General features: G+C 39.2%; 2 protein-coding genes across 3 annotated transcripts in view; both read right to left on the reverse strand.

Moving 5' to 3' along the window:
* The window catches only part of PTS (6-pyruvoyltetrahydropterin synthase), a 14,264-nt gene extending 12,551 nt beyond the window's left edge, over positions 1 to 1,713 (reverse strand). Inside the window, exon 1 of one of the 2 annotated variants that reach the window (XM_001381265.5) lies at positions 1,370 to 1,713. In XM_001381265.5, coding sequence (XP_001381302.2) covers positions 1,370 to 1,449 — 80 coding nt within the window. In that variant the 5' untranslated portion in view covers positions 1,450 to 1,713. The remainder of the gene's footprint in view (positions 1 to 1,369) is intronic. The other variant, XM_007494820.3, reaches the window with a different exon arrangement.
* A 7,372-nt stretch (positions 1,714 to 9,085) lies between these two features.
* Positions 9,086 to 49,014, reverse strand: BCO2 (beta-carotene oxygenase 2). Its single transcript, XM_007494821.3, has 12 exons — positions 48,426 to 49,014; positions 38,324 to 38,528; positions 35,050 to 35,261; positions 34,382 to 34,497; positions 32,616 to 32,718; positions 29,823 to 29,951; positions 28,255 to 28,415; positions 24,063 to 24,230; positions 14,498 to 14,635; positions 11,068 to 11,250; positions 10,442 to 10,552; positions 9,086 to 9,635 (listed from the first exon to the last, which is right to left on the reverse strand). The coding sequence occupies exons 1-12, from the start codon at positions 48,508 to 48,510 to the stop codon at positions 9,519 to 9,521; spliced, it is 1,728 nt and encodes a 575-aa protein (XP_007494883.2). The 5' UTR covers positions 48,511 to 49,014; the 3' UTR covers positions 9,086 to 9,518.
* Positions 49,015 to 72,089: the final 23,075 nt, after the last annotated feature.

Here is a 72,089-nt window from a genome sequence, read left to right on the forward strand (position 1 = left end):
ATATCCCAGTTTTTTCTAAATATAACCATTTCCTCCCTCAAGCAGTTAGTAAACCAACAAACATTATTAGGCATGTACTATGTGCCTGCCATAGTGCTAAGACCAAAGAAGGGTGAAATAATCTGCTCTCAAGGAAATTAATGGGGGAAACAACAAATATGTTAAAACATGATAAAGAAAGGATACACTGGAAATAATCAACAGAGGGAAAAACAGTAGTATTAAGTGGGATTGGGGGAGGCTTCATTCAGGTAGAAAATGGGATTTTATCTAGGCTTTTAAAGGCAGCCACGACAGGAGCATGAAGATGGAGAAAAATTCTCGTTATGAAAGGTTAGTCAATGAAAATGCTGGGATGGGAATATTGACTGTCTTCTGTGAGAAACAGCAAGAAGCTCAGTATCACTGGATCACTGGATTGTAAAGGTCTTAGAAGACTGCAGAAGTAGGAAGGCAACAGGTTATAGAGGGCTTTAAAGACCAAACAGCAGATTTTATATTTGATTCTGAAGGCAGTCACTCAGAGGCTTTCAAATTAGTTACAAACTTAAAAAGGGTTAAGATGCTGGAACATTCCATGAGACCACTTAATTTAGCACAGTGTCCGGCACAGAGAAGGTATTCCATAAATGTGAATTAATTGCTTATTGGTTGTCCTTTTAAACTTCCCACTTCCCCAAATAGAAGGGATTCGATATATATCTCCAGTACATTAGCTAACAGTGGCATCATCTCTCTTCCTCTTATCTTTGTCCCTATTTCTCCCCCAATTTAACCTGCAATAGCTCAGAAATATTGGTTATCTACACACCCACACCCTCATCTTATACATCCACCTTTGCCTTTAAAAAAATCTTCTCTCTTAGAATAGAGGCAAAAGAGCAGTAAGGGCTATAAAATTGTGGTTAAATGGCTTGCCCAGGGTCATACAGTTAGGAAATGTCTAAGGTAAGCTTTGAACCCAGAACTCCCATCTCCAAACATGATGCCCTCTCTACTGAGCCACCGAGCTGTCCCAATAGGTGCTTAATTAATGTTTATTATATTGTATTACCAACAATAATACTAATAACGGGGTTCCAAGCCAGAAGTCGATGACCTTTTAAAAATATTTTGATAACTGTATTTTACTTTAATTAGTTTTTCCTTTATATTCGCGGGTGCAGACATTTCTGCTCCTCAATGCTTTCCCAGTCCTAGCTGGTCCAAGGCTGACCCCACCTCCTCCAGATGGCTCCGCCCGCCAAACCCGCCCGCCAAGCGACCAATGGCTCCTGTCTCCCTGCAGCTAGGGTCACCTGGTCCCGCCCCTTTCCTTCTGACCCCGCCAACTCCATCCCACCTTCCTCTCCCCACCGGCACCCCGCACCTGTGGAGCCTATGGCTCGCGCTGAAGGAGACGCACCGCGAGACCCGCGCATAGCGTCGTTCCGGGCGCGCGCTCAACATTTTGTGAGCCCGAGTGGCAGAAGCTTCTCCCGGGTACCTCCGGTTGAAGGTGGGACGAGGAGAGGCGCGAGGCCGGCGTCCCTTCCTGCAGCGCTCGGCCAGCTACAGCCCGGGGCGCTCGCTTTCCGGAAGGCCCCTCCTACGAACCGAGGCTGCGAGAGAGGTCGCCCTCTGCCGGTGCGGGGGAGGAGCCTTAGACTTGCGTCGAAGGCCGAGGCCCGCAGGCCCGTGATCCCAGGCTTCCTTCCACTTGAATAAGAATCCCACCCAAAGCGTTATATTTGATGGTGGATCGCGAGGGAAGAGAGCGGCAGACCCTAGGACGCAGCCTGCTTTTCTCTTAGTTAATTCTAATGTAGCCCTTTTTCTTGTATACATATTAACTTTTATTTTATTATTTTTTTCATTTAAATTTCTTGCATCGTCATCCATATTTGCAACTTCCACCCTGTGATTCAAGGGAGAGTGAATAGATCTGCTGAATGGGATGAAATTTTCCTCACGATTCCTGTTCAGCTGCTATGGGTAGGGTGCCTAGGTAGCAGTGAATTACCCTGAAGAGCCAAAACCCACTTGAGTGGAATAGATGGAAACTTGTATAGTAGAGGGAAACAGGGAAGGGAGGGACTGGGGAAGTGTTGGGCCACACAGGTGTGTTTGGTTAGTTTGGAGACAAGCCCCAAGAGTATGACAACAAAGGATGGAATGTAATCCATCTTTCCACTGTCCATATATCCATTGGGGCTCAGGTCCCAGCCTCTACTTTGGAAAACACAACTAGATAAGCCAGAGGCAGCAATAGTAGATACAGACTGGGGTAGTCGTGGGGCCTTCAGTGGTTTCTGAACTTGGGCTTTCCCTTCCAGTGCTGCCCCAGGAAATCTTCCTTGTGAGATATATGGAAATATAGTACTCTCTTTGAAGTCATCATTTAACAAAGGATAAGGAAGAGGCTCCTATTGGCCCAATCCTCCATTACACTTATGTATTTGCAAATTAATCTAGCACAGGGCAATCCCAGTTTAAGGAGTAGTAAGACTCTCACAGTAGGATCGGAAATTGATCTCAACTCCATTATTATCTCTTTCAATATCGCTCTTCCAAATCTAATAAGATCATACCTCCAGTGTCAGAAAATGATTACACTAAATACAACTGAAAGATGAAATGAAAGATGTATCACTGATTAATGAATGAATAGGGAAAAATTTCCTTTGCATTTGGAAATGAAATGGAAATCAGAAGCTAATTCATTCCTTCTCTGCCAACGCATTTGTCAGGCTGCCCTTTAGTGGCTTCATTTCCCCTTCACATCAGTCCTTGAGGTTCACTTAAATCTAATTTCCTCAATATAAAAATTTATCAAAAAAAGGGAGAGCCAACAACATAGGAAAGGCCCTGTCCTATATAACCTTGTTGGTTGTTATAGTGCTAAGGAAGAGAAACATTGTTTGGGAAGGGAAAAGGGCTCAAAATAGGTCAGGTAGGAAAAGATGGCTGTCATTCTGAATCTCAGCAAATTGTAACAAGGGAAATAGAGCAAATAATAATAATACCATCATATAGCTAACATTTATGTAGTACCTACTATGTCAAGCTCTGTGCTAAATGCTTTGCAATTATCTCATTCAGTCTTCACAATACTCCTGGTAGATAGGTATTATTATCTCCATTTTATAGATGAAGGAATTGAGTTAAACAGAGATTAAGTGACTTGTCCAAGGTCATATAACTAGTTTCTGAGGAAGAATGTTAATTTTGGCTTCCTAATTCCAGCCCACCATTCTATCTACTGTGCTGTCACATTATTGAATTAATATTCATAATATTAATAAATGTATCAACATTATTAAGTTACCTAAGTGCACAGTGGATAGAGTGACAGGCCTGGAGTAAGGAAGATTCATTTCCTGAGTTCAAATCTGAGAGGAGAGGAGGAGTAATAAATGTTTGCCTCAGTTTCCCCACATATAAAATGAGCTGGAGAAGGAAATGGCAACACACTCTAGTTTCTTAACCACAAAAATCCCAAATGGGGTCAAGAAGACCTGGACAGAACTGAAAAATGACTAAACAACAATTAAAATTATTTCCTTCCCAGTGTCTCATAGTTGCCACCCTGCTTTTATTCCCACCCAGGGGCCAACAGAAATGGTGATATACTGGAGCCAAAAAAAGGAGCCTAGCTCCTTTGAATCCTGACTCTGACTCTAAATTACCTGTGTGACCTTGAACAAATCAGTTAACCTTCTTGTATTTCATTTTCCTCATTTGTAATACAAGAGGGTTAAAATGGTTGATCTCTAGGACCAGATGATTCCCAAATTCCCTTCCAGTTCTAAATTCTATGATACAAGGGTTTTTTATTTATGCACAGGTTCAACAAAACAGCTAAGTGAAATGTTTTTATGCATTCCAATTACATATGAAATATTTTGCAAATAAGCAGGTGAGGGGTTCCTAAATGCAACTGGCAACATCAGCCCCATGTTTTGATTGCTCTTGAGCCAGAGAGAGTAGCCAAGTTAATAATGTAAATAGAAATTCAGGGATTATGTGGCCTGTGGTGCCATCTGGTGTCCAAATTCTGTCAAGACATAACTATAATTGAATAATGTGGAAAGCTAGTTTTTATGGAGATTTAAAAGCAAATCTCAAAAGTGTATTAATTTTAAAGGTGTTTACTGCTTACCTACCTTCCACTGTACTGCATTACGCTATACCAAAATTGAGTTGGGGAGAATGCTGGACATGTGTTTGATGGGAGAAGGTAGACTTGACAAGATTCATGGTTCATATGTTTTGGATTTGTTTGGCTTGTTCTGACATCCCTTATGGATGAAGGTATCTTTTGGAATCCCCTCTAGTGTTTTATCTTTGTCTCCTTTTGGGCCCTATGAAACACAGAATCTTTGGGAACAATAATAATGTTATTTTGAATGAGCTTACAGAAGACACGTCATGCAAAATATGTACTAAGGCAGTTGTTAAAAAGGAGAGGAAAGGAGTCGCAATCATGATATCTGACAAAGCCAAAGTAAAAATAAATCTAGTTAAAAGAGATAGGGAAGGTAATTACATCCTGATAAAAGGCAGTTTAGACAATGAGGAAATATCTGTACTCAACATGTATGCACCAAATGGCATAGAATCCAAATTTCTAAAGGAGAAACTAGTGAATCTCAAGGATGAAATAGATAGAAAAACTATACTAGTGGGAGACCTGAACCTTCTGCTATCCGAACTAAATAAATCAAACCAAAAAATAAATAAGAGGTAAGAGAAGTAAATGAAATCTTATGAAAATTAGAGTTAGTAGATATGTGGAGAGAAATAAACAGGGATACACCTTCTTATCAACAGCACATGGTACATTCACAAAAATTGACCCTGTATTTAGGGCCTAAAAACATTGCAGAACAAGTGCAAAAGAGCAGAAATAATAAATGGAACCTTCTCAGATCACAATGCAATGAAAATAATAATTAGTAAAGGCACATGGAGAAGTAAATCAAAAATTAATTGGAAATTAAAGAATACAATTCTCCAAAACCAGTTAGTTAAAGAACAAATCAAAGAAAGAGTAACTTCATTGAAGAAAATGACAATGATGAGACATCCTTTCAAAACCTATGGGATGCAGCCAGAGTAGTACTCAGGGGGAAATTTATATCCTTGAGTTCATATGTTAACAAATTAGGGAGGGCAGAGGTCAATAAATTGGGCATGCAAATTAAAAAAACTAGAAAGTGAACAAATTAAAAATCCCCAGATGAAGACTAAATTAGAGATCCTAAAAATCAAAGGAGAAATTAATAAAATTGAAAGTCAAAGAACTATAGATTTAATGAATAAGACTAGAAGCTGGTACTTTGAAAAAAAAAACAAATAAAATAGACAAAGTACTGGTAAGTCTAATTTAAAAAAGAAAAGAAGAAAACCAAATTGATAGTATCCAAGATGAAAAGGGAGACCTCACCTCTAATGAAGAGGAAATTAAGGCAATCATTAAAAACTATTATGCCTAATTATATGGCAACAAATATGGCAATATAGGTGATCTGGATGATTGGCTGGCAACCAAGCAAGACATAGAAAGAGTCACAAAGGGTAAAATCAATAATTTTGATACATCAAATTAAAAAGTTTTTGTACAAATAAAACTAATGCATCCAAAATTAGAAGGGAAGCAACAAATTGGGAAACAATCATTACAAAAAACCTCTGACAAACGTCTAATTACTCAAATTTATAAAGAGCTAAACCAATTGTACAAAAAATCAAGCCATTCCCCAATTGATAAATGGGCAAGGGACATGAATAGGCAATTTTCAGTTAAAGAAATCAAAACTATTAAAAAGTACATGAAAAAGTGTTCTAAATCTCTGATAATCAGAAAAATGCAAATCAAAACAACTCTGAGGTATCACCTCACACCTAGCAGATTGGCTAACATGACAGCAAAGGAAAGTAACAAATGCTGGAGGGGGTGTGGCAAAGTTGGGATATTAATACAGGTGGAGTTGTGAATTGATCCAACCATTCTGGAGGGCAATTTGGAACTATGCCCAAAGGGTGCTAAAAGACTGTCGACCCTTTGATCCAGCCATAGCACTGCTGAGTTTGTACCCCAAAGAGATAATAAGGAAAAAGACATGTACAAGAATATTCATAGCTGCGTTCTTTGTGGTGGCAAAAAATGTGAAAATGAGGGGATGCCCTTCAATTGGGAAATGGCTGAACAAATTGTGGTATATGTTGTTGATGTAATACTATTGTGCTCAAAGGAATAATAAAGTGGAGGAATTCCATGGGGAGTGGAACAACCTCCAGGAATTGATGCAGAGTGAAAGGAGCAGAACCAGGAAAACATTGTACACAGAAACTGATACACTGTGGTACAACCGAATGTAATGGACTTCTCCATTAGTGCCAATGCAGTGACCCTGAACAACTCAGAGGAATCTACAAGAAAAACCAATATCCACATCCAGAGGAAACACTGTGGGAGTAAAAATACCAAAGAAAAACAACTGCTGGAATACATGGATCAGAGGGACATGATTAGGGATGTAGACTCTAAATGAACATTCTTGTGCAAACAACAACATGGAAATAGGTTCTGATCAAGGACACAAGTAATACCCAATGAAACTGCACATGGGCTATGGAAAGGATGGGTGGAGGGGAGGGAGGGAAATAATGTAATTATTGTAATGAAGGAATAATGTTCTAAATTGACTAAATAAACTAATTCAAATGGGAAAAAAAAGGAGAGGGAAGGCAAAAATAACAAGTAGAATTAATATACAGATGCATAATAGTAAATGCAAAGTATTGATAATCTAGGTAGCACAGTGGAAAGAACACCAGACCTAAAGCTGGGAGAACCTGAGTTCAAAAGTAGCCTCAGATATTTCCTAGCTGCTACCCTAGGCGAGTCACTTAACCCCAATTGCCCAGCCCTTGCTCTTCTTCTGTCTTAGAATTGATACTAAGCCAAAAAATAAGGGTTTGGTTTGGTTTTTTAATAGTAATCATTTTCATTTCTTCTTCCCTTCCTTCCCCACCTCACCCCAGAGTCATCATTTTTTTATCCACAGTGATAGCAATATGGTTTAGTTTCTATTGAATTATTTTTATTGCCTAAGGGTGATATATATGGCCAGTGAAAAACTGATGAGAATAGTAAAGCATTTGGAATTAGAGGTAGGCTTCTGGTCTTATTCAGAAGACCTATATTTTGAATACTTGCCAACTAGTAACTTGTAGCTCTCACATGGAAATGCGATCTCATCCGTTTGAGTTCCTGTCCGACCTCCCAACAATGCAGTTTAGAATCTGTCCATGCATGCCTCTCTGCAGAACTCTTTTATAGGTGAGCCATCATGGTGTAATAGAGCACTGGACTTCAGATTAGGAGACCTAAATTCAAATCTTCTAACATGAAATATTTAATTTATTATATTATTACACATTATATTTATACATATGTTATATAACAAAATAAATATATAACATATATTAACAATAAAATAAAAACTAAATGCTTAAATACCAACTTACTTACCAGCTCTGTAATCCTGAGCATCTCACTCTCTCCATGCCTTCTTTTCGTTATCTCTAAAATGAGGAGGTTGAACTCCTAAAATCCCTTCCAGCTCTAAAGTTATGCTCTTTTAATCCTATGCCCTTCCATAAATTCACTAAATGTCTTTGGAAAATATGTTAAATGTCTTTGGAAAAGTTATGAATTGCCAATTTGGTGAAATGGAGCAAGTGCTGAACTTACACAGTATGAGGACCCAGGTTTAGATTGAAGTTTCATTACTATCTGAGAGCCTAATCAAATCAGTTTCCTTATCTAGAAATAATTTCCAAGGTCCCTTCTGGTTCGAAATCTATGAGTTGTAAAATAAGGATAGCAAATTGAGCCTACCTACCTCAAAGGCTGTTGGGAGGATGTAATGAGAAAATTTATATAGACACAGAAGATACAATGAGGCAGTATGCTGTGGTGAATAGAGTACTAAATGTAGAGTCAAGAATACCTGGGTTCACATCCAGACTAGGACACAAATTTTTTTAACCTTTACCTCCTGTCTTAGAATTAATACTAAGTATCTGTTCTAAGGCAGAAGAATAGTAAGGGCTAGGTAATTGGGATTAAGTAACTTGACCAGGGTAACCCAGTTAGAAAATGTCTGAGGCCAGATTAGAATCCAATACTTCCTTAGTCCAGGCTTGGTTTTCTATCCACTAGCTGCCCCTATGGAACTTACTTTTGTGATTGATGACTGACAGAGCATTTAATACTTGAGAATTCATTTCCTCTTTTGTAAAATGGATTTAATATTATATATACTTATATTCCTTATCTGACAGGGCCTTTGTGAGAAAAACACTTCATAAACTTTAAAGCTCAATATAAATTTGAATTGATATTTTTATGGCATGTTAAAATATTATATAAATGGCAAAATACTTTATATTTTCAGATATGGTAGAAATTTGTTTTTCTTAACTATACATTTGTTACAAGGGCTTCATTTCTATTTTTCCCCCCAATATAGGAGGAAGAGAGAGAAAGATGAGAAAGGAAAGGAAAAAAGGAAAAGAAAATAAGATCACTTTGGAGTTCTTTTTATAAAAATGGAAATAACTGAAGGCCTGGAGGAAGAACGAATAAATAGAACAGCTTTGAAAACTGTAGGTCTTATTATGTAGTTAAAAAGAAAAATAAGCTGTATATAGGAGAGATCCATGTGTTTTCCTATATTGTGTCTATATATATATATATCTATATATATTGTATAATACATAAATATGTATTATTTATGAAACCTATAGTTTTATATTCAATCTTTTTCAAAATGCAGAAATATCCATTCTATTTTATGTTTGCTACATTCAGGAAGAAAAGAAAACTTTTAAAAATTAGAATGCTAGCTGGCAGCTGAGTGGCTCAGTGGATTGAGTCAGATCTAGAGCTGGGGATCCTAGATTCAACTATGGTCTCAGATGCTTCCTAGCTATGTGGCCCTGGGCAAGTCACTTAACTCCCACTGTCTAGCCCTTACTGCTCTTCTGAATTAGAAACACTACATAGTACTAATTCTAAGACGAAAAGTAAGGGTTTGGTTGTTGTTGTTTTTTATTAGAATGCTATACAAATTTGAGATATTGCAATCCAACTTAACATTTTATTTCTTTTTTTTTTTCAGTATAATAGTAAAAGCACTCTGAGAATACAAAATTATACACTCTCGTGAATGGTATTTTTCATGAAAAATTCAAAGTTACTCTCCAATGTCCAAGATTTAGATGGTCAAGACAACAGTCTCTTTTCTTAGCTGCAGGTGCTTGGAATGGATTATAACCTTTTATGGGCAAGAGCTGTCTTTTGCCTTTTTAAAAATCCTCAGTGTTTATTTAGCCTGTGCCTGGCACATCGTAGATGATTAATAAATGTTTATTGATTCATTTGGTTTAATAAGGAAGAAATCTCTGGTGCTGGTGTACTAGGCTGTTTCATTCCCTACTTGGTCTTCATAGCCTTGACAGCATCCTTAGTGCCTGGGAATAAAGGTGCCATGGAAGCCATAGGACATTGGCACAGGCACTTCTGCTCGACCCAGCTCTTCAAAGGTCTTGGCATCTAGCACCAACAGAAAGGCACTTTCATTCTGGAAAAGAAAACAACACTCTTTCTCTCCTTAAAAGGAAGGGGGATGAACTTAGAGTCAGTTCATATCAAGAGATAAGAAACCCTCAATTGTTTGGACTACACAGTAGATACAATGCATAGTACTAGCAGAAGCTGTAATGTTGAGATAAGGCAGTTTCTGTCCTCAAAAAATGTATAATCTAATAGGTCAAGAGTACCCAAAATTGCATAAGTGCATTACAGAGATTCAAAACAGTGATACCTGGCGCCTAAGGTGGAAGATTGTTACCAACAGTGGGGTTCAGGGTTTGGGCTTTAACACAGACCGTGGGAAAGTACAGAGGAAATAGTCATTAATAATAAGCATTTTAGAGCTGCCATGCCGTGTGCCGTGTTTTATGTGTTAAATTCTTTGCTGTTTTGATGAAACAACACCTACCAAAGTGTCTCCTCCATGATAGATGCTTAATTAATGCATATTGAGTGATTGATAGAAATGGGCAGAACTGAACATAGCATAGTTATGTCAGTTTCACCAAAATACAGAAAGACAAGAAAAGGGCAGTGAGTTCTACAGTGTAATGACTGGATTGGAGGAAAAAAGAGGAAAGGAAAGGCATACAAGCCTGACTGAGCTATATCCACTGAGCATTAATTCAACTTAATTCAGCAATAATTATCAAGCACCTATATACACATAGGAGATATAAAGATAAAAATGAAATTAATCCCTGCTCTCTGTTGAAGGTGAGCTAAATAACTAATTCTAAGCATTGAACTATTTAAATTACATTTTTATCTTGACCAAGAAGGAAACAAAGTTACCTGGTTGGGAGTGATCACTACAGAAAGAATAACCCCACCATCTTCTTCATTGGCTCCTGGTATTGGAACAAAAACAGGCTCTGAGGGATAAAATCCATCCTTCCTCCATACCTAAGATATATGATAAAGAGGTTAGTAGCTAGTGAGAACTATGTGTGGCTATTATCACTCCCAACCAAACTGGTTACTCACAATGGCATTTGATTACACACACAAAAATAATTTTACTAAGTTAAATTCTGACTGGTGAGGAAGTGGGGAGAAAAGAGAAAAAAAAGAATTGAGGAGAACAGAAGATAAACTTTCCTAGAGCCAGATACCATTAGCCAACATAATTTTTTTCCTGCCAATGTGAAATGGGATTGTCCTAATAGTTTAATCCTTTTGTTGTCTCCAAACATCATGCATGAAATTATTTTTTGGTACTCCTGGTCTTCTATTTACATTCCCTGAAGAAAATTAATTCATAATCTATATTCCAAAAGGGATTTCATACCTCTCAAATATAGTAGGTGATAAGGTTGCTTGAAAATTAAGCATTTTAGCAGCTATCATTTCTTTTAATGCCAAATAACAAAATAGGTCTTGAGGGCTTTAATTAAATGGAGATTTTCTTATGTTTTTACCTTTAGTTTTTTAGTCACAACATCAACTTTGATTAGGGAATCTCCCACCAGGTGCCGAAAGCCACAGCCATAAAAGAATCTGTACTTCCTGCTGTTGTATTGGGTATAGTTGATCTGGGGAAATTCTAGGCCTCCCTCCTCCTCCAGATCCTTATGATGGAGATTTTCATGAGAGCACCAGATCTAGAAGAGACCCCAAAGGAAACATAAAGTGTTCTCTTACAATACTACCAACGTTTATTTACAGATTTAATGCCGATGCAAACTACCAAAGGGATACTTTACAGAACTAAGTAAAAGAATAACAAAATCCACTTAGAGAAACAAAAATCTAAAAAATTAAGGGAAGTACTTAAAAGAGAATGAAGAGGGAATAGCACTTCCAGGCCTCAAATTATATCAAGCAATAATAACCAAAACTACTTGTTACTGGTTAAAAATTAAGAAGTAGATCAATGGGACAGTCTAAATAAGGAAAAATCCAAAATTACAGAACTGATTATCTCAGTGCTTGCTAAATCCAAATATATAAATTACCTAAGAAAGGATTCTTTATTTGATCAGAACTAAGAAAACTGAAGAGCTCATACTGGAAGAAATTAGCCTTAGACCAACATCTTTTACCATATTACATAATGAATTCAAAATTGATAAAACAGGAAAAGAAAATTGGATAGAATGACCTGAATATTAAATATACCATGAAAAATCATAAAAGCAGCAGATCATACACCTTTCATTGTTATTTATAAGTGATGAATTATTAACAAGACAAGAGATAGAGGCCATTATAAAAGATAAAATAATGTTGATTATACGAAATTAAAAAGCTTTGGCACAAACAAAATTAACATATCTAGGAAAAGATGAGAACCAACTAATTTGGGGGGAGGGAATCATTGTATCAAAAAATCTTTGGTAACAATTTGATAGCTAAAAGATAAAGATAACTTATGGAAATAAATAAGATAAAAAACTATTCCTTAATAGAAATGTAGTCAAAGAATATCAATAAGTATTTATAACGCATCTATTATGTGCCAGGCATTGGAAACACAACAAAAGACATAATCCTTATTTAATGAGGGAGATGGCGGGTCGGTGGGTGAGTAAGTGGGGGTGTACAGTATAAATACAGAGTGAACAAATACAAATATATGGAAAATAGTTAAATACAAGATTCTCTAGGAGCAAGAACACTAGCAGTTGGTAAAAATCAGGAAAGCTTTCATGCAGAAGATGGTCCTTGTCTTGTATCTTAAAGGAAGATAGAGACTCTGCGAGGTGTAGGTAAAGAGGGAGTACCTTCCCCTGAAGTTTTACTTAATTCCCAGTAAATTGGCAAAGGTGAAAATGTCAGTGTTGAAGGGACTGTAGAAAGGCTGTCACACTAATGCATTGTTGGTAGGGCTATGAATTAGCACAACCATCCTAGAAAACAATTTGGAATTATGTAATAAAATAACTAAAATGCCCATAGCCTTTCACCCAAGAATCTACTGCTAACTATCAATTGAAAGGGGGTTGTTAACAATAAAAAGGTTCCACACACATCAGCACTTTTTGTGGGGGCAAAGAACTGAAACAAAGTAGATGCCCACAGATTGAGGAATGGCTAAACAAATAATAGTACAAGAATCCAACGGACTATTCCTATGCTGTAAGAAACAACAAACATGACGGATACAGACAAACATGGAATTATTTACAGAAACTGATGGAAAAGAGAAGTAGAATCAAGAAAGCAATGCACAAAATTACTATATGGATGTAAGTGAAAAGAGTAACTACAAAATAATTGAAACTTAATGTTGCAGAATCACAAAGAACAAGCTTGGGCCCGAAAAAGAAATATGAGAATATTTCTTTTTCTCCTCCACTCCTCTGCAGAGGTGGAGATTGTGAGGTTCATAAGTTTGGAATACTGCATTTAACTGCTGGTATTTTCATGTGTTGATCAGTTTTGATTAATTATTTTTCTCTTCTTTTTTCATAAATTCTTCCTTTTAAGAGATGACTAGAAGTAGGTAGAGGAAATACATGATGTTAAGAAGAGATCAATAAAATCTATTTTTTAAAATTAATTGCTTCCTGACATAGAGATTTAGAGAGTTGTTTAAAATATTTGTGAGGCTTAGATTGGTACCTCCAGAGTTTGGAAAATGAATTGGAAACTGAATTTTCTGGTCATATTTTATCAGAAGGTCATAGTTTTTGGTCTGGAGGAACCTTAGTGGTCATCTCAGTCAGAGATGTCAAATTCATGGCTGAAGCCACAAAGTGTGGTGAAACAGTTTAAATTGCATTTGGGGACACTAGGCCTGGAGATGGGAGGTACTGGGTTCAAATCTAATCTTAGCCTTTGCTGCTCTTCTGACCACTTCCTGGCTTTATGGCTTCCTGGCTGTGTGACCCTAGCTGATGAATAGGTCAGTGGATGGAGGTTGGGTCCCATGGACTTAACCCCCATTGCCTACCCCTTACTGGTCTTCTGCCTTGGAACTTATACTTAGTAGTTATTCTAAGCAAGAATATAGGAGGTTTGGGGTTTTTTTTAATGTATTTGGGAAACATTTAACAAAATACATACACTGACACATAGATACAACATAGATAATATTAATGTAGTTTCCTAAGTCAATCTATAGTTGACAAGCATCTCTTTCTATTTCAGTTAGACCCCACTGATCTAGGTGGGGTATTTTACATTTTACAGTTGGGGAAACTGAGGGCCACAATGATTAAGTGGTTTTCCCAAAGTAACAAAGGTAGGAATTGAACCCTGGTTCATTAGGTTGTAAGTTCCTTGAGGGCAGGGACTTATCTTTTGCCCCCTTTTTTGTATCTCCTATGCTAAGCACAGCGCAGGCACATAGTAAGAGCTTAATAAATATTTATTAATTGCTTAATTGATTGGTCCTCTGACTCCAAATTGAGCACCCTTTCCCCTATACCACATTGACATCTTCTCAACTATTCTTACTCCTGGAATTTCTATGAAAAACATGAGAGATTTTAGATGACTTAAAAATATGTACTTTTAAAAGTCCAATCTATTGACTGGTTGGAGTGGTGGGAAGAAAGGCTCTGTTTATATAGATTCAAAGAAATTAGAGCCATTCCACCAGAGTGTCAACCTCAGACACTTGAGACTGTTTTATGTGTAATCCATACTCCTGAGTACAGAGTATAGTAGTGTATACTCCTATCCACTCCCTGAGATCAATAATATGGGGTGAGCTGAGGATGAGCAATACTGCACGGCACTATAACATTTCATGGATCAACAGTACCTTATGTTCACCCCAGCCCAGTCACAAGAGAAAATGGGAGTGGAATTTTGTCTAGAAAATGACCCAAGCCATAAGGCAATTAGCTCCTGTGTACATAATGCTCCCAAAGTCTTAATCAATGGGCTTCTACGGAATACCGTTCCATCCGCCTGTTTCACAGCACTAGCTGATGAATAGGTCAATGGACTGAGGTTCTGTCCCACGGAGGCTTTCGTGCTGATATCCAATGGCAAAACAAATCTTCGGGGGAAAGCTCTTGCCACTGAATTGTAGACCTGTTAAAGAAACAGGTGGTTATGATTGAAGAAACAGAGCAGTACACTGCCACCTCACGGAAAAATGTCATGGCCGGCCCAATGCCTGTCCATTCATCAATTACTAAAGGCATGCCTACTATGAACAGAGCATAGCGCTAGATGTCTCATCCTCTCTTTGGACTTCCTGGATACTAACCTGGGAAAAGGCGGCCTGCAGTCTGATGAAAATTCTTCTCCCTCCCCTGCAACTACTTTTTTTACACACTAGAAAGTTCCCATTATATCCAAGTTTCCAATAATTTAGTATTGAATTACCATGTTTTAAACAACTAGTGTGGATTATATTACATATTTTTTAAACTGTCAAGTAAAAAAAATTCTTTGTGTGAATTACCTAGTATAGAAACACTTCTTTTTGTTACTTGTCCTGCATCTGAATAGGGATGACTAATGGAACAGCTGAACTTTGCCTTAACTGATAATTATCTCGCTCTTTTCTGGCATTTAGTGTTTAAAAAAAAGGAGAGGCACAACAAGGTTTTGCTAGGGTTGTACATAGAAAATGTTCAGTGTTTGATCCCTGGAGACTTTAAAAGTTTCTTTTTGTAAAGTAAATTTATGTCCTCAATTATTTTGGTCTCAGGATTCTTTTATGCTCTTAAAAATCATTAAGGACACCACCCAAAATGTTTATGTGGATTGTAGCTATCAATATTTACCATATCAAAAATTTTTAAATATGTAAGTATTATTATGAAAATAATTTTGAGTTCATGGACCCTCTGAAAGGTCTTAAGTAATCCCAGGATTCCAGGGCCACACTTTGACAACCACTATCTTGGGACACTGATTTTAGCCACTTTAGATAAAAGGTCTTGCTGGGTCATTAATGGTCCTAATTAATCTTTTCAGAATTTCCACTTTATCTTTGCTAGCTTTTCATTACATCTGATTTTATTTCATTTAGTTACTTTCATTTTAAAATAAAAGCAACTTGAACAAAAGGATTTAGAAAGTTCACTTTTATTGTGCTGATGAGTAAACTGTTGCCTGGAAAGGTTGTTAAAAATCCAGCAGATGGTAAGTAGTAGAGTTGGGGTTCAGATCCAGGTTCTCAGATTTCTGTTGTAGTGATTTTGTTCATGAATGGTTCATTTAGTAGCCCGGTATAAATCTCCTTCTCCAGTCCTTAGTCCTAAATGTTGCCCTGCCATACTTCTAGGCTGCCCTATGAAGGAGGTATTCCCTCCAACACCTAACATCACAAAGCTCTTGGAACTCTGCAAAATTGCAAACAAAACTCTTTCCAGTCCACCCCTCTCCCTAAGAAAGTAGTAAGTCCAGCTTCATGAATATCTCAGGAGAGCTACTAGAACAGAGTTGTTTATTTCTTCCCAAACATTCAGTCTCTGCAGAGAAACACACAAACTAAAACCGTGATCTCCAACCTACCTTTCTGCCTTAACCAGGACTCCCAGTCAGCCCTTAGCATGTGCTAAAAAAGATTTGGGTGAGAAATCATATCCAGGCAGAACCCCATCCCCAAGGCAATCTCTCTATAAGTTGAATTGTAGAAAATAATCAGGTGGTTCTGAATCTTTCTATTAGGCTTTTTGGAGGGAGGCAGAATAGAGGATCCTGAACTAAAGTATTAGAATTCCTTTTATACCTATTAGAATAAATATAAGGAGATTGATCTACTCATGATCTCATGACAAATTTCTAGAACTTCTCCACTTCCTTCTCTCAACCTGGAGTTCACAAAGATTGACTAGAGTGAGAACACTTCTTAATAAGCACTTTAGGATCGAGGTTGGTTGGTTAGTTGTTTTCCTTTGTATTGAAAGAGGACCAAAATGACATCATTGGTGATGTCTTTTGACTCTTGCATAAGTTGAATTTAAGTGAAGTCATTGGCCTCACTCCCTCTTCCAGAGTCATCAAAGTCCTGTGGCAAGACAAGATGAAAGTAATAAGGCCACTCTTGGAAACCCCCACTTTTGTCCAAAAACTCTCAAACTATCAAGTCCCCAATAGCAGAATTAGAAGAAATGAGTAGAAGTTGCAAAGAAGTCCATTTTAGGCTCCACTTAAGAAAAAAAAAAACATCTTTAGAACTCTTCAAAATATAATGAGCTGCCTCTTTTTAACACTTACCTCCCGTCTTAGAATCAATACTGTTTCTTGGTTCCAAGACAGAAGAGCAGTGAGGGCTAGGCAATGGGGGTTAAGTGACTTGCCCAGGGTCACACAGCTAGGAAGTATCTGAAGCCAGATTTGAATCTAGGATCTCCTGTCTCTAGACCTGGCTCTCAATCCATGAACCACCCAGCTGCCCCTGAACATACTTGTTCAAGACAGATCTTCAAACAATTGCTTGTCAGGCAGGTTATCAAGGGGATTCCTGTTCAAGAATGGAATGGACTTGATGGTCTCTAAGGTCCTTTCCAGCCTGGAGGTTCCGTGACTCTCATCCTGAATTCAAATTTGGCCTCACTGTGTAACCCTAGTCAAGTCACATAATTCCTATTGCCTAGCCCATACTACTCTTCAGCTTTGGAACAGATGCTTAGTATCAATTCTAAGACAGAATGTAAGGGTTTAAAATAAAAATTAGAAAGTAGCGAGGAGGCTCAGGAGACCAGACCAAGAGAGGGGAGGTCCTGGGTTCAAATCTGACCTTGGACACTTCCTAGCTGTGTGATCCTGAGTAATCCTGGGCAAGTCACAGAACCCCCATTGTCTAGCCCTTACTGCTCAACTTCCCTGGAACCAACACACAGTACTGATTCTAAGATTTCCAAGGTAAGGGTTTACAAAAGATCAGTGAGTTTGTTTCTAAAATCCCTTGTGAAATAGCAAGAATGAAGTGCTTCCAACCCTGATCCAACTTCCTGACAAGACCAATCTGGAAGGTCTGAGCATCTACAGCCCTCCTCATCAGCGGCACATGGAGGCTTCAGGTGTCTGGAATACAGCAAAGAGCATTTTCCCTAAACATAACTAAAAATTATTTTAGTAAAGTTGCACACTGGCATAGGAATTAGTTCTGCCAAAGCTTTATCCACAGAAAATCAGGATTGGGAAGATGGTTTCCCTATGGGACATTTCTCATGGATAACTGCCTGAACCAAAGAGGAGAAAATGCCTCGTCGAATCCAGTTTTCCTCACAATCTCATAATGTTGTGTGCTAGTCCATGGAGTAATTCTAGGGGAAATTTCACTTACAGCTCTAACCAAGGAGACAGGATTATTGATGATTTAATTGCTTGAGATGGATATGTCTGTCAGGTTCCCTAAGTATTGGCACAGATTCCCCCTCAGGGCAGGGTAATGGTTCACCGTGTATGTTCTCAGGGACATAATGGAGATCATTTCATTACTTTTCCTCCCTCCCTCTCTCTCCCCCCACCCTTCTCTCTCTCTCTCTCTCTCTCTCTCTCTCTCTCTCTCTCTCTCTCTCTCTCTCTCTCTCTCTCTCTCTCTCTCTGTGTCTCTCTCTCTCTCTGTCTCTCTGTCCTTCTCTCTGCCTCTCTCCCTGTCTGTCTGTCTGTCTCTCTCTGTCTCTCTTTCTCTGTCTCTCTGTCCTTCTCTCTGCCTCTCTCCCTGTCTGTCTGTCTGTCTGTCTCTCTCTCTCTGTCTCTCTCTGTCTCTCTCTTTCTCTTTGTCTCTGTCTCTCTCTCTGTCTCTGTCTCTCTTTGTCTCTGTCTCTCTCTGTCTCTCTGTCTCTGTGTCTGTGTCTGTCTCTGTCTCTGTCTCTGTGTCTGTCTCTCTCTCTCTCTCTCTCTCTCTCTCTGTCTCTCTCTGTATCTGTCTGTCTGTCTCTGTCTCTCTTCTGTCTCTCTCTGTCTCTCTCTGTCTCTCTCTCGTGTCTCTCTCTCGTGTCTCTCTCTCTCTCTCTCTCTCTCTCTCTCTCTCTCTCTCTCTCTCTCTCTCTCTCTGTCTCTCTCTCTCTCTCTCTCTCTCTCTGTCTCTCTCTCTCAATATATAAGCTTCTGGGCAGGATCCATATACATGACACTCCAGGGTCACATGGCAGCCAGGTGGCACGGTGGATAGAGTACCAGACCCAGAGCCAGAAAGACTCATCTACCTGCGTTTACATATGGCCTCAAATACTTACTAGCTTGGGGACCGTAGACCAGTCACTTAACCCTGTTTGCCTCTGTTTCCTCATCTTTAAAATGCTCTGGAAAGAGAAGCGGCAACGTACTCCAGTGTCTCTGCCAAGAAACCCCAAATGAGGGCATGAAGAGTCAGACAGACTGAAACAACTGAACAGCAATAGGGATATGAGCACAGCTAACTTGCCTGCAATTCCCAAAGGGAGGGCAATTAATAAAATGCACGGACACACACATAAGCCACATAGCCAGTTTGGTGAAGCCTACGGATACCCTTTTGTAATAATGTTTGTTGCTTACTTGCCCTGTCCACAAGATTTACCAGACACACGCGAGCCCGGGACACTCTGATTCCTTCCCTCAAGTGCCCTGGCCACAGCAGCTCTGGGCAGATGTGAACGGGCACTCAACCAGGCTCAGCCCAGAGGTGCTGATTCGTCAGTAGCAGCATGGAAGTCTCTTGGGGGAAATCTCTAGTCTGAGGACTGTATGATTCTTCCTGTTTCCTCTCCTTCATCTCTGCACCTCATTTCATTTCTTTTGTTCCTCCACTAGGCCGGCAGCCTCAAGGGTCCCATCCAACTGAAATTCTATAATTCTCTAATCTTGGTTTAAAGGGATTATTTCCCCCAAAACTTGTTCTGACCCTGAATTCCACTGTCTCTGAGCCTGACAAATAGAGATTATTAAAGGATTTAGAACTGGAAGGGAACATATATTCAGAGCAAGAAGGCTTCTTAGAAATAATCTGATCCCTTCGTTTTTACAGATGAGAAAACTGAGGACAAGAGAAGCTAAGTGACTTGTCCAAGGTCACATAGGTACTAATTAGCAGAGCCCGGGCTTGGACCTGTCCTTTGACCCCAAATTCAATGTCTTTACAACTACACCATGCTAACTTCAATGGGTTCTGCAAGGTCCAGAACATTTCTCCCACCTAAATTAGTGCCTTCCCAGTGTCAGTGATGTTCAACTATAGCTCCACACACGACATACTGCAACACTGTCTAGAGAGCAAATTATTTCATTCTGGTATAAATAAATAAGTAAACAAATAAACAAACAAACAAACAAACGAATGAATGAATGAATGAATAAATAAATAAATAAATAAATAAATGAAATGAGGCATCTAGGTGTTACAGAGGACAGAGCACTTGTTCTGAAATTAGGAAAACCTGAGTTCAAGTTTGCATTTGTTAGGTGTAGGACCCTGGGCAAGTCATTTAACCTTTCTCTGATACAATTTCCTCAACAGTAAAGCAAGAATAACAATAGCAGGGTTGCTACCTTCCAGTGTTGTTGGGAGGATAAAATGAGAGAATATTAGTAAAACACTTTGTAAACTTCAAAGAGTTGTATAATTCCCAGCTATTGTTATTACTCCCAGTCTGTTCATTTTCCTTTAAAATGTACATCGTAATAACTACTGCTAACATTAGTTTAGGGCAGAACAATTTAAAGATGAATGAAGTGCTAATCACAAATGCCATAGACCAGGGTTCTGACCCAGCCCACACCTTGTTACAATCTTTATTTAAATAACGAGGACAGTCATTTGATAAACTGGATGAGTGTCCTTTAGCCACAGCAAATGGGAAAACAAGCACCTGCCTTGATGCTGATTACATGGCATTATTATCGCTAATTAGGAGCAGACTTAAGAAACAGCTGAGCCTGTGGGCTAATTGTTAGAAAGAGTAGCTTAGCATCAAGTTTTACAAAATGAAAATCACTATATTTGACATGCATTCTCTAGCAGTTCGAAGGATGATACTCAATAATCCCACCTGACAAGTCAGCTCATTCAGCTGCTTGAGAAGGCAGTTGACACCAGTCAGGATAGAGTTCTACTCAGAAGGCCCACTGAGGCCAGTTCAAGGTCTTTTTATAGTTCACACAACTTATACCTGCCCTTCAGAAGGTACTTCATATTATATAGTTCAGAACTCTAGCAGTTCATCCAAGTACTGGAACGGATTCTCCCTTTCAAGGAAAATATAGGTCATTCCCACCTGGAGAAGGTGTGACAGCCATATAGGGCATTACCATCCCCATTTTTAAATTCCATGGAGAAGGGGACTGGCATACCACCTGGTTAAATACAAGGCTCCTCACTCTTTGCCCTGAAACGTCACCTCTAGGTTCCCGAGGCTGGGTGGTTGGTTGGTTTTAAACCCTTATTTTCTCTTAGAATAGATACTAAGAACTGGCAAGGGCTATGCAATTGAGGTTAAATGATTTGGCCAAAAAGTCGCAAAGGAAGGGTCCCAACTCCAGGTCTGGCACTTTGTGGTACCCAGGTGGATTCTTAACTTGGCAGCTATAGACTCTCAAGAGGTCCACGGTTAGATTTCAGAGGGTCCAGGAAAATAAATGGCGGGAAATAATCACATCTTTATTTTCATTAAGCTCTAACTGAAATTTGGCATTTCATTCAACTGCAAATATAGGCAACAAACATTATTCCAAAAAGGTATCCATAGGCTACACCAGACTGCCAAGGGGTTCATACCCCCTAATTTTTTTAATCCTTGTTTTAAAGGATATGGATCATTCTTTAATCAACAGTACACAATATTAATATGTCAAAACTTACCAGAAAAATCAGCATTGGATTTATTGGGTAATTAGACTTCTAACTAAGCCTGGAGAAGTTTTGAGGAAAGATACTAGCATAGCAAGCAGTAAGAGGTATAGTTCTGGGTTGTCTGGGAGAATTTGGAGCATATCCCTCTGCGTCTGCCTTAAGGAATTTATTTCAGTTGGTTCCAAACCTTTCAAAAACATACACAGTCAGAAGATCTCCTGGGAGGTCATCAAGAGAGACAGAACTCTGATAGATTGGAATCCCACCTTCTCCTACCGACCACCCCTGCCCTCAAGCTGCAGACATGGACAGGAGCTGGCCCTGTCCTATTCCTTAACACCTGGGATTTGCAGTTCTAGAGACTACTGAAAGAGAACTTTCCCTGAGTGAGATAATTTTCTCTCTCCTGGTTTGAGCTGAGATTTTATAATACTCCCATCTCAAGGACTCATTTACTCTTGAATATTCTCTGGAGATTCAAATGTATAGAACTCAGATTTCAATTCATTATTTTGCTTGAATAAATGGGTTTGATTGCTATTCACCATTTGTGATTTTTTTGTGTGTGTATAAATAGCATTTGGTGTGGAGTAAGCTAAGGGCTATCCTGCCTCATAAGAGCATTCCCAGGGAAGCAACTCTCCTTCTGAACCTACCATACCCCTAGAACAGAGATATTTGAGAAATGATAGATAGATATGTTTCTAACCTAAAATCCCTCTTAGAGACCAGAGGAGATATTGCCCAGGGGAGGCAGGTATGGCCTTTCTCCTATTCTGCAAAGGTGAGCCAGACCTCAGATCATAACTCCAAGCCACCAATGAGCTACATCTATAAATTTAGACAACCCATAAATGTATACCTTATAAGTATAAATCAACAATTCAGGAAGAAGAGTACAAGGGTGAATCAAAGTGCTATAATGAAGAATCCTTGTGCTACTGGACACTGGACTTGGAGCCAAGAAACCTGGATTCTAGACCCAGTTCTTCCATGAGTTTCCTATGTGACCTTGGATGAGTCATTTCCCTTTGAGTCTCAGTTTCTTCCTCTTTACTTGGAGATCCACAGCAACACCAAGATTCTCCAGTTCTATAACTTTTTTTTTTTAAAATAAAACCCTTACCTTCCGTCTTGGAGTCAATACTGTGTATTGGCTCCAAGGCAGAAGAGTGGTAAGGGCTAGGCAATGGGGGTCAAGTGACTTGCCCAGGGTCACACAACTGGGAAGTGTCTGAGGCCAGATTTGAACCTAGGACCTCCCATCTCTAGGCCTGGCTCTCAATCCACTGAGCTACCCAGCTGCCCCCTCTATAACTTTTGAAAGCTTCTTTGAGACTGCTAAAGTAAGGAGTACAAATTCTTTTTTAATTTACTACCAGGAAAAAGACCAGCTCTCATGCCTATGACATCAAAGTGATCCTGGCTTATCAAAGGTAATGAATACCACCAGGATATAGAGTCTACATGTCCCACCAAGCTGGAAAGAATTTAAGAATGAGGATGGTAATGCCCTATATGCCTGTCACACAGGACCTAGTCTTAACTTTAAGTTTAGAGAGGCTGGTCCCCCGAGGGCTAGTGACTAGATCATGAATTTTAGGCATCATAATAAAATCTCAAAACCAAAAATAATTCCTATTTACAAAAATCACAAGTATTATGATCTGAATCAGTGGATGGAATTACAAATAAGCCTCTGAAGTACCAAAGCATAAACATGTATGTTTTAATTTATTGCAAAATGAGAAGTATATAAACTAACCTATTTCTTTTTTTTTCCCCTTTGGCTGCCAGGAAACACATGGCGATATTCAGTGCTCAGTTGCAGTAATAAATTTATCTCATCTGTTTAGTAATATTTGTTCCTCCGACTCTTTTAATCAGTTTTGTTCAACTTTTATTTTTAGTTATCCTATTTTATATTGTTTGATTTTTATCAATGGACATGAGAATTATAATTTCAAACCAGCAGGAAAACTGTCCTCACTGCTGATCTACCTGCAAATTATCAGCCAAGCCCTACGGACTAGCATGAAACTTGGACAAGTTAAGTGACCTGCCCAGAATCACAAGTAAATATCAGAAGTGGAATTTGAATCCAGGATGGTATTCTACCCACTATTTCATGTCATTTCTTGATTTTAGGAGATCCCACAAATTTGTTTGGGGGAGTGGTTGGATATAAATCTTAGATAAATAAAAGTAGTGGCTTTGACCTCAGTGCTAGAATTTGGCTAGAATTGATTCTTGCTGTGGGTCTGTAATTCTCAAGGAAGGTACAAGTAGTTTTACAGCTTAAGCCTGGTACTCGCAGGTTCCACTTCCCCAAAGTCCATTGGAATGGGCCACTCTCCTTATTGGGGGAGATGAATGCCCGACCCCTCACAAAAGGTATGGCATTCATCTCCAAAAAATGACAAAGTGATCAAAAGTTAGCTTGAACCTGATCTTATCCCCAAGATGAACACTCTTTAAGGGAGCAGACAGATAAACTTCTAGCCTGGTACCCTCCCTCTCTGAGGAGAACAGAGTAGTGGCCTTTGGTCACAGCCTCCTGCTTTTTCTCCTAGCAGGAATGAAGGTCTTCCTTAAAGAACTGTGAAAGTAGAAAAGTCTAGACTGCCTCCCTTTGAACTATATACCCTAGGACATTGTCCCACCACACTTGATCTCCTTCCTTACAGGTAGGGGTATCTTTCCCCTTACATATATAACAGCAAAAGTTACCTGGTCCAGCCCTTCCCCTGCTTTCCGTAGATTCTGTAACTGGTAAGCATCCAGAACTCTACCATCATCCTGGCAGCACAGATCCAGTATAATGCAGCCCTCGTCCTCAAAGGCATTGATTTGATGAAAATAAAGAAAAGGTTTGCTGTAAAATACCTCTGGAAGGAGCTACAGAGAAAGAAAACAAAAATTGAGTTTTTTCTTCTTCTTTATAGGACACTAGGATTCATATAGCTTAATTATGGGAAAATCAAAAGTCATGTTTCTCTTGGCATGATTGTATGATAGACCTGGCAAATACAGGAATAGCATATTGTGATATTGGCTCTGAATCCTTGGACTGTACTATCGCTCTGTTGTATATCATCACATATTCACCAAAGACATAAAGGAAATAGGATTAGAAAGCCACCACAAAGAGTCTGAAGTTTCTATTAAAAAAAAACCAACATTGTTGGGTCAGTGTAGCCCACAGAAACACACCCAGACCATGCAAGAGACAGCTCAAGACTGAATGTTTAATATTTTCATCAGTGATTCAGATGATCACAGAGAATATCTTCAGGGTATATGTAGAAAATAGCAAATTAGGACAGGTTATAAACCCACAAGAGACAGGGCCAAGCTGCAGAAATGTCAGCAGTGGTGTCAGGAAGAGATGAAGTAAAAGGATTCTACAGATTTGGTTCTTCGCCACTCCACCAGCCCTCCAAATTGATACAATTGGAGAACACCAGGGGCAAATAACAGCTAATGAGGTATTTGTAGGCGCAAAGATGTAACACCCATTTATCCCCTTTGGAAGTGGTAAGTTCTGCCTGATAAAATTAGAAGGGGACCTGCCCATTGGACAGGTAAAAGACTACATTAAAAGGCAGTAGAACAGATCCAGATGGTGCCAGGCTTAAGTGGGACACATACAACAGGGAATGAGAAATACACAAGATACACACTCACTATGGAGACATGGACACAGAGAAGAGGAACATTTCAGAAAGGAAGCATCTTCAAAAGAATAAGACCTCTGGCAGCAGAGAAGAGAGCTGACAATGGATTCAATGAAGAAGTAGACCTAGCAGTGGAGAATTGAACTTTGAAGGACAAATTCAGAGAGCACAAATTATTAGTTCACCCAATGAAGATTCTGTACCCATGAAGAAATAGTATACGGACACCACAATCAGAATAAGGACGTCAGAGCTCTGGAGTACAAGGGATGTGTGTTCCTTTGGTCACTTATGTACCAGACATGTACCAGTGAAAATAGGTCTCTGTTTACCCTTCCTGTTCACATTTTGTGTATTGGTGGAAAAGTTCCAGGTTTAAGGGGGGGATATTTTATAACTATTGTTTATACTATGCCATCTTAATATATGCCTTTGCTTTAAACTAATTGTGTCAACTGGCAAATAACAGTTAATGAGATATTTATAAGTGCAAAGATGTGTTAACACCCATTTATTCCTCTTTGAAGTGTTATGTTCTGCCTGGTAAAATTACAAGGGGACCTGTCCAGTGGACAGTTAAAGATTATACATTATTATTATTAAGACAGTAGAACACATAAAGGTAATCTCACTAGTAGGAACATGAACTATAATTTTAAGAATATAGAACCATAGACCTGGAGGTAGTAGTCAATCCCCTGGGAACCCAGCCTTCAAAACCATTAGTATTAAGCTGGGAAGGTACCCTAGAATGGGTACTACTATATTAAATCAAATTCAAGGTATTCTATGGAGAAAGAAAACATACACAAGGAGGGGAGGGGCATTTATCTAGGACTTAAAAATCTACAAAACACTTCATATGCATTATCTCATTTGATCCTCACAATAACTCAAACTATCCCCATTATACAGATGAGAAAATTGATGCTGATCAGTTAAACTGGTTTCCACACATTTCCACAGCCAGTAAGTGGCAGACCAGAGATTCCAATCCAAGCTTTCTGATTCTGCATCCAGTTTTCTTTCCTCTGTTCCATGATTAAAACTGTTCTCAACTTCCAAAAAGTAATAGCAATTCCTCAATAAATAATTGCCCAAGGTTGCATGAATCATTGATTAATAGAATTAGTCTTACTTGATTCTAAATGAGAATATCCAACTATTTCTATATTGTTACACAGGGATAGGGACTGGACCTGTGATTTAATCGATATAAAGAGATCCTCTAGATGAAAAAACCAATGTAGGTCAACACCTCTGCTCCTAATACTCTTAGACTGTTGTTTAGGCCAGTGGTGTCCTTCTCAAATAGAAATGGGACCACTATTTCATACATAAGTTTCCTCTCAGGCAACATACTGACTTAGTTGTTTAAAAAAATACTTGATATTAGTTCCAAGGCATAAAAGCAGTGACAAGCTAGGCAATGGGGGTTAAGTGACTTGCCCAGGGTCACACAGCTAGGAAGTGTCTGAGGTCACATTTGAACCGAGGTCCTCTTGTCTCCAGGCTTGGCTCTATCCACTGAGTCATCCAGCTGCCCTCCTGACTTCGTTTTAAATTTTATTTATTATATTTTTATTTATTCTGTTAAATATTTCCCAATTACATTTAATTCTGATTCATGACCTTGGCTATGTATTTGCTACTTCTGGGCCAGAGCCCTAAGATTTCAAGTGTATTGTCCAAGGTCACACAGCCAATATGTTTGAGAAACAGGATTTGTCCTGTCTCTACTGCCAGTTTCCTGTCTACATGTTAAAAGAAAATATAACCTCTTAGAATCAGTTTTTAGTTTGGGGAATCAAGTTGCAATTTTGATGCTAGGATAAGTGCAGGTGGAACCACCCCACAGAAGCTCTATCAACTACTATCACTTCCCAATGTGTCAGTCTCTTCGAGGGACCTGAACCCAGATTACCTCTATCCTCATGACCCTACAGGTTGTCTACTCTAAAAATCTCTGAGTTTATATACAACGCAGCTTTATGCTTACAGGAAAGAACACCTAATTCCTATTCCTCAAGGGGTTCCAAGAAACAAACCATCCTTAATGGCCCTCTGGGACAGAACCTACGATATGCACCCGATCATCTACCAGGATTGTACAAGAGGATGAAACTCCAGATTTTGTTAGCATAGTTGTAGCTAGTCCAGCAAGTTAGGAGAGTTTGTAATCAAATACAGAATAACTGAAGGAAGCTATGAGACTGCTACATCTGCAATCCCTACATCAGCAATAACTGCCACATGGAAGAAGCACGGCTAGGATAGTGTTCACAGATGTCCTTTTAATTGATTCAGCTGGTTAATATAATCATGTCCTAAAGTGATTCTAATAGGCAGAACCTGCTGTATTAAGTGCAAATAAGTAGCCCAGGCCATGGAGGTTCATAATGTCCATGGTACCAAAAGAGATAAGATTAGCAATTCCTAGAGAGTAATCATGGTCCCAAAGCTCTAGTAGATGTCTGAAAAGCATTTATTAAGCATCTATTATGGGCCAAACACTGCGCTAAGTGCTCTGCTAATATCATTTCCTTTAATCCTCACAAATTCCCTGCCATGTAGGTACCATTATTATCCCCATTTTATAGCTGAGGAAACTGAGGCAGCTAGAGGGTAATAAGTAGCTTATCAAAGGCCACATAGCTAGTAAGGGGTTGGGACTGGGTTTGAATTCAGGTCTTCCTGACTCCAGGCTCAGCCTCTATCCACTGTGCCACTTAGCTTCGTCTGATCCTTCATGATATCATCAGTGTGGGAATTCCCTCCCACACATTACAACTCATCCATGGTATCCTGTGTGACTCTAGAGAACCCAGGAAGACCTGGGTTTGAATGCCGCCTCAAACATTTATGAGAGTGTGATCTTAGGCAAGTCATTTAAATTCTACAAACTTCCGTATCCTCATCTGCTAAATGAGGAAGCTGGATTCAGTAACTTTCTTCTAGTTCTGTACCTATACCTATAATCCTACATGCTCCCATAAATTCACCCTAGGGTTTCCCACTAATGCAGAGGGAATAAACCTTGAGTTCTCTTCACACCACAAATACACCAATGTGGAATCCTTATCAGTGATGAAAAACTAATAATAGGAAAATTAATCTTTGTGGAAATTCATCTCTGAACAAATTTTTAAAACATCAAATATTTATTAAGCTCCTTCAGCATGTGAAGCAGTGCTGAAATATATATGCATATATATATATATATATATAATATGCAAAATACCTACTTGTCCTGTATGTTTATCCACCACAAGAAACTTTGTATTATACTGGGGTTCCCAGCTAATCCCATCCATGAAGGGCTTCCCCCGAATTTTGGAAGTGATGATTTTCCACAGGTTCATCTTTAGGGGCTGCTCAACGAAGATAATATAGTTCTTTGTCATTCCTGAAAGATACAGGAGAACAATCTTGGCTTATGGATGATTGAGTCAATGAACTTTTAATAAGTACCCACTGCATGCCAGGTGCCATACAGGCACCAGGGGATTCATAAATGAAACAATGCCTCCCCTCAGGGAGCTTACATTCAGGAGGACCTGAGGATTTGGCAAAACAGAGGAGGCTAACCCTGAGTTATAGAGAAGAGGTTGGGTGATACAAAACCACGTCCAAGCAGATCACCAGCCTCAATAAAGACTACTTAGGAGTAATTCTTCACTTGCTTTCTGTCATCTCTGCTGTGCATAGCATTTCCCATCCCTATAAGATGAAGGAAATTGACATTAATCCTCTCTTTGCTCATCTCTCGATCCAGACATATTATATATTTAAAAAGGAGATTAGAAGGTGTCACATGATTTTGGAATCTTATACTGAGCCAGAGCATAATAACTGGCTTCATTCGTGGCACTATATACACAGGAATTCTCAAGAATTTTTTTTTACTCTTTGGACCACTTCCTTCTCACACTGGATCATCAGTGCAGGAGCATTTTGGACAATATGGTTTAAGATGCAGGAAGAGATGTACTTCTGTATCAATCCTGAAGAAATCTAGAAAAAGATTTCTAAAGATTAAAATAACTCCTTCATCTATCACACTTTCAAATGAACAAAGCAGAATTAAGGGCACTTTAATCATAAGAAGATATTATCACATTGCTCTTCAGGCTTCCCTCTGGACTTTCTCCACAATGCTCCAAAAACATTTTCATCTTGGAAGCTTACTCGAGCCCTAGAATTCATACACTGGAAGTACCCTCAGTCTCTGAAGCCTTTCTCATTTTGATTAAATGGATCTTTCCAACTCATCCACTTAAAAAGCCATGCTTCATTCCTCTCCAAACTACACTTCTGATTGTCTCTACCGTGGTCCTTCCCTCCTCCCCCGACCTCATTCTGTCTCCCTCTTTCCCCTTTTTTCAACTTTCTTTTCTGCTATCTTCCTCCATTAGAATTTAATGTCCATGAGAACAGGGATGATCTTCCCACCTATATTTGTATTCTCGTCACTCAACACAGTGGTGGGCACAGCGTAAGTGCTTATTAAATGTGGCTGCCCCTTGCCTGACTGAGCCATTACTAAGCAGTTAGGTGCTTGGAGTTCTTTTTTACCCTCATAATAGTGATAACAAACTGGGCGTCCCATATCCACCCAATCTTCTTTATGAATGGAGCATAGATCGTCAGAATGAGGAGGGCAGTATGAAATGCTAATAGTGGAACAGAACTTGGGAACTTTACCTCGTAAGCCCTCGACTACTATACTAACCAAGCTCCCTCTTCTACAATGGCAAATGTGAGCCAGGAAGGTCCATTTGGTTGTTATCAACTTCTTTATCTCTGGACTCACCAAAGCTGTGGTAGTAAGAAGGTTTCATCTTTTGGTCACAAGGAATGGAACATATCACTCGAGCTCCATGGATTGTCTCCTCAGGGTCCACTTTCTGAGGAGGAACCTGGATAACATTATAGCAAGAACCTGGAAAATGAGAAGAGCCATCTAAAAAGCAGTGTTCATGTCAGACCAAGAGCTACAGCACTCCCTTGGATTCTGGGCAAGTCGAACAGAAATGCTATCATTAAAATGTTCATGTTTCATAAAGGGAAGGTTCCATAGAGTGCGTTTAGAAATGGGAAATAGCATACATTCACAAGAAAACCAGCCAAACTGATAGCTGTGACATAATTATATTACAATGCTGTACAGTATATACAACCACTGAATTTATACTCTAGAACTGCCTCCTTTGGTATTAGAGTGTCCAAAGCAGGTTGAAAAAGAACTTGTTAACTTGCTGGAAGTTTCTTCATCTCTCTTCCTTGATAGCAGCAGCTGTCTGAACATGAAAATGAGTTGGATATTGAATTCAAAACAATTCAATTCAGCAAGCTTTTACTTAGTGCATACTATGCCATTCTGTCAGCTAACACACATTTCTTAAACACTTAATATGTGCCAGACACTGTACTAAGCACTGAGGATACAAAAAGAGGCCAAAATAGAAACAAAAATTTAAAACAATCTCAGCTCTCAAGGAATTCAGAGTTAATGTGGGGTGGAAGGCCAACATGCAAACAATTATGTGTTAAAAAGCTATACGCAGAATTTAAATTTGAAGTCAACACCAGAGAGAAAACACTAGGATTAAGAAGGATCAGGTTTAAGAAGAAAACAAGAGGCAGGCACTATGCTAGGCACTGATGTTACAATGACAAAAATGAAACAATCCCTATAGGAGGAGATGGAATATCATGTGTAGCAACAATAAGAAGGCCACTGTGGCTGAAATGTAGAGTTTAAGAGGGAAAGGAATATAAATGAGTCAGAGAAAAATATGATGAAACTAGATTATAAAGACATAATTTTATACATGTACATATCTTTTTTGTCAAATGATGCCTTCTCACAAAATTGGTACACTAATGCGTAGCTGGTGGAGTTGTGAACTGATCCAAAGGGTTACAAAACAATGCACCAACTTGCATATTTGCACTGATCAGTACACAGAAAACACTCATCATAGATATATGGCATGCATCTACAGACACATATACTCCTGACCTACAAAAACACATAATGTAGACCTTTGAAGCTCTGTGTACCTCTCCTTGATTAAAGTGATTACTTTTATTTTTGTATCCCTAGCACCTAGGATCCATAGAAAACTTCTTTTTCTAAACCTTTACTTTCTGTCTTAATAACAACTCTATGACAGAAGGCAAGGGCTAGGCAAATAGTAATTAAATTACTTTCCCAGGATCACACAGCAAGAAAGTGGCCAAGACCAAATTTGAACCCAGGTTGTCTCAATGCAGGTCTGGTGCTCTATCCACTGAGCCATCTAGCTGCCCCCATTGTAAGAACTTAATAAATGCTTTGGATGTATTAATTTGTTTTTATTAATTAATTTAAAAATTGGATTGTACTTCCACACACAGAAAGATACAGATGTATCCACTAGTGAGGGACACACAGACATATGGTGTCCCAAAATTCAGAGCAATTTTAAACGATTCAAGTTTTAAAACTACACCATGCCTTTTAGCACACATCAAATTATCTCATTTGATTCCCACAACAAGTCTGTGAAGGAAATGCTATTACCTTTTTGCAGGTGAGGAAGCTAAGGCTCAGAAAAATTGAGGAATAAGCCCAGGGATTCATGGCTAGTAAATGTCTGAGAGGGAACTCAAACCCCATTCTTCCTGGCACCAAGTCTTGCATGCTTTAGAGTGCTTAACTAGGCAGGAGGGAAAGAGAATGAGCAAGGAGATGGATAGCAGAAGGCGGGCAATAAAGATACCAATAGAGGGTTCAGTCCACAGCTGTGGCTCAGTAAATATTGAGTAATTTCCTGACATAGTGATTAAACATGTGGCTGTAAGAGAAAAATGCATTGTGAGGAAGAAAGTGGTCAGTTGAATAACCACAGGATGTCACTTTCATCAGAACTTTCTTTATAATTCATAGTTGCAAGCCATCCCCAACTTTATACACTGTCATTTGCACATAGACACCCACACTTCAGACACAAGACCTCCTGAAAAGGTCTCCTCCATGTATGTGTGTCTTTGCTGATGGAACAGGAGCAAAACCTGACCCATAAGCAGATGACCTGCTCAAGAAGGGTGCAGGGTGGGGAGGAAGAAAAAAGGAAGAAAAAGTATATGCTGATGGGGAAGAATATGCAAAGAAACACTGATTGGTTTCTTTTTTTTTTTTTTAACCAGTACCTTCATCTTGGAATCAATACTGTGTATTGGCTCCAGGGCAGAAGAGTGGTAAGGGCTAGGCAATGGGGGTCAAGTGACTTGCCCAGGGTCACACAGCTGGAAAGTTTCTGAGGTCACATTTGAACCCAGGACCTCCCCTCTCTACGTCTGGCCTTCAATCCACTGAACCACCTAGTTGCCCACTACTGATTGGTTTCTGGGGAACACTTATCTATCAAGACATGAAATCCTTCAAGTTAAGGGTTGGCACTTTGGAGAGTTCTTTCAGCAAGTCTTGGGTAGGAGAGGTGAGCATTTGAAAACAATGGTCTCCTTTCCGGAAAATACAATGATTCACTGGCACGTTCCAACCAGAAAAGGGAACCAGTTAGCCTGAGTAACTTCCAAAACGACTCCTATTCCCACTTACCATGTGGCCCATAGGAATTCCCCATGTTGTAAGCAGTGCCATCAGGGTCATAATGAGGATGTGCGGTTGCTCCATTCACTGCAATAAACTCGCCCCAGTCTACCTGCAAATTAAAGTCTATCAGAGATATCTGCTAAAAGACTGGTAAAAGGTCTTTAGAGAAGCCTTAAGTAGCCTTGTAAATGGCAGGGTGTGCACACACGTGTGTGTGTGTGTGTGTGTGTGTGTGTGTGTGTGTGTGTGTGTGTGTACAGACAAGGTGCCCCAAAAGTCTTAGTTCCATTTCAAACTAGAAAGACGTCAATTCATGTCCTGCCTCTGACCCAGGCACACACCCTCATCCATGTGATCCTGAGCAAAACTCTCTCACTATCTCAGTGCCTCTCGCAATTCTCTAAGACTAAAAGTTGAAGGAGTCTCGGTTCTCTGTTCTGGTAAAGAGAGTGTCCTCTCTGTAGGTTCCTGACACCAGTAAAGCCATGGACCCAGCCCAATGGGATGGGTGGATATATACATTCAGAGCTTTCGCTCTAACAAACATACTTGGATCTCACTTCCTAAGAGATCCAAAAAAACATTTTGGCTACCAAAAATATAAAAACTAAGGATATGGGGGGTGGGGGGGTAACAAGAAACTCTTACCTTCCCTCTTAGAACCAATACTATGTATTGGTTCCAAGGCAGAAGAACATTAAGAGCTAGACAATAAGGATTAAGTGACTTGCCTAAGGTCACACAGCTAGGAAATATCTGAAGTCACAGTTGAACCCAGGACTTCCTATCTCTAGGTCTGGCTCTCAATCCACTGAGCCACCTAGCTGTCACATACATCACATATATGCATGTATGTGTGATATATGTATATATTTATATGTATGTATGTTTATATGTATATGTAAACATATATGTATATATGTTTAAAACTCCTCTAAGAGCACAGAAGTTAAGATTCAAATCTATTAGAGTTCAAGCACTAACCAAAATACTTCTGATTTAGCTAATCCTCTATTAAACCAAGGAACCATAGAGATGAAGGCATGTGTGGAGGTCCTGAACTCACTCTGGATATGATGTAAACTGAATTCTCCAAGAAAATCTCCAAAGACAAAATTAAGCAATATTGAAAGTCATATTGTAAACATTTTACTTGAAGAAAAATACATAATACTATAATTAACTTAGAACGAAACTACAGGGATGAAACATTACTGTTTGGATGTTTGTTTGAGCAGTTAAAAAAAACTTTTAATGTCTGTTAAAAAAAAAAAAACACTGGTAAATGTTTAACAACCAGAACTTAGGGTGGAGAAAGATACAAAGGGCATGCTATTATCATTTTCACCATCACTTTCCTAAGGCTAGACTATCAATAAAGTCATAAATCAAACCCTGATGAGTATGCAGCATTTTCCAATTTCTGGAGTGGAAGTGTGCACACTGAAAATTGAATGATCATGAGCCTGTAGAAGCTGGCTCCAGCAAACTGGCTGCTTCTAGGCATCCCTGGAACCATAGCCCAAAGGCCAGCAAGAGAAGGTGGTTGGAGGAGGGAGGAGGCAGCAGAATGAGCTTTTTTCTTCTCCTCCCCCATCACTGAGAAGTAGGCTAATCCTCTGTCTTCCAGACCTAATCGCCAGAGCAGGGAGGCAGGGCTGGGTAGCCAGAATCCCAGAGAAGATCAATGCTCAGTTGGGAGCTATCTACAAGACTAGTTAGGAAGGAAGGACCCACCTAGGAAACTTTTTTAGCTCAAGATGACAAGTCACCTTTTCTGTTTTCTCCAGGGTTTCCGGATCCACTTTATTCATGTAGGTGGTCTCAGTGCTGATGTAGTAATCGCCTTTGTACCTCACACAGCTGACATTGGTGTTATCTGTAATCTCTGAAAAGAAACCCAAGATATCCACTTCATACAGATAACTCTCCCCCACCATCTCTTTGCAGTGGATTCTAAACACAGAGTAAAAAGGTTAAAAAAAATAAAACAATTTCAGGCACATGAAAAGTCATCTTTCAGGACCAGTTGAAGAAAAATGCTATCTAGAGAAAGAATTCATGGCACTGGAAAGCAGATCAAAGCAGACTGTTTTTCACTTTATTTTTTCTCATATGCTTTTTAAAAATTGTTTTATAGGAATCCTTCCACAGCATGAGCTCTGTAGAGGTAATGTTCATACATGCAGAACCTAGATCAAGCTGCTCACTATCTCAGGGAGGGGGAAGAAGAGAGAGGAATGGAGAGAATTTAGAACTCATAATTGTAGAAAACAAAGGGTAAAAATGATCATTTCGGGCAGTTGAGGAAATAAAATATTAAATAATAATTTTTAAAAATCATATTTAGCATTTATAACTACCCTGATCATTATAAAGAATAATAATTAAAATACTAAGACTAAACACCTGAAAATTGTAAATAGAGAATTTTCCTTACTAGAGGATTCAAACTTTGACATGAAGCGCTCAAAAACATTCTTGCATGGATCAGGCAGGGCCAGGGTCCCAAATTCTGAGACTACAATCCGGTTGTAAATGCTGTTTGTCATATACGTATCACTCTGCAGAAACTTGCTTCTATATGTCACATTCCCCTTCTCCATTCTGAACTGGTGAAGCAGAGCCATGCCATCGAACCAATGATTATACCTTCAACCAGGAGCAAAATCACAGTTATCAAAAATATCAGTGAACTGGGCATGGTCTAAAAGGAGCAGGAAAAGGAGGGAGGAGGGTTGTGGAGAGTTTCAAACTGGAAAAATAAGGGTTGGAGGTTTAGAACAGTTAGCTTATGGAGCTCTTTCATTTTACAAGTGAGGAAAGAGGTAAAGCAATTTGTCTGAGGTCACACAGGTGATCAGCAGTAGAACCAGGATTCAAATCTAATTCAATTACTCCAAGTCCATATGAATTATTCTTCTAGCTAAGTGCATTGAAAAGATATGGGGAAGGGCAGCTAGGTGGATCAGTGGCTAGAGAGTCAGACCTGGAGACAGGAGATCCTGTGTTCAAATCTGGCCTCAGATACTTCCTAGCTGTGACAAGTCATTTAACTCCAATTACGACTCTTCTGCCTTGGAACTGATATTTAGTATTGACTCCAAGATGAAGGGAAAGGTTTTAAAAAAAGATATGGGGGCAAGGAGAAACACATTTGAAAAGGAAGGATATGATATCCCATCTCTTCCCATCTCCATTTTTGTTCTTCATGAGATGCATGAGAAAGATGCAACCTATTACTGCTTGACTGAGTATTACCATTGGCTGCTAGATAGTTCAATGGATTGAATGCTGAGATTTGAGTCAGGAAGTTCAATGTTCAAATCCAGCCTCAGACGTTCATTGGCTGTGTATAGCCCTGGGAAAAATCACTTACTGGCTGTCTTCATCTTTAAAATGGGGTTAATAATAGCATCCATTTCCCAGGGTAGTTGTGAGCATCAAATGAGATAAATAATTATAAAGCACTTAAAACAGTTGTTCTCTTCAGTCATTTTTCAGACATGTCCAACATCTTGTGACCCCATTTTGGGTTTTCTTAACAAAGATATTGAAGTGATGTGCCATTTCCTTCTCCAGTTCATTTTACAGAGGAGGAAACTGAGACCAACTGGGTTAATTGATTTGCCTAAAGTCACACAGCTTGTAAGTGGCTGAATCCAGATTTGAATTTGGGAAGATGACTTCTAGATTTCAGCCTAGCACATTACCTACTGTGCCATCGTGCTTTACTTTTTACTTTGCACCTTTACTACAGTACTTCTCACATAAATGGTAGTTACTACTACTATTACTGCTACTACAATGCCACCCCTAGAAGTTACAGCCTGACAATGGTCTTCTATCATATTGAACTACTGAAAAAGAAAGTTCTTAAAAGCTTTAATTTCATCTGAGTCCACTTTACTCCCCTTTGGAGTCTCTGCTCAGCTCTTTCTTGCTCCCTGCCCCACTTCCATGCCCAGGGAAATGGAAGTAGCTGTCATAAAAGCTAATAATCTGGAGAATCTCAAGACAGTTTAGTGGTAAAAGACTGTCTCTTAAAATAAAATCCTGATTTCATTTCGGGTTGGAGGGAATGCTTTGTGAGAGATCTGATATCTAGATGCTCCTCATTTTATCACAGGTTTCTGAAATGCTAATTCTCTTCAAGTCTGAGAGGCAGAGAAGCATGTGATGGACAGAGAGTAGACCTTAGAAGCAGGAAGCCCTGGAATTGAGCCTCCCCTTTGGCATAAACTGGCTACATGACTCATGGTAAGATGCATGGTAAGTGCCCCTAGGAAACTAAGACCATAAATTACAGAGCAGGTGCCTCCCTGCTTTGATGGAAGAGACTTATTAACTGGAAATGCTTTGCGCCAATAAAATCACAGTTCAGCTCTCCTCCTCAAAAAACCTATTACATTAAGTTTGGTTGTCATGTTACATCATATCACATTATGATGTATTATGTCATGGCACATCATGTTATATACCATATTGTATTATATATAACCCATGCCATGCTCATGGTAGTCAATTCATGCTAATCAAATTGGATTGAATTTTATAGTCAAACTCTGTACAAGAGCATCTAGGTGGCTCAGTGGTGGATAGACCACCATGTTTGGAGTCAGGAAGATTCAAATCTGGCCTGTAATAAGAAGAGTTTGCAATGTTCCTATTCTTATTACAGACACTTTCTAGCTATGTGACCCTGGGCAAGTCACTTAACCCCAATTGCCTAGCCCTTATCACTCTTCTATCCTGGAACCAATATCTGTATTGATCCTAAGACCAAAGGTAAGGGGCTTTTTTTTTCTTCCTCTTTTAAAAAAAGCTATATATAGTTCTAGGATTTTAAAAATTATTTGAATTTACCCAAATTATTCAAAGGTAGTTTAAAAATGTGAAGTGGCATTACATAAAGAAAGTGGTGATGGAAGGAGAAAGCCCTAAGATTTCAGGAATACTTTTATTTCCTATAAGCTACTCAAAAAGGATTTAATTATCTACCAGAGAAAACATGTTAAGATGAGTTTGTGGATTTGGTTCTAAATATATCTTAAGTCCAAGTGCAATCCTTTTTCAATCCAATTACCCAAGAGAAGGTTTTACTGAAATTTTGGGGATGAAAAGCTGAATCCCACCAGCCTAGATGTGCATGGCTAAAGGCATTATTTTAACAGAAAAGGAAAATTCTTCCCCAAGACAGTAGGGCCCTTAGAAGATTCTGAAGAAAGACGAAATAATGAGTTATGGGTCATCACTCCTTCCTCAGCAACTTGTGGGAAATGATGTAGAACTGCCATGTGAATAGATAAACTTTGCCTTCTATATCCTGTATTTGGAGACAGAGGACCTGCGTTTGAATCCTGACTCTGTCACTTATTACTTGAGTGACTTTGGATGAAATCACCGGATTCTCAATTTCCTCAGCTATATAAATAAAGGGTGGGTTTAGATGGCCTTTGAGGTCCCTTCCAGCTCTAGTTTATGATTTTGATATTCATAAACCTGTGGAGGGTTTTCCATTTGCAAAATAAAACAGAAAATCAGAAATTCAAGCTAATTTTTAAAAAATTCTTAAAATCTCCACTTCTATGCTTTGTCATTTTTGGTAGAACCATTCAACTTGGTCTAAAGAGAAAAAGAGTAAGCTTTCCAAGAACATGAACTATCCTATAATAACAATACAAATGGTTTCCTAGATTCCAATCAGGGCATACTTCTCCTTTCCAAATTCAAACTTTCCAGGTCCTATCCGGATCAGGCAACCTTCGAGCCACTTAGGAAAATGGCCTTGGATCTTGGCAGAGATGGGCTGAGGTGTCTCCTCTACAGTGGCTACTAATGAGGCGATACTTTGCAGACCCTTTAGGTTGCTGAAGGTCGTATGCTTGTGTCGAATATCTGGCAGATAGTTCTTCAGAACTATGGGGAAAAAAAGAAAAGCACAAAAGTCTTCATGAATCAACTATAGATAAAGTCTTAGAGTCAAGAAAAATGAAAATGTCCAAACTTCAACCTGCCACAAATATTTCCTCTAAATTCTGTTTCTTTCTCCACTCTGATATAATTAATAATCCAATGTGACAAGCACTTATTAAATGTTTCCTACAGATCCAGCATTGAGCCAGTTACTCAGCATACAAAGAAAAACCACGGGACAGTTCCCACATACATGGCACTTCCATTCGCCTTGGGTCAGAGTAAATAAATAAATAAAAATGAAGGATGGAGAGAATACGAGCAAGTAGGGACATTTGGAAAGGCTTTCACAAGAAGAGTGACTCCTGTGACTTCAGCTTTGTGGGAAGCTGAGAATTCCAAGAAGCAGAAGTGAAAAGGGAGAGTATTTAGTCTTTGAGAATAAACTATATACAAAAGTATGAGGGAAGGGAATTGGATAGAAGATGGAAAGTCAAGTTTGGGAAATAGTAACAAATAGACCTGTTTGACTACAACATGGAGTGGGTGAAGAAGATACATGAAATGTCTGTCAAGGCAGGCTAGAATCAGATTGTGAAGGGGTTTAAATCATTCTTTTTCCTTTTCCCTTAATAAAGGCCTGATCCAAATATTGATGATCTTTTTACTTTGGAGAATTAATTGCCTAGTAATTAATATAGGGCCTTACTGAGGACTACTCATCACCATTTGCCATTGGGGGAACAATAATTAAATCTATCTGAATCAAGGCTTCTTAATCTGGGGCCTGTGAACACCCACACACACATAAATATATGATATAAAACTGAACTTCAACATTACTTGTGTTCTTTGTCATCTCATGTATTTTATTTTATGTATTTACAAGTGTTATTCTAAGGGTTCATGCACCTCAACAGACTACCAAAAAGACTACAAAACAGTTAAAAACCCTTGATTTAAATAGATCATTTAAATGCTATGAAATATCAGCTTTGTTTATAACAACATCATGAAGGGAATCAATAATTTGTACTTAGTAATTAATAATAGTGTGCTTGTTGTCTGCCCCATTAGATTGTGAGCTCCTTGAGAACAGAAACTGTCTTTTGCCTCTTTCTATAACCCTAATACTTAGTCCAGTGCCCAAAATGTAATAGATCCTTAATAAATATCTGTTGACTGTGTGACTTGCATTTTGTAACCATACCCGTCCGATATTTAATAATTCACACATCTATCTAGTTCAGGCCCTCATGACCTCTAGCCTGGAGTATTATGATAGCCTAATTGGTCTTCATAGCTCACTGGAAAAATCTGTCATGAATCGCCTTCAAAATTCCATATCCAAAACTCAGCCTACTCTATCTCCCATTCTCTCCTCCTTTGCTCCACTCTTAAAGAATTAAGAAGCCCTTCTCCTTGCCAGCACCATCCCCTTTATATGTACTCTTACTCCCATCCCCTCCTATCTCCTAGGGGAGCTTGTCCCTTTGATCTTTTCTTCTCTTTAGCAATTTAAAAACCTGAGATTATCCAATACCTCTTCTCTGCTTCCTACAAACATGTTCAGATCTCCCCTTTTCTTATTAAGGAAAAAAAAGGGCTTTATTTAACCCTACCATCCCCTCAAGTTACCATTCTATATCCTTCCTTCCTTTCTCAGTGAAACTCCCAGAAAAAGCTGACTACATTTGTGTTTTACTTCCCAATAACTTTTGAACTCTTAGTGTGACTTCCATCTCTATCACAGGACAGAAACTTCCCTCTCCAAGGTCCCCACTGATCTCTCTACTGCTCTATCTAATGGTCTTTTCTCAATGATTAGGTGGCTCTCATGGTCATTGTAGTGTTATATATCCCTTCCTACTAGAACAGGAGTTCTTAACTGAGGGTCCAGAGATGAGATAGGAATCTATGGATAGACTTTAAGGAGTTGGTGAACTTGAAAAGGAAAATTTACATCTTTATTTTTACTAACTTGTAACTAAAATTAGGCATTTCCTTCTAATTTTTTTTGAAAAAAATTTTTGAGCAGTGCATTGGCTTCACTTTCCAAAGAAGTCCCTGACTCAAAAAAAAATGTTAAGAACTCCAATTCTAGATACTTTGAACTCCCTAGATTTTTGTGATACTTTTTTCTTGTTTCTCCTCCTACCTGTCAGATGGATTTTTCTCAGTTTTCTTTTTAGAATCATCATTCTTGCCTCTCCCCACCTCGTGCAATGCTGTATCCAAGTACTGTTCCCTGAGTCCCTCTCTTCTTCTCTTTCCACACCCCATCTCAGTAATCTGATTAGTTCTCATAGATTTAATTATTGTACCTATATAAATAACTCTCATTTCTCTAACATAGCCCAATTCTATTCCTTAACCAGTCCTCATCCCTTCCTTGAGCTCCATTAACACATTGTCTACTTTTTGTAGGACATCTACCATTGATATCGAACATTTCCAAATGTCCAAACTCAGTATTTTGCTCTTTGAATCCACTCTTCCTAACTGCTCTATTTTTATTAAAGGTGCCAGAATTCTTCCATCCTCTAAGGTTTACCCCTTACAAACTAGGAGTTATCCTCAATCCTTGACTCATTTCATCCTATGCCCCCCATATCTAATTAGCTGTCAAGCCTTACTGTTTCTATCTCAATATCTCCCATAGTAATCACTTCTTTCTATTCATACCACAATCATTCTAGTTCAGACAGTAATCATCTCTCATGTGGAGTGTTGCAATAGCCTCCTCATTGGCCTCCCTTCAACTTCTCTACTCCTCATTCAAGCCATCCATGAAACCTGTTAAATTGATATTTCTAAAGCACAAGTCAACTACATCACTCCTCTGCCCAGGATGATGCCACAGTTCCCCACTGTCTGTCAGATAAAATACAAACTCCTCAGTTTGGTTTTTAATGTCCTTCACAATCTGACAGTGTTTCTAGGCTTATTACCATTACTACTCTGCTCCAGTCTACCTGGCCCACTTGCTGTTCCCTGTTCACAAAAATCCATTTCTTTCCTCTATTACTATGAGTAAATTCCTTCCCTTACCTAAAATGCTCTCCCTTTTCAACAATGCCTCTTGACATCCCTCCTTCAAGCAGTCTTACTAAATTCTTCTCTAATTGGGAATGGAATGGGGAATGCCCACCCACATCCATTTGTTTTGTATACATGCTATATTGACTTATTCATGAGCATGTATATTATTAGGAGAAGGAAAGCTGCTCAAGGTCAAGGATTATCTTACTTTTATATCGTTAACCCCAGTGTCTAGCACTGAGAGGTGTGTAATAAATTACTGTGGTGGAGAGTGAGGTACAATGTCTGAAAGGGTGGGCTGGAGACAACTAAGGTCCCTTTAAATGCCAGGCTAACAAGATTATATTTTATGTCAGAGGTAATAATGAGTCACTGAAGATTCCTGTGCAAAGAAGTGATGTACTTGGACCTATATTTCGATGTTTTGATGGATTCTTGTTTTGTTTTGTTTATAAGTTGTATAGAGTATGAATTGAAGAGTTTTAGTGACCTGAAATCAAAACATGGGCCAACAGTGTGAAAAAGTGCCACCAAAAAGTTAATGTAATCTTAGTCTTCATTATAAAGCATTATGTCGGAGCAGCTGGGTGGCTCAGTGGATAGAAAGCCAAACCTAGAGGCAGGAAGTCATGGTTTCAAACCTGGTCTCAACACTGCCAACCTGGGCAAGTCACTTAACCCCAATTATATAACCCTTACCACTCCTCTGCCTTAGAACTAATACTTAATATCAATTCGAAGACAGAAGGTCAGTTTAAAAAAGAGCATCATCTCCCAGGTGAGGGCATTGTATTAAATTTCTTGGTATGACATTTTAAGAAAGAATTAGATAAGTACACAGGCAAGAGTGGCCTTAATGATGAAGGATATTGAAATCATATCTTTCCAGGATCAGTTAAAAGAAATAGGGAGCAACTAAATGGCTCAGTGAATTGAGATGCAGGCCTAGAGATGGGAAATCCTGAGTTCAAATCTAGCCTCAGACTTCCTAGCTGTGTGATTCAGGGCAAGTTACTTAATTAGAATTGCCTAGTTCTTACTGCTATTCTGCCTTGGAAACAATGCACTGTATTGAGTCTAAGTCAGAAGGAAGAAGAAAGGAAGGAAGGAAGGAAGGAAGGAAGGAAGGAAGGAAGGAAGGAAGGAAGGAAGGAAGGAAGGAAGGAAGGAAGGAAGGAAGGAAGGAAGGAAGGAAGGAAGGAAGGAAGGAAGGAAGGAAGGAAGGAAGGAAGGAAGGAAGGGAGGGAGGGAGGGAGGGAGGGAGGGAGGGAGGGAGGGAGAAAATGTTGAGTCTGAAAAAGAGAAAACATGGGAATCAAGATTCCTGCCCTTCACTATTAAAAGACTGTTATATGGAAGAGGGATTCAACTTATTCTGATTGGCCCCAGGAGACAGAACTTGGAACAGTCAACAGAAATTAAGGAGAGTTTAAGGCTGAAATAATAAAGAAACTTCCTAATAGTTATAGTTGCTAAAAATATATATTATCTTGGAGTTGAAAGGTGGCCTCACACTAGAAGTATTGCAGCAAAGTCTGGATGACACAGCAATGGCAAACCTTTTAGACACCAGGTGCTCAAACTGCAACCCTTATACCACATGTGAGCCAAAACCTTACCCTAGACAGAGGAGGGAGGAAGTGCTCCCACTGGGCTGTGTGACCATGAAAATGTGGGTTTCAAGACTTAAATTGCCAAAACTGTAAAGATAATTTTTAGTGTCTTGAATTAAAATAAAAAAATAACTGGTTGCCATGGAAAAATTTCCCAAATATGAATACCCAAGTGAGCTGGGTTTTATGGAGATTTAAATTAATATGAATAAAGGAATTAAGGGAAGGGAGAGAGACAGAGTAAGAGGAAATAGTAGGAAAAGGCTAGGGCCTAGGCCTGTCTCTTTAAGAGAGAAAACTAAGTCAATCTTTTATTCACTCACCACAAGATTTTGTCCCAAGCAAAACTCCAACTAAGTTCAGAGGTCCAGTTACTCCAACTAGTCCGAGATCCAACTAGCCCTAACTCTCACTCCCTAAACTGGGTTCAGACAGCTCCTTTTAAAGAGAAATTTCCCTTATGTCACCTCCCCTAAATTTTCGCATCTACCAATCACAGTAGACGTTTTCCACAGGACTGACCATTCTTAATTCACATCTTCTTTTGTTATCACCTTCTCTGAGTAGACTAAAACTTCACACCTCTTGCTAACCTTGCCCTTTGTAAGTTGCTTGATCTTTTAGTGATTAATTTAACCTTCATAGGTACTTAGCACCCTTTTGTATTAGATCTAAAAATAGACCTACCTTAAGGTTTTGGCCTCACTATAAGTATGAGTTAGGGACTTTTTCATTGTTTAGTGAGGAGTTTTACAACTTTATCTTCCCCTAAAGTATACCTAAGTATGGGTGGAGTAATTTTAAAGTTCTCACATACATTCCTGACTAAGTACCTCCATTGTTTAAAATGGGGAATAGCTTTAACCAAATGTTCTAAGGTAGAGTCTGAGCAGTTTTAAGATTCACAGCTGCTGGGCACAGGGTCGGTAATAAGAGGAATGTCCTCAGGCTCATGTGGAGAGGGAGAGAGAAGCAGCCCCCCTCCAGCACACATGCCATAGGTTCACCAACACAGACCTATGGGTAGATTGTAGAAGGGATTCACGTACACATACAGTTTGCTCAAGAGGGCCTCTGAGGTCCCTTACAACCCTGAGTGACCCTGCTGAAAAACCTTCTGGGGTTCATTGTCTCTAAACAAGCCAAATTCACTAGTCTGGTATTTAGGGCCCTCCAAGATTGAGCCCCTACTGACCTACCCTTCTGTGCATTGGTATACCCCCAGTGCTATGTCCTGTATCCTGTCCTCCTCTCTCTTCTCATGTATCTCAGTGGTCTCAGCAGCTCCCAAGGAGCTTTTGACATTTCCCACAAACACACACCTACCCAATAATAATAATAATCTAGTCAAACTGGTCTACCTACCATTCAGGTAAAATGTCACATATATCTTTGTCCCTCCAAACAAAGGTTCCTGACATTCCCTCTTCCCAGAATACCCTCTCCTAATCTCCTTTAGTTGAAACTCTATCTGTTCTTTAAAGCCTAGATCAACAAATACTATCTTTTCTTTGGAGAATGCCCTGATCCTGGCCCCAAGCAGAAGTCTGCCTGCTCAGGACTCACACAGAACTTTGCTGAATGTCATTTGGTATTTAATTTTTATCATGGTTATTTACTCATGTATCATTTCCTTACAATATTCTTTTTTTAAACTTTACATTTTATCTTTGAATCAATACTAAGTATTGGTTCCAAGGCAAAAGTGATGTAAAAGCTAAGCAACTAGAGTCAAGTGACTTACCTAAGATAACATGGCTAGGAAATTTAACCCAGGCCCTCCCAACTCCACAAGCCACCTAGTTGTCCCTCCCCTACTACATTCTAAACTGAATAGGGAGAATGTCTTCCTCAGCTTTATATCCCCCCCAGTGCCTAGTACAGTGCCTAATACAAAGCAAACTCTCAAAAACATTTATTATATTATTTCTTAAAACATTAGGCAGAGATAACTAGGTGGCACAGTGGATAGAGAGCCAGGCTTGGATTCAAGACAATCTTAAGTTCAAATCCGGCTTCAGATACTTCCAATCTGTGTGAACTTGGGCAAGCCACTTAAACCCAATTACTTAGCCCTTGATACACTTCTGTTTTAGAATTGATTCTAAGACAAAAGGGAAGGGGTTTTGTTATTGTTGAATCAATATTAAGTGTTCGTTCCAAGGCAGAACTACAGTAAGGTCTAACAACTGGGGTTACATGACTTGCCCAGGGTTGCATAGCTAGGAAATGTCTGAGGCCAGATTTGGATCCAGGAACTCCCATCTCTAGGTCTGGTTCTTTATCCACTGAGCCACCTAGCTGCCTCAGAAGGTAAGGCTTTTAAAAACAAAACAAAAACATTATTCAGGGTTTATCCATTTAATGTCTAAATGTTCTAAGCATGTCCCTGGCTTCTGCAACAGTGCACCTTCTCTAACTGATCCTATGCTGGTACACAGTAGGCATGTAATAAAAAAGTGTTTATTGACTAATTGGTTGATTCTCCTTCCCCTTACTTGTGTGTGTCCTCCTAGGCTCCTTCCTTGACCTTCTTCTCTTCCCTCTATATTCTCTCTGGCTAGTCAAATCAACTTCCAAGGCGTCAATTCACCCAATATAGAGCTGACTTCAAAATCTTCATGTGTTCTTGCTCGTCTTCCGGCACTCCCAATCTCTCTCATGGGCTCCGGTACCAGTTAGCCTAGCTAACCGCCTGCTGGACAGCTCCACCTGGCTAGCCCCACTTCCCACTCAAAAAGTGCAAAGCTGCCCTCATCATTTCCCTGCCCCCAGCTTGTTCCCATTTGATGTTTATCTACTTCTGTCTAATTCTGTCACCTGATACACCCTCCACTCAGTCCACCCAGGCTCAAAACCAGTTACCTTTTATCCTTCCCTTTTCTTCTGCAGATCCCTCCTGTTAAGTTGCCAAATCCTGTCAATTCTACCCCTGAAGTATGTTGCCCAGCCAATTTGTGCTGCCACCATCTTTGTTCAAGCCTTTATCCCTGCTGCCCTGGACTGGCATCAAAGTTTGAAGTGTTCCATAGATAAAGAGTCAGGCCTGTAGATAGGAGGTCCTAGGTTCAAATTTTACCTCAGACAATGCCTAGCTGTGTGACTCTAAGCAAGTCCCTTAACCCCAGTAGCCCAGCCCTTATCATTCTTCTGTCTTAGAACCAATACTTTGTATAGATTCTAAGACAGAAGGAAAGGGTTTAAAAAGTTTGAAGAGGTCACACTGCCACAATAGTAACTCTTTCAAGAGCTGTTATAATATAATATAATAATAGTCTCTCGGTAACCAAGGATGACGATTGTCTTTGTGCATTTTGCACAAAGACACTTGCGTGAAGGAGATTTAAGTGGAAAAGTCGATGCACAGAGACAGTCCCACTCTCTCAGCATTGGAAGCCTGGGTCCAGTGGCACGAAAAGTCAAACACCTGGAGACTTCCTCAGCTGCATTGGATGGCCGTGTTGTCCTTTGTGCTCCAACACACCCTAAGCACTCCACAGTGCCTTGCTGCGTCGCCCTCTCAGCCGTTGAACCTTCCTGTTGGTTTCTTCCGTCTGTTTGGCCGAAGCAATCTTCACATGCTGGGTGAGCAAAGCCCTGGTTCACCAGGGGTCGATGACGCGATGGCTACCCTCACAAGGCTTAGCTGGCCTGTCGAAGCCATTGCCTGAGGTGTGGCCACAACCACATGCTAGCAGCTACTGGGAGCCACAAGTGAGAGCTGGGTATCAGATGAGGGTCAGAGGCTGGAGAGCTGCCCTAAGAGGGAATGACAAGCCCTCCATACCAGAGATGCTACCCCTCCCTGAGCACCCCATATAACTAGTCTCCTAATGCACCTTTCTGATCTTATCATTCTACATTCTACTTATCAATCTACTGAAAAACTTTCAGTAATTTCCCAACGCCTCTTCAATAAAATATGCACTCTTTATGTTGACCTTCAAGACCCTCCACCCTTTGGCTTCCTACTTCTGTTTTCCTCCTTAGTTCACACCATTCTTGTGCCACTTCAATTAGACTCTTTTCTCTTCTCCTCTTTTCCTGTCTCATCTAGTCATCTTGCACACTCCTCTCTCCCCCATTTCCACCTCTTGAAATCCCTCTTTCCCTCAAGGCCCAGCTCAGGGGCATCATCTTCCAATAGTCCTTCCTCAAACCCCTGGCTGTGATTTCTCTGCTAATATAAGTCTGGACTCCTTTTCCCTTGAACGTACCCTTACATTTATCAGTTTCTTAGTCTCCACTCTCACCTCTCTACTCACCCTCTCCCCATTTAATTATAAACTCCCAGATGATGGTTTTATTTCGTCTTTGTATGCTTAGCACAGAGCTTAATGATAATGGCAAAAGCCTAACAAACATCCAGCCAAAGATTATTTCTAACCCCATTTGAGATTTTCTTGGCAAGGATACTGGTGTGGTTTGCTGTTTCCTTCTCCAGTTCATTTTATAAATGAGGAAACTGGGGCAAATGTGCTTACGTGATTTAAGGTTACCCAGCTAGTAAGTGTGTGAGGCCAGATTTGAACGCAGGAAGATGAATCTTCCTGACTCCAGACTCAGCCCTCTATGCACTGTGCCCCATAGGTACCCCACCAAGTACATAACAGACACTTAATAATGCCTCTCTTTTTGTACACAGTGCCTGGCACATAGTCGGGACTTAATAAATATTTGATGATGGGTTGCTAATTAATTAACAAAGTATGGTGGGTGATTAATAAATACTTGTCGAGTTTCCACAGTAGCAAAACAGAATAAACAACAGCTGTAACAAAAACATGATACAATAATAAGGCATCTCGAGCTCTGAACTTGCTATTTATATAGCACAATCAGATAGCTAGCTTGCATTGGCCCTAAAAAAAAAAAAAGAGTCGTTTTGCTTGTTTGTTTGAAATTATAAAACACTTTTGCAATCTGATGACCGTGAGTTTCGTCCATCAGGAGCCAGAGAAAATCATTTGCACGACATTAAGCAAGCATTTAGCTGAGGATGCCTGCCCAGGGAAGAAAGGCTAGAACATCTGCTCTAGGAGCTGGTGCCCCGATCCTCTCCTTCCCCTCCCCTCCTTCCACCTTAAAGTCCCTTATCTGGCCCCTCCTAATGACCCCAGCGCCAGCAGCCCACTGAACTTCCGGCCCCGGCGCGGGCACAAAAAGGATGGACCCTGCGCTCTGAACTTAAAGGCACGCTAGCGGGGTTCCCCCAAAGGGCGGAGGGAAGGGGTGGCGCCCCTACCTGGAATCCAGCTACCTAGAGAGGCAAGGAAACGCCTTAGGATGGTATACGTTCCCGTCCGAGTGGAGAAGATTTTGGGAAACATTTTGCATTGGATATTAAGGTTAGATCCGAGGCCACAGCACCTTTGCGGCTGGAACAGAGGGAAACGGAGCCGAGAGCCTGGTGCCGGGATTACCCAATGGGCAGAGCCCAGAGGCGCGGCACCGTGGGGGCGGAGCGTGGAGTGGCCTTTAGTCTCCGTAATAAACAGCGATGATATCTATATAATCAATCAGAGAAATCCTTGCATTGAGCTTCAAACCGGAAATGTGTCATCAGTTGTTTTCGGAGGTAGCTGAGGAAAGGGTTTGTTTTAGAATATCTCTTTCAAACCCCAAAGCCCACACTTCTCTAGTTTAGGACCGGTTCCTTCCTGCACATTCCACTCCATTTCGTTCATTCTTCTAGTGTGTAGGGGTTGAGTATGAAAGGAGATTTTTACACTCGGATCAGCAGCATTTACGGGTTACATCATGATGATTAAATAGGTGCCATCTCTACTTTCCATTCACTGAGAAAAAAGTAACAATTGGGACCGACCAGGTTGCAACAACGTTCATGAAACCTGCTGTGTTTTGCAGCTCAAAGGAGAAAATGCAAACCTCGAAGCACTCTATATGTTCCAGTTATAATTACTGTTGTTATTAGCCTACATGCTAGATGATTCTCTCCCTTCTATTATTCTGCTGAGCTCAAGCAAAGTTTATAGAGCAATATTGGGGTGGTTGGTAAATGTTTAACAACCAGGTTGGGGGATGGGGAGTGGAGAGAAATGTATGCACACACTTCTTTAAAGTATGTATTTCTCTTCTCAGTCACATGTTGGAAGAATTTTTGACAATTGTTTTCTGACATTTTAGGATTCAGATTTTCTCCCTCCCTCCCTTCCTTCTCCCTGCCTTCCCAAGCTGGCACTAGTGTATACCGGTGCTTTCATGCAATATTTCCACATTACCCATGTCAATGCACACACTCTTAAGTTTAATCTGCATTATTAACACTTTTGTAAATCTAGACAATCAGAGCCCTGATGTGTAGAGATTGCTGATTTCTGAGGTGTAAATAAATAATACCTGGAAGATTTAACAATGGGTGCTTTTCAGTTGCTTAGGACTAGGTCCCTCCACATATTAGCATAAAACATCTGAAAGGAAGTCTCCTGGTGAGGAGAGCTTTCTGCATGATCTTGATCAAGTCATTTCTCTGTCTTGGACTCAGTTTTCTCAACCTTAAAATGGGGGAGGGGGTAGGCAGTAATTATTAGATGATTTCTCATGTCTGTTCCACCTCTAACTTGACTATGGTTCTTGGAAAGAGTAGAAGTTAATCTTCTGTGCACCTCTACTGTTTTCTTTGGCTGACTCATTTTCCTTTACTCAGAGCTGAATGCCACTTGACATAGGATAACAAATCTAGATCTAGAAGAGGTCTTAGAGGTCACTTTGTGAGCAAATCTCTTGATCTACACCCACTGTTGTGCTTTCCTAGAGGGTAGGGCCCATATCTTATTTAAATTTGTGTCTCCTTCAGAATGCCCATCATTTTATAGGTAGGGAAATTGAGACCTAGAGAGACTAAATAATTTGTCTAACGTCATACAGCTAGTAATTAATATAACTGGGATTGAGCACATGCCTATTTCTTTTCTGTGTGGTATTTCAAACATCTTGGAAGGAAGAGAGAGCTTCTGTCTTATTCTTAGTATTTCCCAAAGCAGAAGTGTGGGTGTCACGACACTCTGAGTGCAGTTGAACAAAATTAAAACGTAGTTTCTATCTGATTTTAATCATTGATATAATAATAGTATCGCATTTACTGTTGCCAGGTTCTGTGCAAAGCGCTTTACAAATATCATTTCATTTGATCTTCATAGCAACCCTGTAAAGTAGGTGCTTTTATTTATCCCCATTTTCTAGAAAAGAGCCAAAAGGAAGTGAAGTGATTTTGCTCAGGGTTTGTCTGAGCTATTGTCTGAGACCAGGACTCGGAGCTGGACTCCAAATCCAGTGATCTGTGCATCAAGGTGCCACCTAGTGGTCTATCCATTGAATTATTTCGGTTGCACTTGGCCTTTGACACTTGGCTTCAGGTTGTTTCTTTATTTAGCCAACTACTCAGCCATCTCTTCTTTCCTCCACCCCTGTACATCAATCACTCTTTAAAGGGAAAATAAAACCCTTACCTTCCATCTTAGAATCATTACTGTGTATTGGTTCCAAGGCAGAAGAGTGGTAAGGGCTAGGCAAAGGGGGTTAAATGACTTGTCCAAGGTCACACAGCTAATTAGTGTCCAAGTCCACATTTAAAGCTAGGACCTCCCATATTTAGGCCTGGTTCTTAAACCACTGAGTCACTAGCTGCCCCCTCAATCATTCTTATTCAGCAATTTACTTTTTCTTTCACAAATAATATTGTTCTGACCTTCCCTTGTACAATCACAACTTCTTTTCTTTATGTATGTGTATATTAAGTACAATGTTTTGATAAAATGAGATATTTACAGTTGAGCTCTCAGCAAGACAAATCATAATTCGCATTAAGATTATCAGGTTTTATCTGCACATATATCCAGTGAATAAAAGTATGCTTGCTTATAATAGAATTGCACTAACACATTTTCCCTATTATCTGACATGGTTAGGGAATGGGATGCTTAGGTTAATCATATATATATATATGTGTGTGTGTGTGTGTGTGTGTGTGTGTGTATGTATATATATACATATATATATATATATATCCTTAAAACCAAAATTTCAAAACAAATAAACAATAAAATCCATTTCATGCTGAAAACAATCACAATACACTATTTCTATAATGATTCAAAAGGCACTTGGCAAACTCACCAGATCCCTTGGGTTCAATTATGGTCTCTATCAGATGATTCACAGAGCGATATATTCAGTCCCAGCCTCTTCCTCACTACACTTCAGTCATGCTTCACCAGGACATTTGGAATTTCAAACTAAATGTGATGAAAACATCGCAAACTGAATGTACTCTAAAACCCATCACTTCCAGACTTCTCTATTTCTTCCAAAGGCACCACCATTCTTCCAGTTACCCAGGTTCATAACCTAAGCATTATTCTCAGTTCCCCATTCATTCATACCCATATATCCATTCAGTTGGCAAATCTTGCCATTTTTCTCACATCACACTCATTCTCTCTTCTTGAAACCAGGCAGTCTTTTTTCTCTCTCATCTAGATTATTGCAATGGTCTCCTACTTGACTCCCAGAGATCTGGTCTCCATACCAGTCCCTCCTCTACATAGCTTCTTAAATGTTTCTAAAGCACAAGTCTGAGCAGATCACTCCTTTTCTCAATAAATTCCAGTGGCTCCCAGTTTCCTCCAAGATAAAATGTAAGTCTGCTGGTTTGCTTTATTAAATCCCTTCATGACCTCTCTTCAACCTATCTTTCTAGACTCTATTGAACATTATACCCTCTTTTCTGGACTATAAAATAGCCAAGCTGACCTTTTCTCTGTTCCTCCCACACATCAATCCATCTCCTGTCTTTATGTCTTTGTATTGTCATCCCATTCATCTGGAATGCATTCCCTCCTCACCTGCACCTCAGACACAAGCATCACCTGCCCCTTGAAGCTTTTCCTAATCCCCTCTAATCCTAGTTCCCTCTTTCTCAAACTACTTTGCATTTATCTATAGGTATTTTCTTTATATTTATATATTGGTGAGAGGAGTCAAGATGGTAACTTAGAAGCAACAGAAGCTGAAACCTCTGTGACTTTCCTTCGATACCAAAAGCAAAAACAAGCACTTGAAAACAGAAAGCCAGACTCAACAACAAGACAGAGCCAGTCTACTCAATACAACCTGAAAGCTATACAGATAAAGTCAAATTCTTGGGTATAAGGGAAAGATCCAACACCCCTACCCCACCTACTGAGCTGAGACCCTCCATAGGACTTGGGCTGACTGGGATCCCAGAGCAAAGGCTGCAACCATAACAGAATACCTTGGCACCACTACGGGAAGCTCAGGGCAAAGCCAGGCGGCTGACAGAGAGGAGCAGAGGGAAGGACCATGAGTAACTACCTTCACCTTCACCCTCACCTTCAGTCTCTGCTGACAGCTGGGGAAGATTTGGCCTCTGGGCAAATTCATTCAACAGGTCAGCTCAATCACCTAATACAGTTTACCAGCAGAATAGAGAAGAAGCCCCTACAGGGCAGAAAAGCTCAAACTCACAGATCCAGCAAACAGAGGAGCAAGAATACAGCCCATAAAGAGGGGGAAAGAAAGAAAAATATATTTATATATTCATATGTACTGATCTTCCCAATTCAAATGCAAATTCCTTAAGAGTAGAGATTGTTTCTTTTTTTTTTTAATTCTTGCCTTCCATCTCAGAATTATTACTATGTATTGGTTCTAAGGCAGAAGAGTTGTAAGGGCTAGGTAATGGAGGTCAAGTTAATATGAAGGGGCACATTTACAAGGAATTCTAAATAAAAGACATTTTTGCATCAAAGTGTGCAAGAAGGAAGACAGGTTAATGTACATGGTAGTTCCCATTCAAAGAAGCCTATATACTCCAATACTTTTCACTGCAATAGAATCATCGATTTTAAAGGAAGAAGTTGTTGGACTCCCTGTTCTAATTACAGATGAAGGCAAATGGTGATCTCATATAGCAATAAAACAGGCACTATGGCAAGTTATGATACTGAGCAAGAAAGTATACTGGACAACCTTAAGGGAGTTATATCTTTTATAGCATCGTTTCTAATAAATGACAATGAGAAAGCAAACAATAAAAACATGAAACATACTAAAAGAAAATTTATATCAGATCAATTTTCAAAAAGAAAGGTATTGATCTAAACTTTATTCTGAAGTTTCCTCCAACGATACAGTTTATAAAGGTTATTCATGGTGGCCAATTTTATACTCCATGCCCTTCTGTAAGTTCACCATCAAGGGTCCACATATATCAGAGGCCTTCCTCACCTTTTCCTCAATTGAGGGTACCAGTAGATATCATTTGTCATTTCTTTTTTTTTTAACTCTACCTTCTATCTTGGAATTGATAGCTACTAAGCATTGGTTGCAAGACAGAAGAGTGATGAGGGGTAGGCAATTGAAGTTAAGTGACTTGCCCAGGGTCACACAGCTAGGAAGTTTCTGAGGTCAAATTTGAACCCAGGATCTTCTATCTCTAGGCCTGGTTCTCTGTCCATCAGCTACCCCTCATTTGTCATTTCTTCAGTTTGCTGCATGACCAGCCCATCTTTTATTTCCCTCTCTCATTCAATTCTTTGATAACAGCTTTCATTCCTATTTTTCAGAATTCCTTATTGCTGCCTGCCTGCTTATACCATCATGAATGAATGAATGAATGAATGAATGAATGAGAAAACATTTATTAAGTGCTTACTATGATCAAATTCTGGGTGTCCAAGAACAAAGCAAGACAGTGTCTATTCTCAAGGAGTTCACATTTTAATTGGAAGAGACAAACATAAATGGAAGTTCAACCACCAAGTAGATAGAAAGTCTTGGAAGGCCCAATGATGCAGCCCAGTGTGGTTGTTCATGTTTATTTCTTTGGAGATACATGCCCTTTATCTTATTGTCATAAAGCAGTACTTGTAGAATGTTGGACTTAAAACAGAACAAGTGCCCACAAACCAAAAATATGTACTCTCTGGTGTCCTTCATACATGGCATACGATCCTCCAAATCTGCATTTTCACTGTTTATTCCTGGTGCCTGCAATTTTTTCTCTCCTCATCTCTACCTCCTGGCTTCCTTCATCTGTCAGCTAAAATCCTACCTTCTACAAGAAACCTTTCTGATTCTACTTAATGCTAGCAGCTTTACCTCTAATTTATCCTGTGCATAATATTTGTTCATAGTTGTTTACACACTATCTCTCCTATTAGATTGTGAGCTCCTTGAGGGCAAGGATTGTCTTTCATCTTTCCTTATATCCTCATGGTCTCAGCCCCATAATTGACATGGTAGATTATTAATAAATGCTTATTCATTTGATATGATGTGGCTTGTTCTAAAGATCCATTTGGGGGTGGCAAGGTGGCTCAGTGGATAGAGAACCAAGCCTAGCAACAAGAGAGCCTGGATTCAAATCTGGCTTCAGACATTCCATGGGTTGTATGACCCTGGGCAAGCCACAACCCCAATTGCCTAGTCCTTACCTCTCTTCTACTTTGAACCTGATACTTTCTAGAGATTATAAAATGGAGGTAGGGATTTAAAAAAAAAAAAGCTCAATTTTTGTTTGTTTGTTGGCTTTTAAACCCTTACCTTCACCTTAGAATCAATACTGTGTATTGGTTCCAAAGCAGAAAAGTTGTAAGGGCTAAACAGTGAGGGTTAAGTGAATTGCCTGGCGTCTTACAGCTAGAAAGTGTCTGAGGTCAAATTTGAACCCAAGACCACCCATCTCTTGACCTGGCTCTCAATCCACTGAGCCATCTAGCTGATCCTAAAAGATTATTTTTTTAAGTAGTGAGTGGCTGGTTTTCAAGATCTATTAAAGAGAATTTACCAAACCACTTTAAAAAAGAGGGGGGGGCAGCTGGGTAGCTCAGTGAATTGAGAGCCAGGCCTAGAGATGGGAGGTCCTAGGTTCAAATCTGGCTTCAGACACTTCCCAGCTGTATGATCCTGGGCAAGTCACTTGACCCCCATTGCCTAGCCCTTACTGCTCTTCTGCCTTGGAGCCAATACACAGTATTGACTCCAAGACGGAAGGTAAGGGTTTAAAAAAAAAAAAAGAGAGAGACTATTTTTGCCAGAATAGTAGTTACATTAGTAACTACCAGCCCACATGCTTATTTGCTTATCTACAAAAACCTTATGATGATAATCTAAATACATACATAAAATTTTGAGAAGGAAATAGGAGAATTTTGCAAGCAATAATCTTCAATGAGCACATCTTCAATGTCACTACTTCTTATTGTGTCTGACTCTTCCTGACCCTACAGCCCATAGCATCCAGCTCTTCTATCCTCCACTATCTTCCAAAGACTGTCCAAGTGCATATTCACTCTTTCCATGATGCCATCTAACCCTCATATCCTCTGCCATCCCCTCTCCTTTTCCTTCAATCTTTTCCAACATCAGGGTCTTTTTCAAAGAATCTTCTTCATTATGTGCCAAAGTATTTAAATTTCAACATCAGTATTTGACCTTTCAGTGAATAAGCTGAATAATTTATCTAAGTATTGACTGATCATTTACCAAAAAGTCTAGAAGGTCAGACAAACATCTACTAGCATAAAGGTCTTCATATCATTAAATGAGTAGATAGATTTTCCAAGTAAAGCATGTAAGGCTGTGCTTAGGAGACCTCTTTATTGCCAGAAAGTTTTATGACAAAACAAAATTATCCAAATTATATTTTAAAAATATATTTATGTGAAACGTGCCAATTCTTTACAGACTCTAACTTGTCCCTAAGTATATAGTATCCTTTTTTTTTTTTGAGACTGAGTCTCCCTATCTCACCTTGGGAGAGAGCAGCAGTCATTCACAGTCCCAATTCCACCTTTTATGGAATTTATGAACAGGAATTATTTGACCTTGTAGGGTAATGGAGCAAGGGACTCAAAAGGACAGTGCAGAGTTGAGCTGTTTCACCATGGATCAGGATGGGGAAGGAAATAAAAAAGTGGCCTAGTCAGTACATAGGGACTGGGAAAGAACTGAAACATGACAGGACAGGAAATTTAGTGAGCACAAAGAATGGTTGGTAGTGCTACAGAGGTAGAATGACAGTAGATTGATCAGATAAAATAATTTTAAAATTCATGCAATAGGAAGTGAAACTCCTGAGTGATAGCAAGATCAAGGGTATAACCATCTCTATAAGTAGCAACAGAAATTAGTAAATTGAGGAACCAAAGATTGTTTGAGGGACAATGAACACATAAAGCTGTTTGATTGTTTTTCAGTTGTGCCTTCCTCTTTGTGACCCCACTGGCATTTTCTTGGCCAAGATACTGGAGTTCTAGGTTTGCCATTTCCTTCTCCAGCTCATTTTATAAATGATAAAACTGAGGCAAACAGGGTTAAGTGACTTGCCTAGGGTCACACAGATAGAGCATGTCTAAGGCTAGATTTGAACTCAAGAAGATGAATCTTCTTAATGCCAAGCACGGCACTCTATCTACTGTACCACCTAGCTACCCTACATATGTTGAAGGCTGGCAGTACCAGTGCAGAAACCAGGGAGGAGAGAAAGACCATGAGTCAGGCATTTAACTCACCAAGGAGGAAAGAGAGTGTCCAAAGACAACAGCTACCAGAACCTTGATTGGAAAATAAATATGAATTGAGTGAGCCTCAAAGGAAAAGAAATTACTGAGTGATGGTGTTAGATAGAGAGTCACAAATGGGGAGAAATGAGTATTCTTGATCCGTGAATAGGACTAGGGGTGGGAGGAAGAGAGTGAGTGTAAGTACATCCAGAGCTAGAAAGAGTAGCCAGAAAAGGTATGTCATCAGGAGAGAACAATGTCTCAGGGACTGTAACAAAATGGAAGAAAGAAGGAAAGGATTTAGGATAAAATCCTATTTGTTACCTATGGAACAAGCATTCCATGGAGCACAGTAGAAGGGTTGAGTAACTTTCAAAGAGGACTTTGGGAGGAGGGATTAAAGGGAATGGAAGAGCCAGCCAATGGAGAATAGAATTTGAACAATGGTGCCTCTGGGTTCAGAATTGCTGGAATAGCCTCAGTATGACAGGGCAGAAGCATGTTAATCATTGAAGAATTAATTCAGGTATGCTATTATTACCTTATTATTGTCCAAAGAGGCTCTCCCTCAAGAAGAATTGCCCCAGGGTGCCAGCCAACCATCTGGAGGTAGGAAGGGGCAAGCCCTGTGGAGCAGTGGGTGGCCACAGAGGGTACCTACCTGGAATGGAATAGAATATTCTCAGGCCCCATAGACTCTGATACAAGTACCCACTTTTCCCACTGATGCAATATATATTTTTCAGTGAATATATCCCAGGTTTATAGGAAGAATGTTTGGTAGTTATTGCTCTTCAGGTGCTATAATAGCAAATGTTTTTGCTTTGAGTTATTTGTGTCCTCTGGGTGACTAATAAAGATAAATGTACTGGTATTGAGTTCATGAACCATTGTTCTAAGAATGCAAATTCTCAGAATATCTTCAATCTCAGACAGTCCATACCTGAGAGTCATTAGCATAGAGGATAAAATGGAATCCATGGGAGATGAGACCATCAAGCAAAATGGTATGGAAGTACAGGGGAAAAGGACTTGGATGACATCCATGGATGACCCATGTGTCACCCAGGCATGACTCAGATGAAGATCTGTCCAAGAAAACAGAATAGTACAATAGATAAGGCATGTGCAATTTTTGCTAGCTCAAGGTTCTCTTCCCTTGAACAACTAAATTCTATTTTTCTTCCTGCTATGGAAATTCTGTAATGTAATGCTGAAATCCCATAGAAAGTTTTATGATCATAAGATTGTAGATTTAGAACTCTTCCCCACATCCCACTTGAACTTACTAATTTGAGAATTCATTGTTTATCTTCCCAATAAAATATAAGTCCTTGAGGGCCAGCACTCTCTTGTGTTTGTATCCCAAGCACCTAGCAGTGTCCAGAATATAGTGGGCATTTAAATGTTTGTCAATCAATTGACCTTAGAGTGCTTCCAAGGGGATTCACTACCATCACCCCCTCCCTTCATCCATGTTTTAGATGATGAAATAAACCCAGCACAAGAGAAAAATAACTTGTCCAATAATAAACCTTGGAAAGCTTCAAGTATGGGGTTTGTAATAATTATAAGGATTGTTGAGGAGATTGAAGAGGTACAGAAGAAGTACAGGGGATAAGGAAGGTTTGTAACAGGGAATGGAGGAGTTGAAGGGACAGAGGGAATATGAGGTAAAAGGAGGGAGATACCCTTTGCTGAGAGGCTATCTTTGAAAATTGGCGTTCCCAAGAAATGGGCCACCTATGATAGCCTGAGGGGGCATCTTCTCTACAGATTGATGTTGAAGATACCCAGAGCAGGTAAGCATGGACCCCCCCCCCCCGAGGGAAAAGCCTCCCCCCAGACCAAGGTTGCCTGGCAGGGGTCCAATAAGGATTGTTTATGGTTGAAGAGCTCCCTCTATGTCCCCTGAAATGATAGTCCTCTTATCTGACTGCAGGTTATTTAAATAAAGATTAATTTTAATAACAAGTTTGGATTGGGAAGATATCAGGGAAGAGGGAATCGGGATTTCCCTAGATTGGGTTTGAGTTTCTCTTAGTTTTTGAGTTGAGGCCAGACCTCACAGACAGGCTGGTGGAGGGTTTTTTCTATGCTATATCTATGCTAGCTTTCTTAAGTTCAAAGTCTTTTAGCAGTAGACAGCAAGAGGAAGAAAAGGTTCTGATCTTCAGAGCTGGTTGGGCCTGTCTCTTTGGGCTGACACCCCTTACAACCTCACAGTTCAAACCACTCCCCTTAAATCCTTTTGTCCAATAACATGATCACAGGAATCCAGGTAAAGCACACAGTTGGGGAAATTCAGGAATAGAGGTACTTCTATCTTGAGTCAGGGAGAGGCTCCTTCCAGTCCCAGGGCCAAGAAAGAAAATTCTGAGACCAACTGTCACTCTCCAAGTTCCCCTTCCCCGACCAACTGTTATTCTTGTCAATGTCTTCTCTCTAACATTCCAACTGCTGTTTGTTCCATGAGAGTGGCAGAAAGTTCAAAACTTGCTTCAGTTTTCCTTTCCACAGGTGAACTCCATTGACATTGAGACTTATGACATAGCAAAAAGTTTTAAAAAATTTTAAAAGATAAATAAGAGGCAACCTACACTTCTTACAGGGCAACTAGGTGGCACAGTAGATAGAGAACCAGTCCTGGGGTTGGATCAAATCTGTCCCCAGACACTATGAGCTGTGTGATTCTGGACAAGTCATTCAACCTTGTTTGCCTCAGTTTCTTTATCTCTAAAATGGGCTGGAGAAGGAAATGGCAAACCACTCCAATATCTTTGCTAAGAAAACTCTAAATGAAGATTAGGACATAACTGAAAATTGACTTAACAACAAAACCTTTCTAACAACATAGGGAGGCTCCAATAAAATCCGTGGAGACTAAGTTGAATTTATAGGAAGATTGCAGAATCATGGGTTTGATTTGGGAAGGAGCTATACTAACTAGATCCCAGCAGTACTTTTATTTTTTTTAACCCTTTCTTTCTGTCTTAGTCAAAATTATGACAAAAGAGCAAGGGCTAGGTAAATGGAGGTTGTGACTTGCCCCACACAACTAGGAAATATCTGAGGCCAGATTGGAACCCAGGTCTTCCCAACTCCAGGCCTGGTTCTCTATACACAGTGCCACCCTAGCTGTTCCCCACCCCCACCCCATAGCAGGACTTTTCATATGAATTGAGTTCTTCATATGAGAATTAGGTCAAAAATTGTGTCTTAAACAACAGGCATCTCTAGTGTTTAGCACTTGGGTATTATACAACACAGAAGAACAAATAAGGAGATTATGGTGTTTGGAATTAAGCTGAGATCACTACATGTATAAATCTGAGAGACTTTTTGCTCAATCTGTCTCTATATAAATAAATTCTTCAATAGAATTCCTTGTCAGATAAAGCAAGGTCACATAGGTTATAAATTCCAGAGTTAAGATTTGAACTCATGTCCATTGGCTCCAACTGATGAACCTGTTCCACTAAAACTTTTCATTGATTATGTACGAAATATACACATTTATTTACAATAGATAGAACATTTCATTATATGCTGGAGAAAGTTTTTCAACGTTTAAGATTGATTTTTATTAACATATTTTGTGGTGTTATTCAGTTATGTCATATTCTACATCACCCTATTTAGGGTTTTCCAACCAAAGATACTTGAGTGAGTGGCCATTTCCTTCTCCAGATCATTTTACAGATAAGGAAACAGGCAAACAGGGTTAAGTGACTTGTCCAGGATCACACAGCTGACAAGTATCTGGGGCCAGATTTGACCTGACTCTAGGACTGGTGCTCTGTCTACTGTGCCACCTAGTTGTCCTGCTAGAAGTGTGGATTCTCTCCCATTTATCTTTTAATTTTTAAAAATCTTTTTGGTATGTTGTAGCTCTCAATGACATGGAGTTCACCACAACCCCAAACTTAAAGTTTCCCAGGGTTTATAATTAAACAAGTCATTTTTTCCCTCTCTGGGTATATTTCCTCATCTGAAACATGGACAAAGGGGTGGGATGATGGGAGTGAATCCCCTTGGAAGAACTCTAAGGTCAATCAATCAACAAACATTTATTAAATGTCTACTATATTCTGGGCACTGCTAGGTGTTTGGGATACAAACACAAAAGAGTGCTCGACCTCAAGGACATATTTTGTTAGGAGAAGACACAATGTGTTCTCAAGTTAACACGTACAAGTGGGTTGGGGAAGTTCTAAATCTATAATCTTATGATCACAAATTTTCTGTGGGATTTCAGCATTATAAAACGACTTTAGGGAACTTCCAAAGCAGGAAGAAAAATAGAATTTAGTTGTTCAAGGGAAGAGTGTTGTGAGCTGATAAATACATATACCTTATCTATAGTCCACTCCTCTGTTTTCTTTAACAGATCTTCATCTGAGTCACGTCTACCAACCATGGGTGTCACCCAAGCCTTCTTCTGTCCTTCCACAGTATTTTGCTTGGTAATCTCATCTCCTATTGTATTAAGGAAAGGAAAAGACTTCATTTTGATTGACAGAGACATGTGACACAGAATCACATGGGACCCTGGTTCAAAATTCCAAGCAAGGAGACTGGGGGAGGTTTGTCCCAACTGCTGGAGCAGAAGTAAGTGTGGCTGGTAGCTCCAATTTCAACTATAAAAGATACCTTGGAAGGTCCTTGGAAGACATCAGCTGTGAAGAGGGACTACTTCAGCCAGACTGCAGGTCAGCTGGACTGGAGAATAAAAGGAAGATTCATCTACTTGACTGAGAGCTGTTATCTTTCCTTTTGGATGTTGGCCCATTTTGGACTCAAATTTGTGAGATACTATTAATGTGGGACTTAACTTATTTAGCTTAGGAAATTAGCCAATAGGATAGTTATTAGTTTGGGGATAAGATTTAGAAATTTCCCTTCTCCTTGTTACCCTCATTCCTATCCCATTTCCCCATTAATAAACTCAAAATATTTAGATGCTTGCCTCTTGTTTCTTTTCCTTAAACATCCCCTAACAACACCATGGATTTAATTTTATTCTCTATCCTAATGATTCTCAGATTCTCTTGTAACCCTAAGCACTCTCTAGTCTCTCAACTCACCTCCAATTGCTTACTAAGCATCTCAAATTAGCTATAAACAACTTTAAAAAATATATTTTTAACATTTTATTTTCCCAATTCCATGAATAACAATTTGCAACATACATTTTCCAAAATTATAAGATTCAAATTATATACCTCTTCCCCTTTCCCTTCCCAAATCAGAGATGGTAAGCAGTTTGATCTGGGTTCTTCATGTATTATCATGCAAAACATACTTTGACATTAGTCATTGTTGTAAGAGAATATTCATATAAAACCAAAGCCCAAAATAAAAACACAAACTAGAATGAAAAATCATATGCTTTGATCTGCATTCCAACTCCTACAGTTCTTCCTCTAGAAGTGGACAGCATCCTTTGTCTTATGTCTTTTAGAATTGTCCTGGATCATTGTATTGCTGGGAATTAGCTATAAACATCTTAAATTCAATATGTTCAAAACTAAACTCATCTTTCCCCTCAAGCCTTCCTCCTTCCAAACTTTCCTAGTTCTGTCAACAACACCACTAGCCTCCCAGTCACACAGGTTTTTAACCTAGGTGTCAGCCTAGACTCCTAACTCTCGCTCACCTCACCTTTCCAATCTGTTGTCAAGATGTGTCAATTTTATCTTCATAACATTTCTCATATATGTCCCCTGCACAGGAAACATGAGAGTGCAGGTCCTAAGTGCAGAGAAAGGAAGGGAAGGCAAGGTAAAGCAAGGGAAGAACAGGTAAACAGGTAGAAACATTTATTAAACACCTACTATGTCCCAGGCACCATGCTCTGCAAATATCTTATTTGAACTTGCTAGTTAGTCTCCTGCCTCAAGTCCCTCTCACTCCAGTTCGTATTCCATTTAGTTGTCAAATGGATTCTTCATAAAATACAGATTGAAAGTTTCTAATACAAAATGTTAAGAAATTAGTCATACAAAACTTACAAAAATCACATGATTATCTCAATAGATGCAGAAAAATCCTTTGACAAAATACAACACTCATTCCTCTTGAAAATACTAGAAAGCATAGGAATAGAAGGGCCTTTCCTAAAACTAATAAACAGTATATATCTAAAACCATCAGCAAACATAATCTGCAATAGGAATAAACTAGAAGCCTTCCCAATAAGATCAGGAGTGAAACAAGGATGTCCATTATCACCTCTATTATTTAACATTGTACTAGAAACACTAGCTGTAGCGATTAGAGAAGAAAAAAAAATTAAAGGTATTAAAATAGGCAATTAGGAGACTAAGCTATCACTCTTTTTTTAACACTTGAATAAGTTTATTTAGTCAATTTAGAACATTATTCCTTGGTTACAATAATCACATTATTTCCCTCCTTCCCCTCCACCCACCCTTCCCGCTTTATTGGGTATTACTTGGGTCCTTGATCAGAACCCATTTCCATGTTGTTGATGTTTGCACTAGGATGTTCATTTAGACTCTACATCCCCAACCATATCCCTTCGATCCATGTATTCAAGCAGTTGTTTTTCTTTGGTGTTTTTACTCCCACAGTGTTTCCTCTGGATGTGGATAGTGGTTTTTCTCGTAGGTTCCTCTGAGTTGTTCAGGGTCACTGCATTGCCACTAATGGAGAAGTCCATTACCTTCGATTGTACCACAGTGTATCAGTCTCTGAGTACAATGTTTTCCTGGTTCTGCTCCTCTCACTCTGCATCACTTCCTGGAAGTTGTTCCAGTTCCCATGGAATTCCTCCACTTTATTATTCCTTTGAGCACAATAGTATTCCATCACCAACATATACCACAATTTGTTCAGCCATTCCCCAATTGAAGAACATGCCCTCATTTTCCAATTTTTTGCCACCACAAAGAGTGCAGCTATGAATATTTTTGTACATGTCTTTTTCCTTATTATCTCTTTGGGGTACAAACCCAGCAGTGCTATGGTTGGATCAAAGAGCAGAGAGTCTTTTAGTGCCCTTTGGGCATAGTACCAAATTACCCTCCAGAATGGTTGGATCAATTCACAACTTCACCAGCAATGAATTAATGTCCCAACTTTGCCACATCCTCTCCAGCATTCATTACTTTCCATAGCTGTCATGTTAGCCAATCTGCTGGGTGTGAGGTGATATCTCAGAGTTGTTTTGATTTGCATTTCTTTGATTATAAGAGATTTAGAACACTTTTTCATGTGATTATTAACAGTTTTGATTTCTTTAACTAAAAATTGCCTGTTCATGTCCCTTGGCCATTTATCAATTGGAGAATGGCTTGATTTTTTGTACAACTGGTTTAGCTCTTTATAAAGCTCTTTATAAAGGGTAATTTGAGTAATTAGACCTTTGTCAGAGGTTTCTGTAATAAAGATTGCTTCCCAATTTGTTGCTTCCCTTCTAATTTTGGATGCATTAGTTTTGTTCATACAAAAACATTTTAATTTGATGTAATCAAAATTATTGATTTTACATTTTGTGATTTTTTTCTAGCTCTTGCTTGGTTTTAAAGTCTTTCCTTTCCCAAATATCTGACAAGTATACTATTCTTTGTTCACCTAATTTGCTTATAGTTTCCTTCTTTATATTCAGGTCATTCACCCATTCTGAGTTTATCTTGGTGTAGGGTGTGAGATGTTGATCCAAACCTAATCTCTCCCATACTGTCTTCCAATTTTCCCAGCAGTTTTTATCAAATAATGGGTTTTGGTCCCCAAAACTGGGATATTTGGATTTATCATAGACTATCTCGCTGAGGTCATTTACCCCAAGTCTATTCCACTGATCCTCCTTTCTGTCTCTTATCTAGTATCAAATTGTTTTGATGACCACTATACTATAGTTTGAGATCTGGGACTGCAAGTCCTCCTTCCTTTGAATTTTTTTCCATGATTTCCCTGGATATCTTTGATCTTTTGTTCTTCCAAATGAACTTTGTTATGTTTTTTTCTAATTCAGCAAAAAGGTTTTTTGGTAGTTCAATGGGTATGGCACTAAATAAGTAAATTAATTTGGGTAGGATTGTCAGTTTTATTATGTTAGCTTGTCCCACCCATAAGCAATCAATGTTTTTCCAGTTGTTTAGATCTAGTTTTAATTGTGTGGAGAGTGTTTTGTAGTTGTGTTCATATAGTTCCTGTGTTTGTCTCAGCAGATAGATTCTTAAGTATTTTATATTGTCTAGGGTGATTTTAAATGGAATTTCTCTTTCTAATTCTTGCTGCTGAAATGGGTTGGAGATATATAGAAATGCTGATGACTTATGAGGGTTTATTTTGTATCCTGCTGATTGTTTTGACTCGCTTTTTGGTTGATTCTCTAGGATTCTTTAAGTAGACCATCATATCATCTACAAAGAGAGATAGCTTGGTCTCCTCATTGCCAATTTTAATACCTTCAATTTCCTTTTCTTCTCTAATTGCTACTGCTAGTTTTTCTAGTACAACATTAAATAAAAGAGGAGATAATGGGCATCCTTGATTCATTCCTGATCTTATTGGAAAGGCTTCTAGTTTATTCCTATTGCAGATTATGTTTGCTGATGGTTTTAGATATATACTGTTTATTATTTTTAGGAAAGGCCCCTTTATTCCTATACTTTCTAGTGTATTCAATAGGAATGGGTGTTGCATTTTATCAAAGGCTTTTTCTGAATCTATTGAGACAATCATGTGATTTTTGACAGTTTGCTTGTTAAGATGGTCAATTATGTGGATGGTTTTCCTAATATTGAACCATCCTTGCATTCCTGGTACAAATTCTACCTGGTCATAGTGAATAACCCTTGTGATGACTTGATGGAGTCTTTTTGCTAGTATCCTATTTAAGATTTTTGCATCTATATTCATTAAAGAGATTAGTCTATAGTTTTCATTCTCTGTTTTTGACCTGCCTGGCTTTGGGATCAGTACCATGTTTGTGTCATAAAATGAATTTGGTAAAACTCCTTCTTTGCTTATTCTGTCCAATACTTTATATAATATTGGGATTAGTTGTTCTTTGAAGGTTTGATAGAATTCATTTGTGAATCCATCTGGACCTGGGGATTATTTTTAGGGAGTTCTTTGATGGCTTGTTCAATTACTTTTTCTGATAAGGGGTTGTTTAGGTAATTTATTTCTTCCTCTGTTAGTCTAGGCAATTTATATTTTTGTAAGTATTAATCCATATCCCCTAGATTGACATATTTGTTGCCATATAATTGGGCATAATAGTTTTTAATAATTGCCTTAATTTCCTCTTCATTAGAGGTGAGGTCTCTCTTTTCATCTTGGATAATGTCAATTTGGTTTACTTCTTTCCTTTTTTTAATTAGACTGACTAGTACTTTGTCTATTTTATTTATTTTTTCAAAGTACCAGCTTCTAGTCTAATTTATTAAATCAATAGTTCTTTGACTTTCAATTTTATTAATTTCTCCTTTGATTTTTAGAACCTCTAATTTAGTCTTCTTCTGAGAATTTTTAATTTGTTCACTTTCTAGTTTTTTAATTTGCATGCCCAATTCTTTGACCTCTGCCCTTCTTAATTTGTTAATATATAAACTCAAGGATATGAATTTCCCCCTGACTACTGCTTTGGCTGCATCCCATAGGTTTTGAAAGGATGTCTCATCATTGTCATTTTCTTCAATGAAGTTATTCATTGTTTCTACGATTTGTTCTTTGAGTAACCAATTTTGGAGAATCGTATTTTTTAATTTCCAATTAATTTTTGATTTACCTCTCCATGTACCCTTACTAATTATTATTTTCATTGCATTGTTATCTGAGAAGGTTGCATTTATTATTTCTGCTCTTTTGAATTTGTTTGGAATGTTTTTATGCCCTAATACATGGTCAATTTTTGTGAATGTACCATGTGCTTCTGAAAAGAAGGTGTATTTCTTTTTGTCCCTATTTCTTTTTCTCCACATGTCTACTAACTCTAATTTTTCTAAGATTTCATTCACTTCTCTTACCTCTTTCTTATTTACTTTTTGGTTTGATTTATCTAGTTCAGATAGAGAAAGGTTCAGGTCTCCCACTAGTATAGTTTTTCTGTCTATTTCATCCTTGAGCTCCTCTAGTTTCTCCTTTAGAAATTTGTATGCTATGCCATTTGGTGCATACATGTTGAGTACAGATATTTCCTCATTGTCTATACTGCCTTTTATCAGGATGTAATTACCTTCCCTATCTCTTTTAACTAGATTTATTTTTACTTTGGCTTTGTCTGCTATCATGATTGCTACTCCTGCCTTCTTTTTATCAGTTGATGCCCAATAGATTTGGCTCCATCCTCTTACTTTCACCCTATGTGTATCTACCTTTTTCATGTGTGTTTCTTTTAGACAGCATATGGTAGGGTTTTGGATTCTAATTCACTCTGCTATTTGCTTGCATTTATGGATGCATTCATTCTATTCACATTCAGAGTTATGATTACTAGCTGTGTATTACCCAGCATTTTGATTTCTACTCCTGCTCCTGCCTTTTCTTCTTTCACTATTTCCTTCTACACCAATGTTTGTTTTTAATCAGTCCCCCTAGATCCCACCCTTATTTTACTTCCCTTTCTACCCTCCTCCCTTCTTATTCCCCTCCTTATTTTCCCTGTAGTCTTTCTAAAATTACCCCACCCACCCACTCCCTCCCTTGTACTGATTCCCTCACCACCAGTCCGTTTGTTACCCTTCTACTCCCTTATAGGGCGCAAATGTATTCTCTGCCCCAATGGATTGGATTGTTCTTCCCTCTTTGGGTCAATTTCAAAGCGTGTAAGAGTTGAGTATTTCCTATCTCCAACCTCTTTACCCTTCCAGTGTATTGATGTTCTTCTCCCTCCCACCATGAGCTTCTTTGTGACATATAAATTTGCCCCCATTTGTTTCTTTTCCCATTTCTTTTAGTATTAACCTCTTTTTTAGCTCTAGTTATATATATATACATATACATATACATATATGTATATATATGTGTGTGTATGCATATGTATTTATGCATGCATATATCTATATAACTATTTATGTCTTGTCCTTTCATTCTATACAGTTTGTTACTGTTCCCTCTAAGTGTAATTCTTCTAGCTGCCCAGGTGATAACAATAGTTTTTAAGAGTTACCAATGACCTCTTTTCTTATAAGGATACATAACATTTTAACTTGAGTCTCTTTTAAAAATGGGGGGGGGTCTTTGTTTTGTTTTTGTTTTCCCTTTTTTTAATTACCTTTTGATGATTCTCTTGAGTTCTGTGCTTGGGCATCAAATTTTCTGTTCAGATCTGGTCTTTTCTTTACAAATTTTTGGAATTCTTCTATTTTGTTGAATGACCATACTTTCCCTTATAAGAATAAAGTAAGTTTTGCTGGGTAGTTCATTCTTGGTTGTAAACCTAGTTACCTTGCTTTCCAGAATATCATATTCCATGCCTTTCAGTCTTTCAGGATGTGGATGCAGCCAGATCCTGCATTATCCTCACTGTGGTTCCTTGGTATCTGAATGACTTCTTGGTAACATAATATCTTTTCTTTGGTCTGATAGTTCTTGAATTTGGCTATTACTTTCCTGGTGTTGTCATTTGGGGATTAAATACAGGAGGTGACCTGTGGATTCTTTCAATCTCCACTTTTCCCTCTTGTTCTAGGATATTGGGGCAGTTTTCTTTAATAATTTTTCCTGTAGTATTTTGTCCAGGCTTTTTCTTTTGTCATGGTCTTCTGGTAGACCAATGATTCTTAAATTGTCTCTCCTTGAACGATTTTCTAAATCCTCCACTTTGTGAATGAGATGCTTCATATTTTCCTCAATTTTTTAATTCTTTTGGTTTTGTTTTATAGTGTCCTGCTGCCTTGTGAGGTCTGATTTTCTATGGAGGTCATCTTTCATCCTCTTTACCTAATCTTTCATCTCCTTTGCCTCATTTTCCAGCTGGCTGATTTTGGCCTTCAAGACACTATTTTCTCATTTTAGTTCTAGTGCCTCTTTTTCCAGATGACTTATCTTAGTTTTTAAGTTCTTTTCCCAATTGTCTTCAGATTCTCTTAATTGTATTTTGAATTGTATTTTGAGTTCTTCCAAAGCCTATATCCAATTCACTGGGATTTCTGATTTATCGTTTGCTGATCCCACCCCCTCTGTTCCATTCACTGTATAGAAGCTGTCTATAATAATTTCTTTCTTCTTTTTCTGTTGTTTGCTCATATTTACCCCTAATTTGCTCCCCATATTTGTCTGTGCTCTTGCTCCTCTCATCTTTGATAGGAGATCTCTCGGTGCAGTCTGTGGGGGAGGGTTGTTGGGACTTGAGATTGCCTGTCCTCTGGGATTGATTGGATTAAAGTCCAGCAGTCAGTAAGGGAGGGGTGTGGAACCTGGGATTCCCTGAGTTCTGAAGACTTTTGATGAGATTAAGTTCAGCTGGGTTGGGCTGGGTGTGCTCTAAGGCCAAAACCTCCTAGAAGGCTGGAGCCAATAGGGAGGATCTCCACAACTCTGGCCAGGTTGCCAGCTCTATGCTCCCTCTCCAAATCCTTCCCCTCTGTCTGTGTTTGATGCTGTGAGCTTCGCATAGCCCTGCCCACAAGGTACACCCTCCAGACCAGCACCTTTGCCTGCCCAGAGGTTCCCACTGCTGCTGGAGGCTCAGCACTCTAGGTGGGCAGGGGGAGGGGTCCTGGGACCTTGCTTCTTCCTTCCCTTTAAACACGAGGGTTCTCAGATTCTGGCTATGGGGTGGGGGGGGTGGCATACCTTTTGAATTGAGTCCAGCAGGAGTGTAGCAGTCCCCCCCTAGCTATGGGCAAGGGGAACAGTTGGTATGTACAGATTGCCTTAGAAGAGAGCATGCTCAGTCTTGAGCATGCTCAATATTGCACATGGCTGGGAAGCCTCTGACCCTTGACCCCAGCTTCTCCCAGGTTAGGCGGGAACACAGGTTTCTTTGTGCTCACCTGGTTAAGAGAAACCACACCTATACCTTGTCATTAACCAATGAGGATCATCCCTATGTACTGTGTATATTTGCATATCAAAGGGTATATGTAGCTATGTAGCCCAGCAAGCTCCACCTCTAACTCTCTCTTTCAGGAGCTGATGGCTGTCCTGGCAGCCATCTTCTCTATCTCTCTTTCATCTCTCCGACTTGTGTGGTGTTAAATGTGGATCTCTGGACTGGTAAAAAGCCTACGGAAGGGTCCTTTGATCAGAGCTTAGCTGTGGCTCATGGAAAATTAATAAAGACTCATTCCTGCCACCTCATATCTCTAATTTGACTCCGTCATCCCCCTCGTGGAATCCAAAACTTCTATCCTGTCTCTATCTTCCTACCTTAAAGCTTCTCTCCCCTCTGAGGAAGCTTCAAGGAGGGTTTCTTGACTCTGTCTTGTTCTTAGTTTTGATTTTCAGTCCCCTAGGAGCATTCAGTTTGTGATCAGTAAGGAAGGATCAGAGGTCTGAACTTCTGCTCCTTCTAGGCTGCCATCTTCCAAGCCCTCACTCTTTGCAGATGGTATTATGGTCTACTTAAAGAGTCCCAGAGAATCAACCAAAAAGCTAGTAGAAATAATCAACAACGTTAGCAATGTTGCAGAATACAAAATAAACCCATGTAAGTCATCAGTATTTCTATATAGCTCCAACATATCTCAGCAGCAAGAATTAGAAAGAGAAATTCCATTTAAAATCACCCCAGTCAATATGAAATACTTGGGAATCTATCTGCCGAGACAAACACAGGAACTATATGAACACAACTACAAAATACTCTCCACACAATTAAAACTAGATCTAAACAATTGAAAAAACATTGATTGCTCATGGGTAGGACAAGCTAAAATAACTAAAATGGCAATCCTACCCAAATTAATTTAATTATTTAGTGCCATACCCATTGAACTACCAATAAACTTTTTTACTGAATTAGAAAATACCATAACAAAGTTCATTTGGAAGAACAAAAGATCAAGGATATCCAGGGAAATCATGAAAAAAAATGCAAAGGTAGGAGGACTTGTAGTCCCAGATCACAAACTATACTATAAAGCAGTATGGGAGAGATTAGGTTTGGATCAACATCTCACACCCTACACCAAGATAAACTCAGAATGGGTGAATGACCTGAATATAAAGAAGGAAACTATAAGCAAATTAGGTGAACAAAGAATAGTATACATGACAGATCTTTGAGAAAGGAAAGACTTTAAAACCAAGCAAGAGCTAGAAAAAAATCACAAAATATAAAATCAATAATTTTGATTATATCAAATTTAAAAGTTTTTGTACAAACTAAACTAAGGCATCCAAAATTAAAAAGGAAGTCACAAATTGGGAAACAATCTTCATAACAAAAACCTCTGACAAAGGTCTAATTACCCAAATTTATAAGGAACTAAACCAGTTGTACCAAAAAATCAAGCCATTCTCCAATGACAAATGGGCAAGGGACATGAACAGGCAATTTTCAGTTAAAGAAATCAAAACTGTTAATAAGCACATGAAAAAGTATTCTAAATCTCTGATAATCAGAGAAATGCAAATCAAAACAACTCTGAGGTATCACCTCACACCCAGCAGATTGGCTAACATGACAGCTATGGAAAGTAATGAATGTTGGAAGGGATGTGGCAAAATTGGGACATTAATTCATTGCTGGTGAAGTTGTGAATTGATCCAACCATTCTGGAGGGCAATTTGGTACTTTGCCCAAAGGGCACTAAAAGACTCTCTGCTTTTTGATCCGGCCATAGCACTGCTGGGTTTGTACCCCAAAGAGACAATAAGGAAAAAGACATGTACAAAAATATTCATAGCTGCACTCTTTGTGGTGGCAAAAAATTGGAAAATGAGGGGATGCCCTTCAATTGGGGAATGGCTAAACAAATTGTGGTATATATTGGTGATGGAATACTATTGTGCTCAAAGGAATAATAAAGTGGAGGAATTCCATGGGAACTGTAACAACCTCCAGAAATTGATGCAGATTGAGAGGAACAAAACCAGGAGAACATTGTACACAGAGACAATTGTACACTGTGGTACAATTGAATGTAATGGACCTCTCCATTAGTGACAATGCAGTGATCCTGAACAACTTGGAGGGATCTAGGAGAATAACCACCATCCACATTCAGAGAAAACACTGTGGGAGTAAAAACACCAAAGAAAAACAACTGCTTGATTACATGGGTCGAGAGGGATATGGAAACATGGAAATAGGTCCTGATCAAGGACACATGTAATACCCAATGAAATTGCATGTCAACTGGGGGGAGGGGAGGGAGGGAAATAATATTATTTTTGTAATCAAGAAATAATGTTCTAAATTGACTAAATAAATTAACTTA

This window comes from Monodelphis domestica, chromosome 4 (genome assembly GCF_027887165.1).
Source record: "Monodelphis domestica isolate mMonDom1 chromosome 4, mMonDom1.pri, whole genome shotgun sequence".
NCBI lineage: Eukaryota > Metazoa > Chordata > Mammalia > Didelphimorphia > Didelphidae > Monodelphis > Monodelphis domestica.

What these genes read in the sequence shown, in the direction of transcription:
- BCO2 (XM_007494821.3), bottom strand. Translation starts at nt 48,510, where the DNA reads ATGTTTCCCAAAATCTTCTCCACTCGGACGGGAACGTATACCATCCTA. An exon ending in TTCTTACTACCACAGCTTTG is followed by an intron (nt 28,416 to 29,822) that starts GTGAGTCCAGAG and finishes TGTATCTTTCAG; the next exon opens with GAATGACAAAGAACTATATT. An exon ending in TAGTGATCACTCCCAACCAG is followed by an intron (nt 9,636 to 10,441) that starts GTAACTTTGTTT and finishes TTTCTTTTCCAG; the next exon opens with AATGAAAGTGCCTTTCTGTT.